This window comes from Cannabis sativa, chromosome 3 (genome assembly GCF_029168945.1).
Source record: "Cannabis sativa cultivar Pink pepper isolate KNU-18-1 chromosome 3, ASM2916894v1, whole genome shotgun sequence".
Taxonomy (NCBI): Eukaryota; Viridiplantae; Streptophyta; class Magnoliopsida; order Rosales; family Cannabaceae; genus Cannabis; species Cannabis sativa.
The window spans coordinates 22,503,048-22,575,136 of record NC_083603.1 but is presented as its reverse complement, the minus strand read 5'-3'; the positions used below and the strand labels follow the sequence as shown (position 1 = coordinate 22,575,136).

General features: G+C 34.2%; 4 protein-coding genes across 9 annotated transcripts in view; 3 read left to right on the top strand and 1 right to left on the bottom strand.

Moving 5' to 3' along the window:
- The first annotated feature begins 19,926 nt into the window (after positions 1 to 19,926).
- LOC133035986 (uncharacterized) lies at positions 19,927 to 20,547 on the top strand. Its single transcript, XM_061112448.1, has one exon. It carries the CDS (start codon positions 19,927 to 19,929, stop codon positions 20,545 to 20,547), a length of 621 nt encoding a protein of 206 aa, XP_060968431.1.
- A 28-nt stretch (positions 20,548 to 20,575) lies between these two features.
- LOC133035985 (uncharacterized mitochondrial protein AtMg00310-like) lies at positions 20,576 to 20,950 on the top strand. Its single transcript, XM_061112447.1, has one exon. It carries the CDS (start codon positions 20,576 to 20,578, stop codon positions 20,948 to 20,950), a length of 375 nt encoding a protein of 124 aa, XP_060968430.1.
- A 2,368-nt stretch (positions 20,951 to 23,318) lies between these two features.
- On the top strand, positions 23,319 to 23,696 carry LOC133035984 (uncharacterized). Its single transcript, XM_061112446.1, has one exon. The coding sequence runs from the start codon at positions 23,319 to 23,321 to the stop codon at positions 23,694 to 23,696; it is 378 nt and encodes a 125-aa protein (XP_060968429.1).
- Positions 23,697 to 69,389: 45,693 nt separating this feature from the next.
- The window catches only part of LOC115709780 (large ribosomal subunit protein mL101 (rPPR4)), a 2,815-nt gene continuing 115 nt past the window's right edge, over positions 69,390 to 72,089 (bottom strand). Inside the window, exons 1-3 of one of the 6 annotated variants that reach the window (XM_061111769.1) lie at positions 72,081 to 72,089; positions 71,619 to 71,883; positions 69,390 to 70,753 (exon numbers count right to left, since the gene is read on the bottom strand). The exon at positions 72,081 to 72,089 is cut by the window's right edge and continues 115 nt beyond it. In XM_061111769.1, coding sequence (XP_060967752.1) covers positions 69,509 to 70,753; positions 71,619 to 71,843 — 1,470 coding nt within the window. In that variant the 5' untranslated portion in view covers positions 71,844 to 71,883; positions 72,081 to 72,089 and the 3' untranslated portion in view covers positions 69,390 to 69,508. Of the gene's footprint in view, positions 70,754 to 71,618; positions 71,910 to 72,080 lie in introns of all 6 variants that reach the window. The other 5 variants (XM_061111771.1, XM_061111773.1, XM_061111774.1 and 2 more) reach the window with 5 other exon arrangements.

Here is a 72,089-nt window from a genome sequence, read left to right as displayed (position 1 = left end):
CCTAGACCCGGGGCCCGAACCCAGACCCAGACCTAAACTTGGACCCAGACCCAAACCCGAACCTAGACTAGGACCCAGACCCAAACTTAGACTTTGGACCCAAACCCGAACTCGGGACTCGGACTCGGACTCGAGATCGGACTTGGACTCAGAGCCAGAGATGGACCCGAACCCTGCATTCAAAGCCGGACCTAGACCTAGGATCGGGAGCCAGACTGCGGACCCAAACCCGGATACGAGACCTAGACCCAAAGCGGACCGGGACCCAGACCCAGACCCAGGACCCATGACTTGGACCCGAGACCCACGATTAAGACCCGGTACCTTAACCTGGACCTAGACCTGGAGCGAGACTGGTACCCAGACCCGGACCCGAACCCGAACCTGACCCGTAGTTGTTGTTGGGGTCGAGTGTATTGATAATATATTATAATTTATACAATCTATTAATATAAGTCAATATCAAATATAGTAGTGTATTAAATAATATTAATACAATACAATCCAATACAATACAGTACAATACAATAAAATAAAATAAAACGTCCCAAACCATGAAATGTATTGGATTTAGATGACTAGATTCGAAGCAATTTTTTTGAGATTAAAAAAATTCATTGTTTGTACTACTATTTGTTCCACTCTAGAAAACCGTTGGTGGGCACTGTGTTTTTGAATTTTCCTCTTTCCTTATTTTCGAAAAAGACTGTTCAATGTGATTTTTTTATAGAGCCCTAGTTTTAGGGGAGATAAAATTCTTTTGAGAACCATGAAAAAATTCAAATGGCTGGGTCTATGGAGAATTGAAATCCATACTAAAATAATATTTGACCATTGATAAATATATATTTATATCTCCTCCTTGAGAGATTAAACCTGTGTAATATATATTTTATAGTAACTTTACCGTGTAAAGAGTTTAACCTTTTTATTGGTACTTGTCACAACCAGCTTTTTTAGACGGCCACTTTGGATTTTGGACTTTCAAGTTTGAACTAATATAGAATATTAGTGTATGATATCTTAAGTTATACAAAATAAGTAATTAATACAACTCTAACCAATACATACTAAATACTTATCAAGAAAAAAAAAAAACCCCAATGCATACTAAATTATAAGCTGATTATTACATTAGTCATAATTTTTCTTAATAAGTAAAGATTAATTATTTTATAAAACAAAGACTAATTATGAAAACACCTATAGTCTAAGTTATGATTAAATATAGGAGTTTTTTTGTTTTTATATTTTTAAACAGTTTTTCTTATTGTATTTTTACGAAATTCCATTCAAAAATTCTTATAGCAGTTAACGGCACTACAACAATTTTCTGTATTACCGGCAGAGACATCTGCCGGTATTAATAGCCCAAACCGCCGGAAATAATTAATACCGGCAGAATTCGCCGGTATTAATTGGTCACTATAAGTGACTAATAGCGACAAAAATGGTCTTCCGCTAGTAATAATATTAATACCGGCAGATTGATAGCGATGGGGTCCGCCGGTATTAATGTCTGCACTTTTACACGTAGATAAATTAATACCGGCGGACCACAATCAGTGTTCCGCCTGTATTAATATTTTTAAATATTTAAAAAAACATTATTTTGAATATTTATATAATGAAATTAATTATAATTATATATAATAATTATTTTATAAATATATTATTAATTAGAAATTAAACATTAATATTAATTTGTCCATCACAACATAAACTATATTATCTTAAATAAAATTAGAAAATTGTCTTTAAATAAACTTTAAAAGATAAAAATTGACATAATTACAAAACCTAACTATCATTGTTCAAATCAGTATATTCTAGAAATTCATCTGCATTCGAGCTAAGTCTTGAACTGTCGAGATTATCACGGGATTGAGCCAGCGAGGTAGAGTAATAAGGTTGTCCAGTCTGCGGTGTAGGTAAGATCTCCACAAATTATCGAGTCTGCGGGCGAACCAAAATAGGTTGTTGTTGTTGTTGCTGACTCTGCGCACTGAAAATCTGACCATACATAGGTTGTTGTGGAGATCCTCCCATTTGACCATACACAGGTTGTTGCTGCAACAATGACCCAAATTGACCGTACACGGGTTGTTGTTGGGATGACCCAAATTAACCATAAATAGGGTATTGTTGTTGGGATGAGCCTCCAATATTGGCAACCATAGGTTGTGTCTGAGATCCTCCTGCGGCATCCGAAAACAATATAGGAGGAGACTGTGAGGGAAGCCCGAACATGTAATGTAACTGAGGCGATTGTGAAGAGCCACCAGACATGTTGGGAGAATTTTGTTGTTGTTGTTATAAGAACTGAGGCATCTGAGGCGATTGTTGTTGTTGTTGTTGTTGTTGTTGTTGTTGTTGTTGTTGTTGTTGTTGTTGTTGTTGTTGTTGTTGTTTTTGTTGTTGTTGTTGTTGTTGTTGTTGTTATTGTTGTTGTTGTGGCACTGACGTTGGAGGGGGGCTGAACTGGACGCGCTACCTTGCGGTTGTGGTGGTAAAAATTTTTGTAAAAAATTGTCAAATCGCGGGTCATGCAGAGATGCGTCACTGGGGGTGCCAGACTGATCAATCTTATCACGCATTTTTAACATAAACTCGGCGAAGACTACCATATCTTTCGGAGTAATGGATGAAGTCGGTTCTTGTGATTGAGCTCGACTTTGAGTACTAGAACTTATTTCCGAGCTGCCTTTCAATTTATAACCAAGTCCTCTTAGATAATCTGACCGGCTCCCAAGAACTTTATTCATAACTTTTAATTGCTAGTATTTGCTAGCAAACCCATCGCTGGAAATATCTTCTGTATCCGTCATGCTAGCAACCTCTTCAAGCATTTTCTCCTGATCAAATAAAATATTAGAAACACAATAACACCATCATTCATTAATTGTAAAAATATTATTAAAAAAAAATATTGAAACTTACATGTAGTTCTTTGCATGTCTCGCTAATCCAAGTGTCTTCTGTTCCTTTTCTAAGGGGGCCTCTCTTCCAAGTATGAATTGCGTAGTCTTGAGGGACGTCCTGTTCAAAAATAGAGTTAGTTTGTGTTTAGTAAAAAGAATTGCTAATAGAAAGTTAATAATTTTACTTACAAATTCATTACGAGACGCTGCCATCGACCTCGAGCCTTGCGTGGACAAATACTGCATTCCCCCTCTATTTTTCTTGTTTTGATTTGAACGCGCAATGAACTTTGGGCTCAAAAATAAGTCAATGATTTGCTTCCAACTCTCTGTAGTGCAGTGATCAGGTACAACTTCAATAACACTTGCCAAATCATTTAGATCCCCAGAACAATGTTCCTGAAACCACGTGTGCCTGATATTCTTTCTCTCAGAATATCTTCTCTTCATCTCATGATAAAGAGTTTTCGTCACTCTTTCAGGCTCGGGATGGCCATCAATATCGTACAAATACTACAAACAAATAGTATTTGTTAAAAAATTATGTATCAATTGAAATTAAATATTTGAAACATTAAACTTGTTAATTTGTTTTACCTTCATTCTTTTTACAATTTGGTCTTTAAAGTGTTGAGGGACATCACTAAAATTCAAGTAGTGTCCTGGCAACGTAATTGTGACCTCAACACCCATTTGACGTACAAAAGCTTGGTTTTTCGTACCAACCACTTTGCCTATCATGACATCAAGTTTTAGTGGTAATGGTTTTCCTGCATCCCGCCTTCTTTTCTCAACATCCATGTTGGTAGCAAGGCCACGTCCCCTTCTTCTTGGCGGTGGATCCGACTGACAAGTCGGCGGTACCCTACTAGGGTCCGTTGGATCGGTACCACCCCTGTCTCCACCATGATAAGTGGATACATCAACTAACATTACTATTTTTTGAAAAAAAAAATATTTCATTTATAAGTAATAGTAACAATAATTTAAAATTAATAAAGTTAACTTGAAATAAGAAATATTAACTTGAAATTAATAATTGTATGTATTACAAAATAAAGTGATTGAAAATTAATCATCCATATCATTATCATTATTAACTAAATTATCATTCACATCATCTTCACACAGGTCAACTAAAATTTCTTCGTCAGATTCTTCAGTCGCATCTTCGTCGCCCATGTTGCGGTCATCTTCGTTGACATGCAAACTTGGTTCAGTGCCAATCTCCACCGGAGGTTGATTAGGTAGCAAAATTAACTCCCCAAGATCAATTGTTAACACAAAATTGGAGGAGTTGGTGTCGTGTACCAAATCAACTTCAACATTAGCATCATCATTCACGATGTCCTAAATTTGTCGATGATTTACATTCTCAACTATTTTCCAATTTTTCCCTCTCAAGAAATCATCGAGATAAAACACTTGCTTTGCTTGACTAGAAACTATGTATGGGTCATCTTTATACCATACGCCACTGACATTAATACTAATGATAAGGTTCTCGACGATAGTTTTCTTCCGTCTTGGATCTGTCTTGTACCACTTGCACTTAAATAATGTGACAGAGTAAACACCAGTGAAGGTTAACATTAGCACTTCAGTAAGTGTGACGTAATAATTAAAACCTTCTGTTCCCGCCACAAACACTCCACTATTTTGTGTGCTCCTCTTCTCATCTCGTTTGGTAGCCATAAATCTAACTGCATTCACAATACAACCTTCATAGTAAGTACCTAAGTGATTAGACCCGGATGCTAAAGCTAGAAACTCTTCGCCATTCTCTAATGATCCAAACTCGTGCAAGTCATATATCTATAAAAATAAGTACATCATTAGAGAATGAAAAACACCACTTAAGATAATAAACATTTACTATACATATATATTCACCTTCTTGTGAAACCACAGACGAAAATGTTTTTTGTGTAGAACATTATGATCTCCATTCGGGTAATTTTGTCGGATCACTTCCAAGTGTTCACTATAGAATCAAATAGATTTGAATTGATTGATTAAAATTTAAGGTGAAAAAAAGAGTTATAAAAAAAGAAAGTCACTCTAAGTAAGCTTGAATTTTAGGTGTATTGTTGAATATATATACCACTCTACTTGTTCACGAGATGGTGATCAAGTGGCCGGAGATTGCCTTTTGTAATGGGCCGACATTGAGATTGAAACACAGAAAGCTTTCGCGGGACAACCTCATCTTCATTGAGATCAAGACGGTTAAATCTTGTTTCAACCCCCTTGAAATACATTGAACAAAATGTCAAAGCCTCATCAACAACGTAACTTTCTGCTATCGACCCTTCAGGACGTGCTTTATTTCCTACGTAGCTCTTCAATTTTCTCATGTACCTTTTTAATGGATACATCCACCTCAAAAAAATAGGTCCACCCAAAATTTCTTGTTTAGGCAAATGAAGGTTAAAATGAATCATTATGTCAAAAACTGCAGGAAGAAATATGGACTCCATTTTACACAAGATTAAAATAAGAGCTTGTTGAGCAACTTCCATGTCTTTAACATTTAAAGTCCTTGAACAAATTTGCTGAAAAAATTGCATAGTTAAGAAATGGTGGTCGATATAGCGTTCGGGAGAAACTTGCAAACACCAACAGAAAGTAATCGTTGCATTATTACATGGCAGTCTTGTGACTTCAATTCGATGACATTTGTTAAATTTTCATTTAATTTCTTTTTCAAATTCGAACAAAAGCCATCAGGAAATTTCACATCCTTAATAAATTTACAAAATTGGAGCCTATCATCAGATTTAAGCACGTAAGGTGCATGAAATTTCAATAGCTTCCCCCTCTCATCTTCATAAATCCACAACCATTCTCTAACTCCCAGCTTCTTCAAATCGTGTCTTGCATTGGTAGTGTCCTTGGATTTCTCATTGTCCAAGACTGTGCACAATAAACTATCACAAACATTCTTCTCAACATGCATGACATCAATATTGTGTTTAAGAACATTTGAACACCAATAGTCAAGCTCATAGAAGATGCTTTTTTTTTTCCGCCAATTATGATTTTCTACAACTTGCCTATGCTTCACAACACCAAATAGCTCATGATTTCCCGGGAGATGGGGTGGGAGTTTATTTACTTGTTCTAATACTTCTTCACAAGTAAAACGTCTTGGAGGAGGTCTTCTCTCAATTTGTCCGTCAAATTGAGTATCCCTTCTCATTCAATGGTTATTTAGCAAAAATCTTCTATGACCTAAGTAAGATGTCTTACCAATTACTCGAATAGAAGAGGTATCTTCATTGCAAGTGGGACAAGCTTTGTATCCCTGACCACTCCAACCAGACAAATAACTACGAGCAGTAAAATCATTCACTGTCCACAGAAGAGCTGCGCGCAATTTGAAGACAGTGTTGGTTCGACAATCTCTCGTATCTACTCCGTTAACCCACAACTCTTTCAACTCATCCACCAAGGGTCTTAAAAACACATCTATCTCCATTCCCAGCGATTTATCTCCAGGAATAAGAATGGTCAACATAAAATTATTATCTTTCATACATAACCAAGGTGGAAGATTATAGTTTGCCAAAACTACAAGGCACATACTGTAAGCTTGGCTCATGTTGCCAAATGGATTAAAGCCATCGGTAGCTAAACCGAGACGAACATTTCGAGGTTCACTAGCAAAATCAGATGTTTGACATCAAAGTCCTTCCACGCTGCACCATCCGCAGGGTGTCGCATCACACCCTCATCTTTTGATTTACCACATACCATGTATTTTGTCGTATCCCTTGAAGTATACAGTCTCTTCAGTCGCGGAATTAACTGAAAGTAACGCATCACCTTATGAGGCACCTTTTTTGCTCCTAAATTTTTTGAAGTTATCCATCTACTAGTGCCACAAACTGGACATGAATCTTTATTTGCATGTTCATTGTAAAATAAACCGCAATTGTGCTTGCACACATGAATTGACTCATACCCCAGCCCTAATTTCTTTAATCTTTTCTTGGCATCATAGTAGTTTGATGGAATTTTATTTTTCTTTGGAAAAGCTAATTTTAATAACTTTAGGAATCTTTCCCCTAACTTTTAAATGCAATAACTTTGCCAAAAAGTTAAGAGAAGATATCCAATCACAACCGGGATACAACTCGGCCTCAATCTCTTCAAATAATTCATCACGCCATTGATTTGCATCAGGACTATCATCCATTTTGAATGTCGGCTGAAGAAAGTCATCCACTATCGGAATCATCTCGTCAATTTCAGGGTCATCATCAGCGCCATCATGGTCATTCATTACATTAGTGGCGCTAGATTCTACTTCCCTGTGGTAACTCCACTTCTCGTAACCACTAAAAAAACCCCAATTGAATATGTGTGCTTTCACAACAGGTAAAGTTTGAAGCCTATTATTCACACATCTTACACAAGGGCACCTAATTCTACCATCACAGTCTTTACATTTCGAGGCCATCTCTAAAAATGCATTTAGACCATTCCAATATTGTGGTCATCTACGATTTCGCAAAGTTGCTCAAGACTTGTCGATTTTCAACTAAAATTTTATAAATACATATAAAATTTTCAAGTATAAAGATAAATTGAATGATAAAATTTTATGTTGTTTCATGATATCTTATGTATTTTATGCTATGTAATTAAAAATAAATTAAATGTATTTTTTATATTTATATTTCAATTAATTATTACTACATATTTTATTATAATTTTAACATTAATTTTTTAAAAATTATTATAATAAAAATTAATTTTTATTATTAAAAAATTAAATTCATATCAATAATTAATTGAATTTATTTTGTAAATTTATATTTCAAGTAAATATTACTTACTAGTTTTTTTATTAAATTTTTATTATTAGAAACACTACAATATTAAATTTAATTTTAATTATTTAATTATTTATAAGTTGTTATATTATTAATTAATTAATTATTTTTCTTATATTAATCTTTCAATTAATTATTACTACTAAATTTTTTATAAATTATTATATTTTTAATTAATTACATTTAGTTCATATATATTTGTCAAGTAATTATTATCTATAAATTTTTCTATTAAATTTTATTATTACAAAAATAAAATTATTAATTTTATTATTACAAAAATAACATTATTAATTTTAATATTAATAACTTATTTTTACATAAATTACTATATTATTAAATACTTAACTATATTTTTTATATTTAATTTTTGAATATTTCTTATATTTTTTATATTATATTTTTTAATTCAAAAAACATATTTTATTATTTCAAATATTAATTTTATTTAATAATTAAAAAAATTACTTTTTAATTATTTATATGAATATATTTTATTTAATTCCATTAAAGATCTTATTTATATTTTTTTTATATAAATGAACTTAATCTAAAAATTTATTTACATATATTTTGCATTATATTTTGATTTTAATTAATTTTTTAATAAATTTAATTTTGTGTTCATTTTAACACTATATTATTTATAAATTATAATTACAGATTTTATAAATTAATAAAAAATTAATATTACTATCAAGTTAATACAATAACAAAATTATTTCTAACAGAACTAAATAAATTATAAATTATTAGTCAGAAATATAAACTATAAATTACATACATGTATTATTAATTAATATATTATTTAAAAACATATATATTACAAAAAGTACACAAAATAACATTTAAAATTATACTAAACTATAAATCCTAAATCTCTATAAATATATAATATATAAGTATTATCTATAAATTTTTTAAATCTAACACATATATAAAATATTTTTACAGAAAAAATATAATTTTTATGAAAACATGTATACACAAATATTGTAAGAACTAACCTCAAAATATTTAGACTCCCGAAAGTGATCCTCTGACCGATGTCGGCCTGTTACTGAGATTTCTCCTCCCCCACCGACTATTTATCTCAAACTTTAAAGATGGAGAAAAAATTAGATATTAAGAAAAAAAAATAACAATATGTAAAAAAATAAAAAATAAAAAAACAAAAAACCAATAGCATTACCAGTGCACTGGCGGTGCACTGGCGGTGTCGGGGAAAGAATGGCCGGAGAAGTGGGGGTTTGGAAATGGGGAAGGGGCGGACTGTTTGAAAATGGGGAAGGGGGACGGGGGAATGAGGAAATGGCAAAATGGGTTTTCTGAAATGGGGTCGGGTATTAATTGGATTCTGTCGGTATTAATCCCCAACGATCAGAATCCCAATTAATACCGGCAGGTCCCGCCGGTATTAATTGTTTTAAATGTTTGGTCGGTAAAATTCCCGCCCTCTTTTGTTGAAGCTAGATTCCGCCGGTATTAATACCAATCTTCCGATATTAATCTATTTTAAAATAAATTATTATTTATTTATTTAATAAATTATATATTTAATAGTTATTACCGGCGGAATGTCAATTCCCCTATTATTAGAGGCGGGTATGTTCGCTAGCAATAATACCGCTGCCAATACCCCAAATTCTTGTAGTGCGGAGCAATTTAAATTGCAACCAAAATTTATATACAACCCACATAGAAACTACCGGAACAACCCAAACCGTAAATTTAAAAAATATATATAGGCTAACTTTTCTTAAATATATAGCATTATTATGGGTGACCAATAATGATCAACACTATCATAAAATGACGTAAGCAAGTAGTGAATAATTTTTTATAATAATTATTAAATTTAAATTTTTTTACATATTTACACTAATAAAAATAAATAATTACAATTTTATTAATAATAAAATAATATAATCAACATATATTTATTATTTTTAGATTTATAATTTTTTTTTATTAACTTTATAAAATAATCCAGTTCTTGTAAATTACTCTAAAATGCAAAATATTTTCTTATATAATGTTATGCATTAAATTATTAATGAGTTTCCTATATAACAATAGTTGGGTAACATAATAAGTGTTTAAATACTAATTGACACTTATCATTTTTTTTTTATTATTAATAGTATTTATTTGGATACTCATGAATATAAAATTATACATGATATATTGATATACTATTAAGTATGTAGTAATAACACATTGCATACATAACAAATTATATATATAATACCAATTAATATTAGATTATATATAATACCAATAAGTGTATAATATAATACTAATAAACAGTTAAATATATGATACTATATTGTTAAATATGATATTGAATAGTATAAATTACAAAAGAAAGTGTGCGAATACTAGTTATTAATATTTTGATACTATTTGACAGTTTATACTAATTATAAATGTTTGATTCTATTTGTATTATATTAAATTATATCAAATATATCGCAAACAATATATCAAATCCTACCCAAAAATAAAATAAAGAAGTATCTATTAATTTTCATCATCTATTAGTTTTTATTTTTTTTATTTTTTTTTAAGAAAAAAAATTGAATTGTAAATGAACTTAGAATACCATATAAAATCTAAATACTAAAATTATATAAACTCAAAATCATCAACATATCAATATAAAATTGAAGTATAAGAAGCTGACATGATACTCTAAAGTCACTCTAAATAGTTCTATGTATCCACTCCTTAATTCTCCCATTTTTTTTAATATTTTATTAGGTTTATAAATATTAATAGATTATTATATTATAAAAAAAAAACCCTACAACATTTATAACATCTAAGAGCATCTCCAATAGTGCACTATTTTACCTGCTAGTTGTAACTGATCTGTTAACTCAACAGAGCCAGTTGACGCAACAACTTTCAGAGAAGTTGGAACAGACATACCAGAAGGCAAAATTTCACCAGAAACAAAAGTAGTTTTCTTTGAACTTCGAGATTTTGATGTTCCAAGTCCCACATGATTCCTTTGACCTGAATTCTGTATCTCCTCCAAATAGAAGAACCAGGATGCATTCTTATATTTTTTTCAATTGCATTTAAATCCTCTGACAACTTACTAATTTTATCATTTTTTTGAAATTATTTCTTTTTTCAAATTTTTCATTTAACTCGGAAAGTTGTTTGATTTCAAATGACAATTCTTCAGTTTTGCTTACCAAGGATCGGTTATTTGAGAGCAGGTGTACTCGGAATGTGTACTACAACTAGATTCGTGGGAATATGTACACAAACTTGACTTATCAAAGCATAAATACCCATTTTTTGGACTATTTAATGAAAAAGTTGAATTGAATGCCATGGCGCATAAATAATAAATTCTCACAATAAATATACTGTGGGACAGGTCAAAAAAACTCAGGACTCAACCTGTGAGGTGATCTCATCTAAATAAGGATGACAAGATTCATGAAGTGAAATATTTCAACATTGTCGGGATGTTATTTTCATAAATATTCAACATCTCGCAACAAAGATCTTATACATGCTTGTAATACACAGCAGTGATGATTCACCTCATAATACACAACAGTAATGATTCACCTCGTAATACATAGCAGTGATCATCCACTTCGTAATACATAGCTGTGATGATTCACCTCGTAATACATAGCAGTGATGATTCACCTCGTAATACACATCAGTGATGATTCACCTCATAATACACAGCAAGGATGATTCATCTCGTAATACACAACAATGATGATTTACCTTGTAATACACATGCAACCATGTATTGCCTCGTATTACACAACAGCAGTGCACCTGCTCTCAATAACATGATCTGACCAAGTCAAATACCACTTCAAAGACCACTTTTTTATATTTTAAATATGAAGAAGTTATTTATACTTATCTAAATATTCAGTTATATGTTAAACGTGAGTAGTAACCACCCATCAATTGTAACTTTTCACTAAGATAACATTGAGTAACCACCATCTTATTCCTATAAATAGGGGTTCACTCGAAGGAAAAAGGGGAGAACAATTCTGATTTACAAGTACTTTGCCAAACTGTAAACATAACCCAAACTCAGAAATAAGATGGACTTGTATAGTATGTAGATTTTAACTACAAAACCACGTAAAAATATCTAGTGTTCATTTATTATTTTTGTCTCTTCTTTTCTTGGATTGATAATCTTATTACATTAAGTTGACAAAAAATTACGTCAACAGTTTAATTGTTATACCTATTTTTTGGACTATTTAATGAAAAAGTCGAATTGAATGCCATGTGGCATAAATAATGAATTCACACAATAAATAGATTATGAGATAGGTCAAAAAAAAGTAAGGACTCAACCTGTGAGGTGGTCTCATCTAAATAAGGATCACAAGGTTCATGAAGATAATTATTTTAGTATTGTCGGGATGTTTTTTCCATAAATATTCAACATCTCACAACAAAGATCTTATTGTGGGGCTTTGTTCCCTAAATAAAATTCAATTTCAATGTAATCTTTTCTATTCAATTATCAATGAAGAAACAAATTTTTTTTTTCATTACTTATTTAATGTGTTATTTGGTTCATGTGATTATTTATTTGTTGATTTGATTTATAAATTCATCCAAATTCTTGTCACATTGATATTCTTATTTATTGTGTTGTTAACACAGTAGAAAGTAATTAAGATTGTGTAATTAAATGTATTCCTACAATTTATCAGTACACAGAGTTTAAAAGATAGGATAATCTACAATGTGGTTTACTTGGACATTGGATAAGTGTTATGTCCTTTCCAGGGCATAGGTAAAAGTAAGCTTGGATAGGATGTATGGAGTATGCATCGAAAGGGACCGATATTAAACTTGAATTAGATATAATAAACTTACCGTAATATCTATTCAATTCAATATCACCTAGTTGATCTTAGATCAAAGGATCTCAATCTTGAGATGGTTAGGTTCTAGTTCAGTTGCATTATTTGTGCTCTTTAATTTGTTCGTTAAAGTTGACCAATGGATCTTCCCGTGACGTGCAAATTAAGGACATGGTAGTTCAATTGAGTGGGAGCGCTAATCATAGATACAGAATCTATAGCTTATATCCGGACATAGAAGTCAAACGATGATTTCCTTCAAGCTTGGCTTAAGAAAGACAAATGGTTGAGTACTCATTTCAGTGATTATATTAGTTCACTAGAATATCATTTATAGGTAGTTAAGTGTTTTAAGAATAAAATACATTGAAGGGTGTAACGGTAAATTTGTCCCTACTCAGTGTAGATCATCCATAGAGGATCATTGATTATTAGGATTATAACAAATGGATAATCTCATAGCGTATCTATATCGTGGAATATATAGAGTGTTCTATATAATTGAAAGTGCAATTTCAAATCTATAGTGGTGCAAGGAGGAATCAATAAGTTAGAGAATTTACTTAGTAAATTCTAGAAAATTCTAGATCTGCTTATTGGAAGCTCGGTTATATTGGCCCATGGTCCCATACTAGTGGAGACAAACTACTTGTAAGACTCAGTTAAATTATTTTAAGTAATTAATTTTAATTCTAAATTAGACTATGTCTTAATTATGAATTTTCACTAAGATATGGCTTGATTGTGAAGAAATATGATTTTAGAGTTTATTTGTTAATTAAGAGACTTTATGGAGTCTAATTAATAAATAATATAGATGAAAATTTTATTTGATAATTAATTTTAATTATTCAATAAATACTTTTGGCATTTATAGGATTAGAATTTGAAAATATGGCATTTGTGAAATAATAGATAAATAGTTGAGAAAAATGACAAAAATATAATTAGTGTAGGGCCCACTATGTGGCTGGCCATTAAGTGTATTTTTTGCTATTGTTTTATTATTTTTTGATTCCATATAATTCAATCATAACCCTAAGTAAATTATTATAAAAAGAAAAGAATAGTCTCATAATCTAGCTAATGACTCTAAACCTAGTTTACATCTTGTCAGACAACTAGAGAGTTTGAGACTTCTTCTTCTACTTTTCTGTCTTCTATTTTCAAAATTCTATAGTGTTCTTCACATTAAAATTCAAGTCTTAGTGATTGAGTGCATGCCCACCCATAGCAAGTTAGACCTCAATCATAGTGTGTAAGACTGTGAAGAATCAGACAACTGAAGGAGTGTCGGGTTCAAATCTTGATTATAATCTGTGACAGAAAGGAACAAGAGTTAGAGATCTGAGTGGAAGAAGTTCTTTAATTCCGTTGTAACTAATGTAAGGTTTCTCATACTTTATCTCTGTTTAAGATTCATTGTCTTAGAGATTTATATTTAGGATATTAAAGATATACTTGTTAGTAAATCTAGGTCCTGGTAAAATATAATCCAACAACTGGTATCAGAGTCATGGTAATGATTTATTTTCAAGAAATATGGATTTAAAACGATGAATGTGTGACTTATATGTGATTCATGTTGATCTATGTGTTTATTGATAATTGAATAGAAAAGATTACATTGAAATAGAGTTTTATTTAGGGCACAAAGCCCAACAAACTCCCACTTGCACTAACATAAAACTATCAATACATTTAAATTAACCTAAATTCAATCTGTGCTTTTCAAATGTAGTTATAGTCAAAACTTTGGTGAATGGATCAGCTAAAACGATGTATGTGTGATTTGGATGTGATCCATATTGATTTATATGTTTATTGATGATTGATTGTTGTTTGCAAAATTTTTACATAGAATAATTAGAATTTCGTTCTAGAATTATTTTTCTTGGATAGTTTGGAAAAGATTAAGCAATTCTCTTTTTACAGAACTTGATTTCGATTTTATTTGAATTAGTTATGAATTTTTGAAAATAAAAAAAAAATCAAGAGGTGTGACACCTCCATACACGCGCGGATGCCCTTGTTTTTAGGGGTGCACGCGGTTTTGGACAGACATCTGTGCGAGGTTCCTCACCCGTTTGGGCATTTTTTGTCTGAACAAGGGGCTGTTCTCTCGTGGAAAGGCTGCATGCAGCCTCTTGCGTCGTGTTCTCTCGGTCAGGGCCACCATCCCACACGCGCGGATGGTATGCAATGCATACCCACACCAAATGCATTCTTTTCATTTTTTTTTTCCATTTTCTTGACATATATACATATATATTAATAATAACGTATTAATGAGTTTTAAATATTTGCATTTGTTTTTTCAAAAATAAAAAAAAAAGTATTAATTTTTTATAAATTAACAAGTCTTGTCTTTTGACGTGGTTCTTTAGTTTTCTCTCATTGGGTTTGTATTACTGGTTTTTGATTTGTTCGGTATTTCATGGCTTCTAGTAGTTATCAGTAGATGGAGGAAGAAGAGAACATGGCGACTATAACCATTGATGATGAAGAAGAGGCGGTATTGTCCTATGATGCTAGTAATACTACGGGAATGATTATTATGATCGAGGGTGTATTGTTGGAAGGTTCTTGACAAAAAGATCCATAGATTTTGTTGCTATGCAGCATTTGATGGCCTCTCTTTGGCAACCGGGTAAGGGTATGTTCGTTAAAGAATTGGATACTAACCGATACTTGTTTCAATTCTATCACGAGTTAGACATCCAAAGTATGATTGATCGTAGCCCATGGACATTTAACAAGTTCTTGCTGATTTTTAAAAGACTGAAGAGGGGGGAAAATCCTAGAATGATAGTGTTGAATGAAGTCGATATGTGGGTACAGTTACATGATCTTCGATCGGGGTTCAAAACGGCAACGATAGTAAAAGACATTGCCAATTATATTGGTAAGTATGTAGAATCGGATGAAAAGAACTTCTTGCGGTTATGGAGAGATTATTTACTTGTTTGTGTTACCATCAATGTTACAAGGCCACTTAAGAGACGCATGAAGCTGTGGAACACAATCGAATTTTAGGTGAACTTCAAGTATGAACATCTTCCTACATTTTGTTTCATATGTGGAATAATGGGGCACTCAGATAGATTTTTCCCTCAACGATTTGATGTCCCTGATGGTAAGATAATTAAACCATATGGGGAATGGATGAGGGTCAAGCCAATTTGTAAGAATCATACAATTAGAGCAAAGTGGCTGAAGCAATTCATGGTAGGTATGGAAGATGATCCTGTTGATGATGCTAACACGACTGTCGGATTCGATCACCGTTCACTGGCAAGGAAAGAATAGGTTCCAGGTGGAGGAATAAAGATCCCTATCATTGTGGAGGAAAACATGGGTCAACGAGCTGGACAGTTAGAAAGATCAATGATTGATAGGAATATTCCTATAAAGGTGGAGAGTGATACGTTGACTGATACGAATCAGGAAATTAATAATACTCCGAAGGAAGATGATTGTTTGTTGGTGGTTGACTTAAAGAGAAGAAAAATGGAGTTGGGCTTGACACATGGGCCGAAGGAAGTAGGTGATGATGTGGCTATGAACCAAGTTGAGGCTGGTTCAAAAAACACGTGCTTGGTGGGTATTGGTATCCAGGCCCACCGTCCATTATGAAAATCTTATCATGGAATTGCCATGGGCTGTTCTATTCCTAAAGGATCTTGTGATCCAAAAGCAACCCAGTTTAATTTTCCTTTGTGAAACTCTCAGTAACCGAACTCAGCTGGAGAGGGTGCGGGTTTCCTTGGGTTTCGAAGGAATGATGGTGGTGGATGTGCAAGGTAGAAGTGGAGGTATTGCTTTGCTTTGGAAGGTTGAAAAAGAGGTTTCGGTTCTAGGCTTCTCAATTAATTACATTGATGTAAAAGTTTCGATTGAAGGTATAGTGGATTGGAGATTTACGGGGCTGTATGGGGAACCGAATAGAGGTCTTCGAATAATAACTTGGAACCTTTTGCGCTCTTTGGCTGCTAATTCAAGCTTACCTTGGTGTGTAATGGGGGACATGAATAATGTGTGTGCTCATGAAGATAAAAGGGGAGGGAGTCGATACCCTGAATTCTTAATAAATGGCTTTCAACAAGCTTTGAATGACAGTGGATTACAAGACATGGAGCTTTGTGGTTATCCATTTACTTGGGAAATGGGTAGGGGTACTTTGAATTGGATTGAAGTTTGCTTGGTCAGAGGTTTAGCAAACCTTACTTGGTTGTAATTGTTTAGTTCTGCTAAACTTTACAACCTTAAAATATCGACTTCCGATCATTCGCCCTATTACTTGAGCTTTTAACTACAGCTGTTCAGAAAAGAGTCACTTGTTTTTGCTTTGAAAATGCATGGCTATGCGAACCACTTTGTTACCAACTGATAAAAGACTGTTGGGATGACTATGGTGAAGTGGAAGTGCAGTAGAAAATTCAGAGTTGTGGGCAGCGATTGGTGGTTTGGGGGAAGGAGTTTAGGGGCAATTTTAAAGAGCAAATACAATAATGTAAAAAGGAAGTGCAAAGGTGGAAGTAGGGGAGAGATCATACGTCGGTGGAAAATTATAAACAGGCCAAAAAAAATCTGTTTGAAGCTTATACCCAACGTGAGGTTTTTTGGCGCCAAAGATCAAAGCAATTATGGTTACAATAAGGTGATAACAACAGTAAATTTTTCCATGCTTTTGCAACTAATAGAAGACGCTGTTGGAAATTAATTTACCAGGATCTTAGATCTACTCACAAGTATGTTTATTAACACCCTAAATATGAACTATCTAAAACGATGAAATAAACACGTATAAAGTTTAAGAAACCTTACATTGGGTGCAGCGGAATTAAATGACTCATTCCGTTCAGATCTCTAACCCTTGTATCCTTTCTGTAGCAGAGTATTATCAAGATCTGAACCTGGATTTCTTTCTCTAAATCCTTGATGCTGAAACTCCTTTGCTGATGATCTTTCTTCACGATCTTCCTCACTATGATTGAGGTATTGCTTGCTGTGTGTGGGCACTACTCTAATCACTAAGGTAATTTCGAAATCTGAAGGAAGAAGAGAGAGAGAGGGTGGCGGCCAAAGTAGAGAGAGAAAGGCTCAGGTTTTCTGATTCAGAAGTGTAATTTTCCTGAAGCCTTCACTACCTATTTATAGCATTCCACTAGGGTTAGGTTTGAATTATTTGGCATTAAAATAATGAAAATATCAGTTTAAAATGCCTACAAAAGTGGCCGGCCATGGCTTGATGGATTTGGGCCTTTCTTTTTGCAATTTTGCAATTTTAACACTTTTGTATCTAATTTTCTCAAAAATGCCAATTTTCTAATTCAACCATTTAAATCCCAATTCTAACTATTTAATAACTATAAATAATTATTAAATAATATTGTCATTTATCATATTTATTAATTGAACCATACAAAGTATCATAATTAACAAATATGCCCCTATTAACTCTTTCTTTACAATTTCGCCCTTACTTAGTGAAAATTTCACAAATAGACATAGTCTAATTTGTGAATTATAATTGATTAATCAAAACCAATTACATGAGTCTTACAAACAATATTATCTCAACTAGTGCGGGGACCATGGGTCTATATAACCGAGCTTCCAATAAGTAGATCAAGAATTTAGCACTAAAATTCACTAACTTATTAATTCTTCGTTGAATCCACGCATAGAACTTAGAATTGCACTCTCAGTATATAGAATGCTCTATATGTTCCACCATATAGACGCATCATTAGTTATCCATTGTTATAATCCTAATATGATCAATGATCCTCTATATGAATGATCTACACTGTAAAGGGATTAGATTACCGTAACACCCTACTATGTATTTTATCCTTAAAACACTTGACCCCGTATAAATGATATTTCAGCTTATGTGAAATGAGTACTCCACCATTTATGTTCGTTTGGTCAAGCTCGAAGGAGATCATCCTTTGCTATTCGCCAGATAGAAGCTATACATTCCATGTTTATGCTAGCGCTCCCACTCAATTGCACTACCATGTTCCCAAAATGTACGTATCACCCTAACCTAAAAGTAGGCTTAACTAACAAATCAAAGAACACGAATAGCCTTTCAAGATTGAGCCTAATCATAACAGGATTAAGAACATTTGATCTAGGATCAACTTGGCGATATTGACTTGAATAGATTTTACGGTAAGTTTAATTAAATCTAAGTCAAAGTTCAATATCGGTCCCTTCCGATGCATACTCCATGCACCCAACCTGAGCTTTACTTTAACCAATGTTCTGGAAAGAACATAGCATTTCTCCAAATGCAAGTAAACTCTTGTTGTAGATTATCATATCAGTAAAACCCTGTGTCTGATAAATCTAGGAAACTTTATTCACATAGTCATGTTTACTTTCCAATGTGATGACAGCACAATAAACATGATCAAGTATGTGAAAAGGGTTTAAGATGAATTTATAAATCAAATAGACAAGCAATTGATAAAGTGAACCAAAACATACACAAATAAATGAAAAATACTTCTGTTTCTTTATTGATGTTGAATAAAATAGATTACATTGAAATGGAGTTTTATTTAGGGCATAAAACCTAACAGACGCAACAACTTCATATAAAAACTTAAAGACTCTAATGGAAATTGGGTGGATTGGTCTTTGGGTTTGCCACAAATAATGGTTGATTATGTTTCTGCTCTTTTTGCTTCTTCGAATGTTGACTAGAGAGAAGTTACAAGCAGCGTCCAATCTCGTGTTTCAGCAGACCAGAATATGGAGTTGCTGCAGCTGGTTTCTGATGATGAGGTCCGTAAAGCCTTGTTTCAGATGCAGTTCAACAAGGCCCCGGGGCCTGACAGAATGACACCAGCATTCTTCCAAAAATGCTGGTTGGTTGTTAATCGGGATGTCATACAGCTGGTTCGTAATTTCTTTAGCACTGGACATCTTCTTGTTGGTTTAAATAACACTAATCTCGTATTAATTCCCAAGAAGAAACAACCTATGGATATGGGCGATTTAAGACCTATTGCGCTTTGTAATGTTCTTTACAAGATCGTTTCAAAAGTCATTGCTAATAGGCTTAAAGTTGTTATGCCTTCTATTATATCGGACACTCAAAGTGTGTTTCTTCAAGGTCGACTAATATTTGATAACATTATGATCTCTTATGCGATAATGCATCATTTGAAAAGAAAAAAAAGGGGTCGTGACAGTATTATGGCACTCAAGCTCGACATAAGCAAGACTTACGACCGTCTGGAATAGGGATGTCTTCATGCCATGCTTGAGAGGATGGGTTTTGATGGAAGATGGATCAACTTGGTTATGTCTTGTGTGGGTACTATCTCTTACATGATCTCCCATGGGGGGAAGGAGTTAGGTCCCATTACCACACAAAAAAGTCTTCGTCAGGGTGATCCTTTATCACCATATCTATTTATCCTCTATGCCAAGGGATTCTCAAGTTTGTTGTGTAGCTATGAACAGAGTGGATTAATTATGAGCTGCAAAATTGCTAGAGGAGCATCAATTATTTCACACATTCTTTTTGCAGACGATAGTTACATATATTGTAAAGCTACTGAGGAAGAAGCGCATAATGTGAATGAATTATTGTACACTTATGAGGTGGCTTCGGTTCAAAAGATTATTTACAACAAGTTGTCTGTTTTCTACAGTAATAATACCAGCACTTATCAACGCGATACAATCTGTCAAATGCTTGACATCTATGAGGCGGATGAGAATGGAACTTATTTGGGTCTCCCTTATTCTGTTGGTAAGAACAAGAATGTCATCCTTGGTTTTCTTAAAGACAAAATAAGGAAAAAAAATCCAGGGATTGGAAGGACGAATTTTATCTCAAACAGGGAAGGAAGTGTTGCTGAAATCAGTTGCACAATCAATTCCTAGCTATGCTATGAGTGCCTTTTTGTTACCTATGGATACTTGTAAGGAGTTGGAACATCTTATGGAAAAAATTTGGTGGCAAACTGACTCTATTCATAAAACAGGTGTTAGTTGGATGAGTTGGGATCGTTTGAGTCGTCATAAACATGCTGGAGGCCTTGGCTTTCGATGTTTGTGTGATTTTAACATGGCTCTTCTAGGAAAGCAATGTTGGTGTTTTCTAGTCAATGATTGCTCCTTGGTGAGTAGAGTTCTTAAAGCAAAATATTACGCTCATGGATCCCTCCTTTCAGATGAGTTGGGAGACAACCCAAGCTTCATATGGAGGAGTATTTCGAAGCTAAGGAGCTATTACAAGCAGGTGCTACTTGAACCATTGGTACGGGTGAACGAATCTCTATCTTAGGAGATCCTTGGCTTCCTCATCACACCAATAGTTATGTTTTGTCAACTCATCCTGCTCTTGAAAATTATTATGTTAGCAACCTTTTTAAGACGGACTCCCGTGCTTGGGATGAGGAAATAATTAAAGATCTTTTTAATGATAGAGATCAAGAGTGAATTTTTTCAATCCAACTAAGTGATACTGCTACCAATGATTGCTGGAGTTGGAAATTTGAGAACCTAGGACATTACTCGGTCAAGATTGCTTACAAGTATCAACAAGAAATAAAAGGGGCCTTGTCTAATAATGGTGCTACTGGTTTTTGGAGGGACTTGTGGAGTTTGAAAGTTCCTCCGAAAGTGAGTAATTTTCTATGGAGAGCAGCACTTTCGACTTGTTTTTAGTTGAAGAAACGACACGTTCCATTCAATTATATATGCCCTTTGTGTCTCTCTTCAGATGAAACAATATATAATGCTTTGGTGGGGTGTGATTTTGCTCGTGCGTGTTGTTGGATATTATTTTACCAGGATCTAGATTTACTACCATGTATGTTTCATTAACATCCTAATATGAATTCTAAAACAATGAAATAAACACATATAAAGTTTAGGAAACCTTACATTGGGTGCAGAGGAATATAATGACTCCTTCCGTTCAGATCTCTAGCCCTTGATTCCTTTCTGTAGCAGAGGATCACCAAGATCTGAACCTGGATCTCTTTCTCTCCTTCCTTTGATGCTGAATCTCCTTCTTGTTGGTTGATTTTCCACAGTCTTACACACTATGATTGAGATACCACTTGATGTGTGTGGGCACTACTCTATCACTCAAGGATTTCGAAATTTAGAGCAGAAAAGAAGAGAGAAGGTGGCGGCTAGAAATTTTTCTCTGAAGGAATGATATGTCTCATCTTTTCCTGAAGCCATCACTACCTATTTATATGTAACCACCTAGGTTTAAGTTAGAATTATTTGGCATTAAAATAATAAAAAAATAAATGATAAAAGCCTACAATAGTGGCCGGCCTAGGCTTTGGATAATGGGCCTCACTTATGCAATTTTGCTATTTTATCATTTCTACATCTCATTTTCTCAAAAACGCCAATTTTTAAATTCAACCATTTAAATGCCAATTCTAATTATTTAATAACTAAAAATTAATTATTAAATAATATTGTCATTTAATAAATTTATTAATTAGACATATAAAGTCTCTTAATTAATAAATAAACCTAGAATCTCTTTTCTTTACAATTTCGCCCTTGCTTAGTGAAAATTCATAAACTAGACATAGTCTAACTTTAGAATTATAATTGATTAATCAAAATCAATTAACTGAGTCTTACAAGCAGTATGGTCTCAACTAGTATGGGGACCATGGGTCTATATATCCGAGCTTCCAATAAGCAGATCAAGAATTTATATCTTAAATTCACTGACTTATTAATTCTTCGTTCAATCCACGCATAGAACTTAGAATTACACTCTCAGTATATAGAACGCTCTATATGTTCCATGATATAGATACTTCATTAGTTATCCATTGTTATAATCCTAATATGATCAATGACCCTCTAATAGATGATCTACATTGAATAGGCACTAAGTTACCGTTACACCTTCAATGTATTTTATCCTTAAAACACTTAGCTCCGTGTAAATGATATTTCAGCGAAGTGAAATGAGATCTCCACCATTTATCTCTGTTTAGCCAAGCTCAAAGGACATCATCGTTTCACTTCTAAATTCCTATAGAAGTTATAGATTCCATATTTATGTTAGCGCTCCCACTCAATTATACTATCATGTTACCAAAATGTACGTATCACCTTGACCCAAAAGTAGGCTTAACTAACAAATCAAAGAACATGTATAATACTCTTGAGATCGAACCTAAACATATCAGGATTAAGATCATTTGATCTAGGATCAACAGGTGATATTGAATTGAATAGATATTACAGTAAATTTTAACAAATCTTAATAAAGTTCAATATCGGCCCCTTCCGATGTACACTCCATACATCCGATACTGGTAAACTTTACCAATGCCCTGTAAAGGACATAACACTTATCCAAGGTGTAAGAATACCTATCGATGATTATCATGTCAGTCTAAAACCAGTGAACTGACAAATCAGGGAATAAACTTTCGAACATATAATTAAGATTATATTCCACTGTGTTGACAACACTATAATCATTAACAAATTGATATGTTTTGGACTTAAATAGAATTCATACATTATGTAAATAATCATGAAATAAATCATGTGAACCATGCAACATTAAATGTTATTTCTGATCTTTATTAATAAGTAAATCTGATTATATTGAAATGAGTTTTATTTAGGGCATAAAACCCAACACGTGTTGGCATAGAACCATGGTGGATGTTGGCAGCAACATGGATGACACTTTCTGCAATTGGCTACTGGTTTTATTCAGTCGAGACAGGCAGGGAGAGATGGAGGAAGCGGCTGTGGTTAGTTGGTCAATTTGGCGTGCCCGTAACGATTTTTTTTTGCAACAAAAGAGCCATACTACTGCAAATGTGGTTGCTTCAGCAAGAATTCTGCTTGATCAATACCAATCCGCTCAAGAAAGAAAGGGTATTTCTTTGTCTCTGTTAATTGATGGGGACCGTGTGGTTGAGCGTTGGACTACACCTTCTATAAATAAGATCCAGGTTAATGTTGATGGTGCTTTCTTTGAGCAAGAAGGTAGATTTGGCTTTGGTTGTGTGGCTCGCGACTATAGGTAACTTGGTCGAAGCTTTTATTATGGGAAAGATAGGGCGAGTGCAACCTGAAATAGCTGAAATTGTTGGCGTAAAACAAGCTTTAAGCTGGATTGACCGTCATTTGTGGGGACAAGTAATTTTGGAAACTAATATTTTAGTTTGTGTTCAAGCTGTGCAAAGCAAAATCACTATGTCATCTTCTTTTGGCCTTTTAGTTCATGATGTTCGTGCTCTTCTCTTATCTTTAAACAATGTTGAGTTGTGTTTTGTCAAACGATCTGGAAATAAGCTGGCTCATTCCTTAGCCAGAGATTCTTATTTCTCTATAGCTCGTGCGCTTCAGTTGGAGGATTGTTCCACTGAAGTGCGTTCTATTGTTATTAACGATTATACTTGTTAATAAAGTTGTTGAATTTTATTCAAAAAAAATCGAATTTTTTGTGCAATTTGTATTTAGATTTTTATTTTTTAAATCTTAAATCTAATTATCATAATAAAATTCATTGATTTTTTTTAGTTAATTTTAGATATTAGTAGATTTTGAATTTGAAAATGGATAATATCTAATTTTTTTGCTTAATTGGTTATCTTATTTTTTAAAATTTGATTATTCTATCTTATTTTTAAATATAAGGTCAGATATTTTATATTTTATATTATTTAATTAATTTTATAAAATGACATTATTTGAAATTTAAAATAAGGTATATTTTATTAAAATAATCTAGAAAATTTTAAAAATCTAACCAGATATTTTGACAACTTTCTAATTTTTATTATTTTATTTAAATTAAATTACAAAATTAGATAAATGATATTTATTATCATTTTATTTTAATAAACATTTAATTTTATTTTCTTTTCAAAATAACATAAATTTTGAAAAGTTAGTTGGCATTTTTTAATAGATATTTAGGTTTCTTAAAATCTAATTTTTTCAAATTTATATGTTTAATTTTAAAATTTATTATTTAATTTAATTTTATTATTTTTGAAAAGATTATTTATGTATTTATCGAAAAATAATTTAATTATTTAATTAATTTAAATTAAATAAATCATATATCTATCTATCCAGTTTGTTGCATGTGTGTGTTTTATATATTGTTTATTATCAAAACTTTTTTTTATAAAACCTATTATTCTTTGATCTAAATTGCTATGGTTAACTTGTTGACAGGTCCAATGATCTGATTTTAACCAATAGTTCAATTATCAGTATGTCAAATAAATAATTTGTAACGGGTAAATTTTATAATCCTCTCTCATCTGTGTATAAACCTAGTAACATGATAGGATCCATTTAAATCAGTGTGTCTGTGTCTGTGTCTGTGTCTATGCCTATACGTTTACTTTGGGCCTAGATGCATATAGGGAGCCCATTTAAATTTTGATAAATTAAAATAAACTAGGTTGCTAAAATAAAATTATCACTTATGATAGATTTTATTTAGGTCTAATTAGTATTGGGCTTATTCAATGAATAATGGTTGTTTAATTAAGGTTAAATTCCTCTCCTTTGGGCCTTGTGTGAGAGTTAGGGGGCCATAGTAGTGGATACGACATACTGAACTCGGCCCTCCCTCACATGAATAACCCCTATTGTGAAGGCCTATTTGCCTTATTTGAATAACTGTAATAGGTTAATTACACTAATATAACCTAATAAAATTTATTAGCAACATAATTAATTTTGAAATATATGAAATTAATTTTTCATCAGATTATTTTTGAAATTAATTTAAGAAAAACACACTTAGTTTAATGAAATATATTCAAGATAAACTATATGTATTTTTCTGTATTTAATTAAATAAAGGAGTTATAACTAATTAGCTTTTTCTAGATACTTAATTATTTGAATTTTCATAGAAAATATATTTAAGTTGAAAATCAGTTTTTCAAATTGATTTTGGATAAACTTAAATTAGAATATTTTGAAATTTATAATTAAGTAGATTTTTTTGGACAATTATTTATTCAGATATTCTTTAAAATAATTTAAGTTGAAATTTGTTAATTTTAGATTAACTTAAATAGGGATATTTTATGAAAATAAGGTAATTAGTTCAAGATACTTAACTTGTTATTTAATTAAAGTTTGAGATTTATTTTAAGTTAAAATATTTTTTTTATTTTAGAACGACTTAAAATAGTTTTTTTTCAAGAATTTATTTTATTATATTTTAATAGAATTTCAAAATTATATATATAGAGATATTCAAAATTTGTTTTTAAAAATTAAATTAAAGTTGAAAATTAATTTTAATTAATTTTGGACCAACTTAAATTAAGTAATTTTTATTATTAAAATATATAGGCTAAAATAAGTGATTAATTAAAAATATATTTTTTAAATAATGAGCTTTAATTAAAGAGATATTCGATCTCCATTGTTTGTTCTACATAGTTCTTATTTTAATGAGATTCATCCCTAATAGATGGGCGTTCATTAGCAATTTAACGTCGTAGAATTTTCAAAGATAAGTATTATTGTAAGTGTTTTATTCTTAGTAACGACCATCCGAATAGTGACTACTAAGAGTAGGACTTACAAAGTATGAAACAATGGTAGAAGCTCATGAAATAGGAATGACCTTGACTCTCGACTAAAACGAAGCAACGTTGGATTCTCTTTTCGATCGAATAAAAGGTTGCTAGAATGGTTTCCATTTTAGATGAGTTGACTACTCTATTCAATGGATGATATCTTTGACTCTCAACTAAAACAAAGCACTGTATCAGTTTGTTTGAAACCTTAGAAAATCTCTGAATATGTTTTATTTTGGTATTATTGCAAACATGTTTACTTACTGTTATATTCTGAACTTGTGTATGAATATAGTTGAACCAAATGATTTATTTTTGTTTATTGATATTTGTAGTGTCAAAATGAATAACCCACACCCCAATCCTCATCTTTTAGATGCCTTCGCAAATGAACTCTATAGTGTGAAAATGTCTCTTGGTAAGAGCATCAATTCACACTTACTCATGATGAACCTGAAGTTCCAGAAAGCAAATCTGCTGGGAATTGATTTATCAAAAGAGCAATGGGTTCAATCCGTTCTCAACAGCCTTCCACATAAGATAATGGATTTGTTGTATCATACATGATCAACAATTTTAACTCATTCGACGTTGACAAGCTGGGCGCAAAATTTCATGCTAATGAACAGACTTTGTTGTTTGCAAGGAGGGTTCCTTCTAGTTTTGCAGACAAGGGCAAAAGGAAAGTTGAAGAAATTGAGGATGAGGCTTTTGACAATGCAACTTCGAGTTCCATTTTGAGAGCTTTAATCAAAATAGAACCAGAAATTGAAACAATTAGAGAACAAATGAGCAGACGTATTCTTCTATGTTCCCACTGTGGAGAGAAGGGACATTCGAAAGAAAGATGTCAAGACTTTTGAACCATTGGAACAAAGATAACGCTTTTGTTTTTGAATCATGTGTTTTAGAGAATGACAAATCCATTTGGATTGATAATAATGATGAAACATATCTATGGCATTTATGAGTAGGTCATATAGGCTATGATAGACTTCGTAGGTTAACCAAAGATGGTCCATTGAAAAATGTCATCTTGGGTGAATTACTAGTTTGTGAATGAAGGAAAAATGACTAAGCGTTCTTTCTCTGCAAAGGGAGAGCATGCCAAAGAACCCCTAGGATTAGTACATTCAGATATCTAGGGACCTCTAAATGTAAAATCCAGAGGAGATTATGAGTATTTTGTCACTTTCATCAACGATTTCTCTAGATATAGTTTTCTTTACCTAATACAAAAGAAATTTGAAACATTTGAGAAGTTTCAAGAATTTCATGCTTCGGCTCAAAACCAATTAGGTAAAATATTAAAGATCTTGTGAACTGATAAAGATGGAGAGTATATGGATATGCAGTTCAAAGATCAGTTAATTGAACTTGGAATTGAATCGTAATATACTGCCCCTGGCACTCCACAGCAAAATGGAGTTGCAGAAAGAAGTAATTGCACACTTTTGGAAATGGTTAGGTTTATGCTGAGCTATTCAACCCTGTCAACGTCCTTCTGGGGATATGCTATTTAGATGGCAAATGATATTTTAAATGTTGTTCCATCTACATCAGTCCCTAACACACCTGTAGAACTATGGAATGGTTGTATACCTAGTTTACGCTATTATAGAATCTGGGGGTGCCCTGGTCATGTCTTAAGAAGAAAGAAGGCAAACTAGAAGCGCGAACTGAAGTTTGCATGTTTCTCGAAAAGTCTAAGGAGACTAGGGGTGGACTATTTTATAGTCACAAGGATGAGAAAGTGTTCGTTTCTACAAATGCCACTTTCCTTGAGGATGACTATATAGAACTTCAAGCGGCAAAGTAAAGAAGTATTAGAGGAAATGCTTTCGGAAATAACTCCATCTAATGTTCCATCATCTACTCAAGTAGAGGATAATCCCACTCCCTTGGTTGAACCAACGCAAGTTGTTACAACTGAGAAATCTACCACAAATGTTCCTATTCAGAAGGTCACGGCTCCTCGTTGTAGTAGGAGGGTTTCCACAAAACTAGCTTGTTATGGCTTGGATGGTGAAATCACGATGGTCGTTGGTGACGGTATTGATGACGACCCATTAACTTATAATTACAAAATGGCAAGTCTAGAACGAAAGCGATGGTCAACCGGCATGGATTCCATGAAAATAACAAAGTCTGGGAATATGTAGACGCACCCGATGATTATCATCCAATTGGATGTAAGTGGGTCTACAAGAAGAAAAGAGGTGATGGTGGCAAAGTCAAAACTTTTAAAGCTAGACTTGTCGCTAAGGATTATACCTAAAGAGAAGGTGTGGACTATGAGGATACTTTTAGTCTGGTAGCCATGCTCAAATCCATTAGAATTCTTCTCTCCATAGCTGCTGCTTTCGATTATGAAATTTGACAAATGGATGTCAAGACAACTTTCCTTAACGGATTCTTGAAGAAATCATCTATATGGAGCAACCAAAAGGTTATGAGCTTCCAGAGCAGGAAGAGAAAGTTTGCAAACTCAATAGGTCCATTTATGGACTTAAGCAAGCTTCTCGCTCTTGGAACAAAAGGTTTGATGAAATAATCAAGACCTATGGATTTCACCAAAACGATGACAAACCTTGTGTTTACCAACTCAAGGATAATCAAGTGGTAGTATTCCTAGTCTTTTATGTTGATGATATTTTGAATATTGGCAACAATATCAAGATAATGACTGACATCAAGGAATGGCTTGACACTCAATTCGAAATGAAAGATTTAAGTGAAGCAGCTTATGTTCTTGGTATTCAAATCATTAGAAACCGGAAGAACAGATCCCTTGCTCTCTCTCAAATAGTTTACATTGATAAGGTGCTAGAGAGACTCTCAATGACAAATACCAAAGGGGCAGTGATGCCTTCTAAACTTGGTATCCGTCTATCTAAGGAATAGTCTCCCATTGATTCTCAAGAGATAGAGAATATAAGAAGGGTTTCTTATGCTTCAATAGTTGGAAGTCTAATGTATGCAATGTTATGCACTAGACCTAACATTTGCTATGTAGTAGGAATTGTGAGCGGGTATTAGACAAATCTAGGAGAGGAACATTGGACGCCAGTTAAGCATATTCTGAAGTACATGAAAAGTAAAAGGCATTATGTGTTAGTCTACAAGGATGGTGCTTTAAATCCCATAGGCTATGCTGACTCAGATTTTTAGGCTTGTCTATATGACAGGAAGTCTAAGTCTAGGATGGTACTTACTCTTGGGGGTGGAGCAGTTGTTTGGAGAAGTGCTAAGCAAACCGCAACATCAGACTCTACCATGGAGGCCAAATACATAGTTGTCGTTGAGGCTGCTAAGGAACTATTCTGGCTTAGAAAGTTCCTCTCGGGACTTGGTGTTGTTCCTGGAATGGAAAAACCACTTGTTTAGCTTAGTGATAACACTGGAGCTATAGCCAACAATAAAGAGCCTCAAAGTTACAAGAGAAGCAAACACATAGAGAGGAAATATCATATCATCAAGGAATATGTGGCAAGAGGGGATGTACTGGTGGAGAAAGTGGATGCCGAAGATAACTTAGCTAATATATTTACCAAAGTTTTAACTATAACTACATTTGAAAAGCACAGACTGAATTTAGGATTAATTGAAATGTACTGATAGTTCTATATTAGTACAAGTGGGAGTTTGTTGGGCTTTGTTCCCTAAATAAAACTATATTTGAATGTAATCTTTTCGATTCAATTATTAATAAAGAAACTGTTATACCCGAAATTCGGCTACCATCTCAGTGGGGGACACATGTCAGGATAAAAGGAATATGGATTGATGGAGTCGCTTTTTATGGAATAACTCATTAATTACGTAAGTATTAGAGTATATTTGTAACCTGCTAGCTGTAAGGTCTTATGCGAGGGATCAATATATATTAGCGAGAAACCATATGTCACTAAATGCGAATAGCGAGGCATCAAGTACATTACATCTAGGAAGACAAAAGTGACACTTATCAACTGCGAAAGCCCTTAGTGTATAATGTACAAACTCAGTGTAACAGTCGGGTTGGCTCGAGACCTAGTAAGCAAGGTGCCTATCTCGCTATGGGAAGGCTTCCTGTAACTTCACCCAGTTAACTTCAGTGAGGCTTACAATCCTGACAAGTTAGAAGCTAACATTCTAAGGAGCTTCGAAGAACTCTTTGTAAATAAGAATTGTGATCATCACAAGACCTGCATCATCGACCTCGGAAGGAAAAATGGCCCCAACTCGTTATTATGATCACTGGAACCAAGCTTCTGTCGAGACATCCCTGGATACAATGATTAAAGACGTGTTTAAATACACGATCATTTTGACCCGGTAAAAGCGGGAAAATCACAACTATATGATTTTCAAATCATAACCGCATTTACACTACGTGATATGTAATCAAACCCCATGATTTTAGGGGATGATCGTTGTAAAAAGATTACAATCAACTTTGTAATTAATTGCCCAATATGTGATTATAAATAGTGGCAAGAAAGATCAGAAAAGGGACAGAAAAACTCATACAAAAGAGGCCCTGAGAAAACAATCAAAAATCTGAATAATATTGACTTGTGGACTACACAGAATTTTAACTGCAAAACCACGTAAAAAACCCTGTGTTCATACTTTTATTTTATAGCTTTTATTTTTTCTGTGTGAGATTGTCACGATTAGGCTCAAATTTGGTTAACAAAAATATGGGTTAACAGTTTGCCTCTGTGAAAAAGCTCAGAAAAAACCCTCCTTCCTTCTAAAAAAAAACTCTCTCATTCATGGCAGAAAATCCAGAAAATGTTAATACACCACATGAGGATACTCATCATCGTTGTTGGAAAGAACCCATGGGCTCCAAAAGGTCTACCAACCCACAGTCTCGATGGACCACCCGCTCCAGGAGGACTCAACCTGAGGGTGGCCTTAGCACTTAGACCACACGTTCACGGAGAACCCAACCTGACGTTGGTCCTAGTACACGGACAACACGCTCGAGGAGAACTTAGCATGGGAGTGGCCAGAACCCTGGGACGAGGGATGAAGGGCCCAATCATGTGGGTGCCCAGCCTACGGGAGAAGGTACTTATGAAATGGAAAACTGTTGCCTAAGACGTAATCTGGAAGAGGCGCAGTGGCGGAACGCTGAATTAGAACATGATGCAGCCGAAACCAAGATGGCACAAGGGACGAATGCTTAAAATCAACATGAACCTGGAGTGAGAAGACCACAAGGCAGACCTCGTTGCTCATGAACCAGGAGACAGGAAAATGTCTGGGAAGAATGACCCAGGGAAAATGAGATACCCCCTGAAAATTAAAATGATCAGCCAGAACTATCTCACCGAAATGAGGATGGGAGGCAAACGAAAACTGATGAACGAGAAATTCCTCATGACAATGAGGAAGATCTTGGGACTCAACTTGGAGAACGTAGGTCACTTGCGAGAAATCACCAGCGTTTTTCCCAAACCCATAGAGCGAGAACTCGTACAGACCCTAATGGGGGAAATACGACAAACCACACTTAGGGGGAAAGAACAGAGCATGAAGAAGCAAGTGTGACCTCGAGGCGATCAAGGACCCATAGTCGATCAACTCGAAGAGGAGAAAGTACTCAACGAGCTAATGATCGAGAGAGTATGGGAACTAGTAAATCCGTGAGTCACTCAAAGATAAACTCTATGAGTAGGATAAAGTCTATGAGTAGGACGCGATCTGTCAGTAAGACGAGGTCTGTCAGCAATTACTCCCAACCGGATCCACGAGAGCACTTGAATCGAAGGAAACCTGACCTTCACCAACAGCTCGATCCAAAGCTAGAGGATCCCATCCAACTGCAAATAAACGAGCTGGAGGACAAGTTCAGGAGATATCAAGTGGGGGAATAAGGGAGACAATCTGGATACGACTCAGACGAGGAGCTTGAGCCGTATCATCCAGATATCATAAGTGCCCCTTTTCCTTCAGGATTCAAAAACCCGCATGTCTCGTCGTATGACAAAACCACTGATCTGGTCTCGCATTTAAACAAATTTAATACAATAATGCGAGCGAGTAATGTGACGAACAAATTACGCTATATTTTATTCCCCACCTTGCTTGTTGGAGCAGCAAGCAGCTAGTTTAACAAGTTCAGTCACCATTCAATAACTTCCTGGGAGCAGCTGTCCAGGGATTTCAAGAAACAGTTCCAGGCTGCTAGGGATAGACGACCCGAAACGGCCTCGTTAACCAACATAAAGCAACACCCCGGTGAGACACTTAAGGCATACTTAAGTCGTTATAGCATGTCTGCGGCTAGGGTTAGGCATTTTGATGACAGTACACAACTTACAGTCCTTTAGGCAGGGATCTCTACTGATCCATCAACTGCAGGGGGTGAGCTGTGGGACGACTTACAAGGTCGTCTAGTAATAAACATAAATGAGTTCAACAAAAGGGCTCAGGTATTCGTTCGGAAGGAAAAAGCCCGAAAGGAAATGAATTTGTTGAAAACAGGCTTGGGAAACAAACCCAGCAACGTTCCAACAAGTACAGTTTCAACGAGAATTGATAACTCAGGGGCTTCAGGTTCTAAGAGAAAGGATGGTTCCAAGGAACCATCAAAGGATAAAAAGAAACAGAAGAAGGACGATAAGTACGTGCCAGTGTGTACTATTTATACGGAGCTTAATGAAACTCGGGAGAATATTTACCTCACACATGAGCAAAAGGTTGCCTTCGGCAAGCCTAAGCCCATGAGGAATGCGAGGAGCAAAAGAGATCTTAATAGGTATTGTAAATTCCATAAAGATATTGGGCATACTACTGACGAATGTCGCCAATTGAAAGATGAGATAGAAAGTCTCATCGCTTGAGGCCACTTTAAGCATTACGTGAAAAGACAAGGCCACGGATACAACCAGCCTAGTATGCCCAATAACCCAAATAACCAGGGGTTACAACCTCTTCCTGTTGAAGGGGAGGACATGCTAGTTATTTCGAGAGAGCCACATATCGCAGGGGAAAGCAATAACGCCCATAAAAGATATGTGAAAGAGATAAAGAACGAGCAGTCGGCATTTGCCCCAAAACCTTCCAAGAAGGTGAAAACCGAGGAACCTCCCATTATATTCACGGAGGAAAACGAGAAAAATGTGAAATATCCTCACGTCGATCCATTAGTGACTACAATCCAACTCGCCAATAAAAGGATCAAAAGAGTGTTAATAAACAACGAGAGCTCAGTAAATATCCTATATAAGGAAACCCTAAGGAAGATGGGGCTCGAAAAATCCAAATTGAGGCCTTGTATGGTGAATCTCTGTGGATTCACTAGAAACAGCATTGCCAGTCTCGGCATAATTGAGCTCGCATTAACTTTGGGCAAGGCACCTCTATCTGCTAATGTTATGCAAGACTTCCTAGTTGTCGACCTGCCATCGGCTTACAAAATATTGTTGCGTCGTCCAGCACTGATCGGACTAGGGGCAGTCAGTTCGATCAAGCACCTATCCTTGAAGTTCCAAACACCAGAAGGCGTGGGAGTTGTGCGTGGCGACCAGATACTGGCTCGCGATTGCTATCGCATAAAGTTGCAGCATAGGAAAGTCAGTCATCGATTGAGGACGATCTTGGCAGAAGAAAATGAAAAGAAAGATGAATATTTTGACCCCCGAGTTCAAGATGAGAGAAACCTATTAAAACCAATTGAGGAATTGGAAGAGGTTATCCTCGACCCAGGAAATCCCACAAAGTGTGTATACATTGGGAAGAACCTGGATGAGCAACTCAACTAGCAGCTAATAAGTTTTCTGAAGGCAAACCAGGATCAATTCGCCTAGACCCATGGAGATATTATAGGGATCGACCCTAATATTATTTACCATCATTGCAACATTGATCCAAACTACCCAGCAAAGAGGCAGAAAAAGAGACCCTAATAAGTTGTTGGTTAATGACTTTATACGCGAGGTGTTTTATCCCTCGTGGATAGCCAATCCTGTTCTTGTCCCAAAGCATAATAGAACTTGGAGAACTTGTATTGATTTCTCTGATCTGAATAAGGCGTGCCCAAAAGATTGTTTTCCACTATCCAGGATCGACCAGTTAGTGGATGCAACTACTGGGCACGAGCTTATGTCATTTATGGACTCATATTTTGGATATAACAAGATAAAAATGTATGTCCCAGATCAAGAACATACAAGCTTCGTAACAAACATGGGACTTTATTGTTATAAAGTCATGCCATTTGGACTAAAGATTGTTGGGGCAACGTATTAGTGATTGGTAAACAAAATGTTTGCAAACCAAATCGGGCGAAACATGGAGGTTTACGTTGATGATATGTTGGTAAAATCAATAAAAAGTAGGGATCATACCACAGACCTCGCGGAATGCTTCAAGATATTAAAGAAGTATAACATGAAGCTAAACCCGAAAAAATATTCCTTTGGAGTTTCCTCGGGAAAATTTTTAGGATTCGTAGTTAACACGAGGGGTATCGAAGCAAATCTCGAAAAAATCAAGGAATTAATAGGCATGCCATCACTGACAAAGCCTAAGGAAGTACAAGCCCTGAAAGGAAGAATGGCTGCACTTAACACATTCATTTCAAAGTCAACTGATAAGTGTGTGCCGTTCTTCAATATATTGCGAGGCAACAAGAAGTTTGAGTGGACAAAAGAGTGTGAAAAAGCCTTTCAAAACATAAAAAGGCATCTAGCAACGCCTCCAGTTTTGGCAAAACCAATTACTGAAGAGACACTATTTCTCTATTTGGCTATCTCAGAGGATGCAACTAGTGCATCTATAGTGCGAGAAGAGGGTAAGCACCAGCAACCTATTTACTATGTAAGTAAAAGGTTACTAGGGGTAGAATCCAGATATCCCCCCTAGGAAAACTCGCGGTATGCCTAGTCCACACGTCTCGTAAACTACAGCCATACTTCAAGGCGCACCCCATAAAAGTGTTAACCGATCAGCCCTTGAGACAAGTTTTATCAAAACTAGATGCTTTTGGAAGATTGATAAAATGGTCAATTTAACTGGGGCAGTTTGACATAACATACTATCCTCAAACATCCATCAAGGGCCAAGCTTTGGTCGACTTCTTGATATAAGGTATAACTCTAGAAGAAATTCCACATGTTCAATGAGATGCGAAAACCTGGAAGTTATACGTGGATGGTGCATTTAACGAACAGGCTTCGAGTGCAGGGGTAATATTAATGTCACCAGAAGGCTTTAAGTTTCACTATGCTCTGAGATTTAAATTTGATGCTTCAAATAACAAGGTTGAGTATGAAGCCTTGATCGCTGGCTTATAGATAGCCAAGGCGTTGAAAGTCAAAAACCTCATCCGCCATAGTGATTCGCAGCTGATTGTGAACCAGGTCCTTGGGGAAAACCAGGCCAAAGGCTTAAAAATGGCAAAGTAGCGGAAAATTAAAATTAGAATTGGCACAATTCGCAGAATTAGAAGCGTTTGCACAATTTGCCTCTGATCTCGATAAAGCTACTCAGAATCGATTGGCAAGAGGTCAACGATTACGTGAATTACTCAAACAATCTCAATCAGCCCCTCTTTCGGTGGAAGAACAGATAATCACTGAAGTTTTACCATGAGCAGATTGTATCCATTGGGCCAAAAGCAAGCATGCAATCATTATGAACATAAAGTCCCAAAGTATGGAACCTAGAAAGAGGCTTGCCCAACTTAAATGGGATATGATAGCTTCTTTATGGTCTAACATTCTTGCCAATAACTTATCCTTATTTTGTTCCGGATTGTAATCTCTAATAAAAAATATAGCTCCATGAGCAAAAGCTCCTGTCATAATGAATCCCGCAATGTATTGGTGATGAGTATATAAAGCAGCTTGAGTAGTAAAGTCTTGTGCTATGAATGCATAAGCAAGTAAAGAGTACATGTGTTGAGCAACCAAGGAAGTAATAACCCCCAAAGAGGCTAGAGCAAGACCTAATTGAAAATGAATTGAATTATTGATTGTCATAAACACCTTTATGTCCACGTCCCAATCGCCCCCCGGAGGAATATATTTAGAGAAAGTTCAGAAGAACTTGGAAAGATTCGATTACTTTAAAATTGAACAGATTCCAAAAGAACAAAACTCCAACGCCAATGCCTTAGCAAAATTGGCCTCGTAGAACGACTTAGATGAATTGAACTTAGTTTTGATGGAGATACTAAGCGAGCCAAGCATATGTGATACCGAAGAAGTCACGATGATAGACAATTCTCCTACATGGATGACTCCTATTATCAGTTACTTACTCGATGGACAACTTCCAAATGACAAAAGCGAGGCACGAAAACTATTGTATTCAGTGCCTCGCTACGTAACAATTGAAGGCAAACTATGTAGAAGAGGGTATTCGATGCCCCTACTTCGGTGTGTTCTCCCTGCAGAAGCAAATGAAATCATCAAAGAGATTCATGAAGGCTTTTGTGGGGATCATGCAGGTTGGTAAAGTTTATCTAAAAAGATCATTAGACAAGGATATTACTGGCCAACAATCAATAAGGACACCCATGAGTTTGTTAGAAAATGTGATAAGTGTCAGAGGTTTTCACATATACCTCGCGTGCTGCCAACAGAACTTAGAATGATGACCTCGCCCTACCCATTTGCTATATGGGGAATTGACTTAATTGGGGCATTACCCACTGAGCGAGGAGAAGCCAAGTATGCAGTAGTAGCAGTTGACTTCTTCACTAAATGGATGGAGTCCGAGCCCCTTGTTTCCATAACCTGCAAGAAAGTCCTCGACTTTGTCGTCAAGAACATTGTCTGTAGGTTTGGAATTCCCATGAAGATAGTATCTGATAATGGAACCTAATTTGATGGCAACTTGTTCACTGAATTATGTAAGAGGAACAAAATTATCAAAAACTTCTCGTCAGTATCCAGGCCTCAGGCGAATGGGCAAGTGGAAGCTATTAATAAAACCTTGAAGGATACTATCAAGAAGAAGTTAGACGCTGCCAAAGGCATGAGGGTCGACGAGCTACCTCAGGTACTCTGGGCCCATAGAATTACCTAGAAGACGGCAACAGGACACACTCCTTTCTCGCTAGCATTTGGCTCGGAGGCAATGCTACCTGTTGAAGTGAACATATCGACTCACAGAAGAGAGTTCTATAATCAAAAAGAAAATTAAATCTAAAATTGTCCTTGGATCTACTTGAGGAAAAATGAACTGAGTTGCAAATCACCAATGCAGCATACCAACAGTGAGTTACAAGATACTTCAACAAAAGAGTCAAGAAAAGACTATTCAATGTTTGAGACTTGGTGCCAAGGCGAGTATTTGCAACTACGAGAGATGCATTTGCAGGAGTGTTCAACCCGAATTGGGAGGGTCCATATGTCATCGAAGCAGTATTTAGGATTGGAGTTTATAAATTGGCTCGACTCAACGGCTCGCTAATAAAGAACTACTGGAATGTGGAACATTTGCAACCCTACTACCAATAAATAAATGATGTAACTCGCATTACTGATTTAAAATTTAAACTTCAGTTATGAATAAAGAGAATCATTTATATTAAGTAATTACAAAGTTTTATTCTTTAAAATTACTTAAGGGGCATTTATGTATGATTAACCGGAATTCATCTAAAAATACAGATATAATGCAAACCCGCCATTTAGAAAGAAAAAAAATTGAAATTTAAAGGTTCTCGACTAAACCTCTTTAACAAAAGAGGAGTCGAATTGTTATAACTTCCTAACCAAACCCTTTTGATGAGAGAGGGGTCGAATTGTTATAGCATCTCGATCAAACCTTTTTGACGAAGAAGGGATCAAACAACTATAACTTTTGATTAAAAACCTATCTGACGGGAAAGGAAAATCAACAGTTATAACTCGCAAATAAAACTGAATACTAATGGTTCTCGCGAGCTAGGAAAGTACTAAACTAGACATTAAGACGTCTTGATAAAAGTACTTGAACCTAGAAAATGAATAGATAATCTAACTATTCATGAGAGCAAATCTGAAATATAAAAAGTGATAAAATCATGAGAAGTATATTCAAGATTGCTTAAGGTAGATTATAACTATCATAGCGAGGCAGAATTGACAACTGCTCGAAAATCAAAAATTTTGGTAGATAACTAACTACTTAAACAGGAAGATTATGAGCAATGGAAAAACCCAAAAGTACTGTACATTTGATCAAACTATAGATGTTTACATTGTGAATAAAAACGCAAGCAAACACAGTTGTATTAAGTTCGAATGAAAATAGTACAAGGCATTTAAGATAAGAAAAAACCTAAGTTGGGTTATGAATTGTTTTTACAAAAGTCCACTAGGGTCAAACCATTAAGTCATCTTCCTAAACAAAGAATGTAAGGGGAGAGTCGCTAAACTCAAGAAAGACCGTCTTCACATAGCTTGGAGAAAGACCAGCTACACGTAGCTCAAGAAAGACTGTCTACATGTAGAAGGTCTCAACCTCTGCATAGACCTCATTCCCCTCATCAAAAGATCCCATTTCCTGCAGCCGAGAACTTATTCCCAGCCACTAAAAATTCCTTGATACCATAGAGAAGTTGGCGCAAAGGTCTTCTGGTGCAGGTTTGGGTCTTGGGTTGGTTGGATTCTCTGATAGAAACCACGCCAACTTTCCTCCCAGATTCATCCAAAACCACACCAACTTTCCTCTAGGATTCCTTGTCAGCTTGAGGAGGACCTTTAAGATCGTTCACAAGATCTATGTCTATTTCTGCGGAGACAGAAAAAAAAAAACAAGAGGGGGTCAGTGGAGAAACAAAAAAAATAATAATAAATATGATCCGTCTCAAACCACCATTCACAAGGGATAATACTTACCCTCAAGAATCACTTGTGAAGATCGCCTATAACGATCAACGGGCTTCCCCTGGTTTGGATTGGTCAAAAGCTCCTCAGCCTTGGAATCTGTCATTTTTGGTTCCAATTGAGGTTTGAAGTCCTTGGGAACAAAGGGAGAAGAAAATTGGTTGGTGCATCTTGGTGTTATGAATTTGGGAGGGCGAACCTCTGAACTCAGATGGGACATTTTAGTAAGAAAGAGACAATCCATTCTCAAGATGGATCTCACCAAAAAGCCAGAAGTTTGTGAAACATGGCAAGCTTAAGTCGCCAATTTCTACACAAAGTCCAGTGACAAGAAGGCCAAAGATTGGGAAATCTAACAGTTGGGAGTAGGGAAAAATATGAAGAGACGGTTCATAATTACCCTCAAAACCGTACAACTGCCATGATCAAAGGACGCGTCTTTCGAAAAGGGATTATGATGAAAATGCCCTATGTAATTATTAAAAAGCACTTTTTACTAAAAAAGAACTTTTTAAGGGGCAATTATTATACCCGAAATTTGGCTACCTTCTCAGTGGGGGACACGTGTCAAGATAAAAGGAATGTGTATCGATGCTGTCGCTTTTTATGGTATAACTCATTAATTACGTAAGTATCAGAGTATATTTGTAACCTGTTGACTATAAGGTCTTATGCGAGGGATCAATATACAAACTGTTGCTTACTATATTAGCGAGAAACCATATGTCGCTAAATGCGAATAGCGAGGCGTCAAGTACATTACATCTAGGAAGACAAAAGCGACACATATCAACTGCAAAAGCCCTTAGTGTATAATGTACAAACTAAGTCTAACAGTTGGGTTGGCTCAAGACCTAGTAAGTGAGGTGCCTATCTCGCTATGGTAAGGCTTCCTGTAACTTCACCTAGTTAACTTCAGTGAGGCTTACAATCCTGACGAGTCATGAGCTAACATTCAAACAAGCTTCGAAGATCTCTTTGTAAATAAGAACAACGATCATCACAAGACGTGCATCATCGACCTTAGAAGGAAAAATAGCCCCAGGTCGCTATTATGATCACTGGAACCAAGCTTCTATCGAGACATCCCTAGATACAACGATTAAAGACGTGTTTAAGTACACGATTATTTTGACCCGGTAAAATTGGGAAAATCACAGCTATATGATTTTCAAATCATAACCGCATTTACACTACGTGATATGTAATCAAACCCCATGATTTTAGGGGATGATCGTTGTAAAAAGATTACACTCAACTTTGTAATTAACTGCCCACTATGTGATTATATATAGTGGCAAGAAAGATCAAAAAAGGGACGGATAAATTCATACAAAAGAGGACCTGAGAAAACAATCAAAAATGTAAATAAGATTGACGCATGGACTATGCAGAATTTTAACTGTAAAACCACGTAAAAAAACCCTGTGTTCATACTTTTATTTTATAGCTTTTATTTTTCTGTGTGAGATTGTCACGGTAAGGCTCAAATTTGATTGATGAAAATTTGCGTTAACAGAAACAGATTTATTTTTATTACTTATTTAATGTGTTATTTGGTTCATGTGATCATTTATTTATTTATTTGATTTATAAATTCATCCAAATCCTTACCACATTGATATTCTTGTTTATTGGGTTGTCAACACAGTGGAAAGTAATCAAGATTGTGTGATTAAATGTATTCCTATGATTTATCAGTACACATGGTATAACTGATAGGATAATCTACACTGTAGTTTACTTGTATCTTGGATAAGTGATATGTCCTTTCCAGGGAATTGGTTAAAGTAAGCTTGGGTTGGATCTATGGAGTACGCATCAAAAGGGACCAATATTGAACTTGAATTAAATATAATAAACTTACCGTAATATCTATTCAATTCAATATCACCTAGTTGATCTTAGATCAAATTATCTCAATCCTGAGATGGTTAGGTTCTAGTTCAGTTGCATTATTTGTGTTCTTCAATGTGTTCATTAAATTCGACCAATGGGTCTTCCTGTGACATATAGATTAAGGACATGGTAGTTAAATTGAGTGGGAGCGCTAATCATAGATACGGAATTTATAGCTTCTATCTGGACATAGAAGTCAAACGATGATTTCCTTCGAGCTTGGCTTAATAGAGATAAATGGTTGAGTACTCATTTTAGTGATTATATTAGTTCACTGGAATATCATTTATAGGTATCTAAGTGTTTTAAGAATAAACTACATTGAAGGGTGTAACGATAAATTTGTCCCTACTCAGTGTAGATCATCCATAGAGGATCATTGATTATTAGGATTATAGATAATATCATAGCGTATCTATATTGTGGAACATATAGAGCGTTCTATATAATTGAGAGTGCAATTCCAAATTTATAGTGGTGCAAGGAGGAAATAATAAGTTAGAGAATTTACTTGGTAAATTCTAGATCTGCTTATTGGAAGCTCGATTATATAGGCCCATGGTCCTGATACTAGTTGAGACAAAGTACTTGTAAGACTCAGTTAATTGATTTTAATTAATCAATTACAATTCTAAATTAGACTATGTCTTATTTATGAATTTTCACTAAGATATGGCTTGATTGTGAAGAAATAGGATTTTAGGATTTATTTGTTAATTAAGAGACTTTATAGAGTCTAATTAATTTTATTCAATAATTAATTTAAATTATTAAATAAATAGTTTGGACATTTATAGGATTACAATTTTAAAATATGGCATTTGTGAAATAATAGATAAATAGTTGAGAAAATGGCAAAAATATAATTAGTGTAGGGCCCACTATGTGGCCGGCCATTCAGTGTATTTTTGCTATTATTTTATCATTTTTTTATTCCATATAATTCAATTCTAACCCTAAGTGAATTAGTTTAAAATGAAAAGAATAGTCTCATAATCCAGCTAACGACTCTAAGCCTAGTTTACATCTTGTTAGACAACTAGAGAGTTTGAGACTTCTTCTTCTTCTTTTCTCTCTTCTATTTTTGAAATTCTGTAATGTTCTTCACATTAAAAATTGAGCCTTGGTGATTGAGTGCATGCCCACCCATAGCAAGTTAGTTCTCAATCATAGTGTGTAAGGCTATGAGGCATCCAAACAATTGAAGGAGTATCGGGCTCAAATCTTGATTATACTCTGCGACAGAAAGGAACAAGGGTTAGAGATCTGAGCAGAAGGAGTCATTTAATTCTGCTGCAACCAATGTAAGGTTTCTCATACTTTATATGTGTTTAAGATTCATTGTTTTAGAGATTCATATTTAGGATATTAAAAACATACTTGTTAGTAAATCTAGGTCTTGGTAAAATATAATCTGACAGCTAGTATCAGAGCCATGGTAATAATTTACTTTCAAGAAATATGGATTTAAAATGATGTCTGTGTGATTTTGATGTGATTCTTTTTTATCTATGTGTTTATTGATAATTGAATAGAAAATATTACATTGAAATAGAGTTTTATTTAGGGCACAAAGTCCAACAAACTCGCAGTTGCACTAACATAAAACTATCATTATATTTCAATTAATCCTAAATTCAGTCTAGGCTTTTCAAATGCAGTTATAGTCAAAACTTTGGTGAATGGATCAGCTAAAACGATGTATGTGTGATTTGCATGTGATTCATATTGATTTATATGTTTATTGATGATTGATTGTTGTTTGCAAAATTTTTACATAAAATAATTAGAATTTCGTTCTAGAATTATTTTTCTTGGATATTTTGGAAAAGATTAAGCAATTCACTTTTTACAGAACTTGATTTTGATTTTATTTGAATTAGTTATAAATTTTTTAAAATTAGAAAAAATCAGGAGGTGTGCCACCTCCATACGCTTGCGGAAGCCCTTGTTTTTAGGGGTGTACGCGGTTTTGGACAAGCATCTGTCCGAGGTTCCTAACTCTTTTGGGCATTTTTTGTCTAAAGAGGGGGTCGTGCGCGCGCAGAGAGGCTGCATCCGCACCAAATGCGTTTTTTTTTTCCAATTTTTTTATTTTTTCATGTTTTTTCATGAAATTAATTTTGAATTTTTTGTGTAATTTTGTATTTAGATATTATTTTTTAAATCTCAAATCTAATTATCAGAATAAAATGAATTAATTTTTTTAATTAATTTTAGATATTAATAGATTTTGAACTTGGAAATAGATAAAATCTAATTTTTTTTGCTTAATTGGTTATCTTATTTTTTAAAATTTTATTATTTTGTCTTATTTTTAAATATCAGGTCTGATATTTTATATTTTACATTATTTAATTAATTTTATAAAATGACCTTATTTGAAATTTAAAATAAGATATATTTTATTAAATAATTTAGAAAATTTTAAAAATCTAACAAGATTTATTGACAACTTTCAAATTTTTGTTATTTTATTTAAATTAAATTGTAAAATTAGATAAAAGATATTTATTTATCATTTTATTTTATTTTCTTTTAAAAATAATATAAATTTTGAAAGTTAGTTGGTATTTTTAAATAGATATTTAGGTTTGTTAAAAACTTAATTTTTCAAATTTATAGGTTTATTTTATTATTTTTGAAAATAATTATTTGTTTATTTATTTACTTTTTAAAAATAATTTAATTATTTAATTAATTTAAATTTAATAAATCATGTATACATTCATCGAGTTTGTTAAAGACGTGTTTAATACACGATATTTTTGACCCAATAAAGCGGGAAAATCATAGCTAAATGATTTTTAAAATCATGCACTGCATTTACATTTTATGATATGTAATCTGATCCCATAATTTAAGGGATAATGACTATAATCATATTTTGGGTCAGCTTTGTAATTAACTGCCATTGTACAATTATAAATAGTGGCAAACAATCTCAAAAAACAGACGAAAAAACTCTTATACAAAAGGCCCTAAAAAAATACTCAGAAATTTGAATAAGATTGACTCGTGGACTATGCAAAATTTTAACTGCAAAACCACGTAAAAGACCCAGTGTTCATATTTTATTTTTCTATAGCTTTTATTATTTCTGTGTTGAGTTATCATTGTGATGCTCAAATTCGGTTAACAAAAATCTACGTTAATAGTTTGGTGCTTTCATTGAGAGCCTCTGTGAAAAAGCTCAGAAAAAGCCTTCCCTTCTTTCAAAGAAAAACCTTCTCCTTTATGGCTGAAAATCCAGAGAATATTAACACCCCACATGAGGAAATTAAGCATCGTTCTGGAAAAGAGCCCATGGGCTCTAGAAGATCAACTAATTCGTAGTCCAGAATGACCACACATCCCCAGAGAACTCAACCCGGGGTTGGTCCCAGTACGCAGACAATGCGCTTGAGGAGAACTCAGCGTGGGAATGGTCAGAATCCTAAGATGAGGGCTGAAGAGCTCAACCGTGGAGATGCCAAATCTGTGGGAGAGAGAACTTATGAGACGGAGAGCCGTCGCCTGAGACACCGTCTGGAAGAGGCGCATCGTCGAAACTCTAAGTTAGAACGAGAGGCAGCCTCGGCCAGGGCGGCGCAGGGGACGAACGCTCATAATCAAGCTGAACCTGGAGTGAGAAGACCATGAGGCAGACCTCGTGGCTCACAAACCAGGAGATAGGAAAAGGCCTGGGAAAAACAACCCAGGGAAAATGAGACACTCCCTGAGAATCAGGATGAACAGCCAGAAAGGAGACAATCGGAAACTGATGAATGAGAAATCCCTCATGAAAATGAGGAGGATCTTGGAACTCAGCCGGGAGAACGGAGATCACCTGCTAGGAATCACCAGCGTTCTTCCCAAACCCATAGAGCGAGGACTTGTACGTACCCTGATGGGGGAAATACGATAAACCGCTCTCGGGAGGAAAGAACAGAGCGTGAAGAGGCAAGTGTGACTTCAAGGCGATATCAACTCGAAGAGGAGAAAGTAGTCAATGAGCTAATGATTGGGAGAGTATGGGAACAAGTAAATCTGCGAGCCACTTAAAAACAAAGTCTGTAAGTAGGACGCAGTCAATGAGTAAGACAAGATCTGGCAGCGATTACTCCCAACCAGATTTGCGAGAGCACTTGAAGTAGAAGAAACCTGACCTTCGCCAATAGCTTGGTCCAAAGCAAGTGGATCCAATCCAATTGCGGATAAAAGAGCTGGAGGATAAGTTCAGGAGATATCAAGTGGGGGAATTAGGGAAATCATCTGGATACGACTCTGACGAGGAGCTTGAGCCGTATCACCCAGATATTATGAATACCCATTTTTCTTCAGGATTCAAAAACCCGCATGTCTCGTCCTATGGCAGAACCACAGATTCGGTCTCGCATTTGAATAACTTTAACACGATAATGCGAGCGAGTAACATGACGAACAATTTATGTTGTATTTTGTTCCCCACCTCGCTTGTTGGAGCAGCGAGTAGCTGGTTTAACAAGTTCACTCGTCATTTAATAATTTCCTGGGAGCAACTGTCCAGGGATTTCAAGAAGCAATTTCAAGCCACTAGGGATAGGCAACCCAAAGCGACCTCGCTAACCAATATAAAGTAGCATCTTGACGAAACACTTAAGGCATACTTAAGTCGTTTTAGCACGGCTGCTGCTAGGGTTAGAAACTTGGATGACAGCATGCAACTTACAGCCCTTCGGGTGGGGATCTCCACTGATCCATTAACCGTCGGGGGCAAGTTGTGGGATGATTCACAAGGACGCCCGGTAAGAAACATCACTGAGTTCAACGAGAGAGCTCAAGTGTTTGTCTGGAAGGAAGAAGCCCGAAAGGAAATGAACTTGTTAAAAACTGACTCGGGAGGTAAACCCAGCAATGTCTCAACAGGGACCGCTTCAACGAGAATTAATAACTCGGGGGCTTCTGGTCCAAAAAGAAAGGACGGAATCAGGGAACTGTCGAAGGATAGAAAGAAACAAAAGAAGTATGACAAATACGTACCACTGTATACTCTTTATACCAAGCTTAATGAAACTCGGGAAAATATTTACCTCACACATGAGCAGAAGGTAGCCTTTGGCAAACCCGAGCCTATGAGGAATTCGAGGAGCAAAAGAGATCCTAACAAATATTGTAAATTTCATAAAGATATCGGGCATACGACCGACAAATGTTGCCAATTGAAAGATGAGATAGAGAGTCTCATTGCTCGAGGCCATTTTAAATAGTATGTGAAAAAACAGGGTCGGGGATACAACCAGCCCCGTCAGCCTAATAACCCACACAACTAGAGGTTTCCACCTATTCCTGTGAAAGGAGAGAACATCCTGGTTATTTTGGGAGGTCCACATACTGCAGGAGAAAGCAATAACGCTCACAAGAGATATGTGAAGGAAATAAAGAACGAGCAGTCAGTCTTTGCCCCAGAACCTTCCAAGAAGGTGAAAACCAAGGAACCCCACATTACATTCACAGAGGAAGACGAGAAGAACGTGAGATACCCTCACGTCGATCTGCTGGTCATAACCATTCAACTAGCCAATAAGAGGATCAAGAGAGTGTTAATAGATAATGGAAACTCAATAAATATCATTTATAAGGAGACTCTAAAGAAAATGGGGCTCGAAAAGGCCAAGTTAAGACCTTGTATGGTGAATCTTTGTGGATTCACCGGGGATAGCATCGCTAGCCTTGGCATAATCGAGCTCGCATTAACTTTAGGAGAGAAACCTTTAACTGCTACTGTTATGCAAGAATTCTTAGTTGTCGACCTGCCTTTAGCTTACAACATACTGTTGGGTCGTCCAGCACTGATCGAGCTGAGGCAGTCAGTTCGATCAAGCACCTATCTTTAAAGTTCCAAACACCAGATGGTGTGGGAGTGGTGCGTGGCGACAAGATGTTGGCTCGCAATTGCTATCGCATAGAGTTGCAGCATAGAAAGGTCGATCATTAGCTGATGAAGATCTTGGCAGGAGAAAACGAGAAGAAAGATGAAGATCTTGATCCCCAAGTTCAAGATGAAAGAAACCTGCTAAAACCAATTGAAGAATTGGAGGAGGTTATTCTCGACCCAGGAAATCCCACCAAATGTGCATACGTTGGGAAGAACCTGGACGAGCAGCTCAAATAGCAATTAGTAAGCTTTTTGAAGGCGAACCAGGATCAATTTGCCCGGAGTCATGGTGATATGATAGAGATCGGCCCTAATATTATCTGCCATCACTTAAATGTTGATCCAAACTACCCGGCAAAGAGACAAGAAAGGAGGCCCTTGGATTCCGAGAGGCAAGGGACACTAAAATAGGAAGTTGACAAGCTGTTAGTCAACGAATTTATACGCGAGGTATTTTATCCCTCATGGATAGCCAATCCTGTTCTCATCCCCAAACCTAACGGAACTTGGAGAACTTGTATTGATTTCTCCGATCTGAATAAGGCATGCCCAAAAGACTGTTTTCCACTTCCCAGGATCGACCAGTTAGTGGATACAACTGCTGGACATGAGCTTATGTCTTTTATGGACGCATATTCTGGATATAACCAAATAAAAATGTATGTCCCAGATCAAGAACATACAAGCTTTGTAACCAACATGGGACTCTATTGTTATAAAGTCATGCCGTTCGGACTGAAGAACGCTGGGGCAACGTATCAGCGACTAGTAAACGAAATGTTTGAAAATCAAATAGGGCGAAACACAGAGATTTACGTCGACGGTATGTTGGTGAAATCGATAAAGAGTAAGGATCATACCTCACACCACGCGGAATGCTTTAAAATATTAAGAAAGTATAACATGAAGCTAAACCCAAAAAAATGTTCCTTTGGAGTCTCCTCAGGAAATTTTTTGGGATTCAAAGTTAATGCAACGGGTATTGCAGCAAATCCTGAAATAATCAAGGCATTAATAAACATGTCATCCCAGATAAAGCCTAAGGAAGTACAGGCCCTGACAGGAAGAATGGCGGCACTTAACATATTTATTTCGAAGTCAACTGATATGTGTGTACCGTTCTTCAACATATTACGAAGCAACAAAAAGTTTGAGTGGACAAGAGAGTGCAAAGAGGCCTTTTAGAGCATAAAAAGGCATCTCGCAACGCCTCCAATTTTGGCGAAACCAATAACTAAAGAGACCTTATTTCTTTATTTAGCCATCTCAGAAGATGTGATTAGTGCAGCTATGGTGCGAGAAGACGGTAAGCACCAGCAACCTATTTACTACGTAAGTAAAAGGTTACTAGGGGCAGAATCCAGGTATCCCCTTCTAGAAAAACTCGCGTTATGCCTAGTCCATGCGTCTCGCAAACTACGGCCATACTTCCAGGCTCACCCCATAAAAGTGTTAATCGATCAGCCCTTGAGACAAGTTTTATCAAAACAAGATGTTTCTAGAAGATTGATAAAATGGTTGATTGAACTGGGGTAGTTCGACATAACATACCATCCTCGAACATCCATCAAGGGTCAAGCTTTAGCTCACTTCCTGATAGAAGGTATAACTCTAGAAGAAATCCCATCTGATCAGCGAGATGCGGAAACCTGGAAGTTATATGTGGATGGAGCATCCAACGAATAAGGTTCAAGAGCAGGGATGATATTATTATTGTCGAAAGGCTTTTAAGTTTCACTATGCTCTGAGATTCCAATTTGACGCAAAAAATAACGAGGCTGAATATGAAGCCTTGATTGTGTTGGAAATTATTTTACCAGGATCTTAGATCTACTCAGTATGTTGATTAACATCCTAAATATGAACATCTAAAACGATTATAAATAAACACATATAAAGTATGAGAAACCTTACATTGGGTGCAGCAGAATAATATATCTCCTTCCACTCAGATCTCTAACCCTTGTATCCTTTCTGTCGCAGAGTATTATCAAGATCTGAGCCCGAATGTCCTTCTTGTTGAATTGCTTTCTTCATGATCTTCCACACTATGATTGAGGTACTACTTGCTGTGTGTGGGCACTACTCTATCACTAAGAGGATTCGAAACAATCAAGAAAGAAGAAGGAAAGAGAGTGGCGGCTAGGTTTAGTGTGATGGCTCAGGTTTTTCTCTGAAAGGAATAAGATGCAAAAGTTACTTTTCCTGAAGCCATCACTATCTATTTATAGCATGCTACATAGGGTTATTTTGAATTATTTGGCATTAAAATAATGAAAATATTAAATGATAAAGCCTACATAAGTGGTCGGCCATGGCTAGTGGATTTGGGCCTCACTTTTGCAATTTTGCTGTTTTATCATTTCTGCATCTCATTTTTTCAAAAATGCCAATTTTCAAATTCAACCATTTAAATGTCAATTTCAACTATTTAATAACTATAAATAATTATTAAATAATATTGTCATTTATTATATTTATTAATTAGACCAACCAAAGTATCTTAATTAACAAATATACCCTAGAAACTCTCTCTTTATAGTTTCGCCCTTGCTTAGTGAAAAATTCACAAATAGACATAATCTAATTTGAGAATTATAATTGATTAATCAAAACCAATTAAATGAGTCTTACAAGTAGTATTGTCTCAACTAGTGTGGGGACCATGGGTCTATATATCTGAGCTTCCAATAAGCAGATCAAGAATTTATATCTTAAATTCACTAAGTTATTAATTCTTCGTTGAATCCACGCATAGAACTTAGAATAGCACTCTCAGCTATATAGAACGCTCTATATGTTCCACCATATAGACACATCATTAGTTATCCATTGTTATAATCCTAATTTGATCAATGATCTTCTATATAGATGATATACACTGTAAAGGGATTAGATTACCGTAACACCCTACAATGTATTTTATCCTTAAAACACTTAACCCCGTATAAATGATATTTCAGCTAAGTGAAATGAGTACTCCACCATTTATTTTCGTTTGGTCAAGCTCGAAGGAAATGATAACAGGATTAAGATCATTTGATCTAGGATCAACTAGGTGATATTGACTTCAATAGATATTACGGTAAGTTTAATAAATCTATGTCAAAGTTCAATATCGGTCCCTTCCAATGCATACTCCATGCATCCAACTCAAGCTTTACTTTAACCAATGCTCTGGAAAGAACATAGCATTTCTCCAAATGCAAGTAAACTCTGTTGTAGATTGTCATATCAGTAAAACCCTAGTGTTCTGCTAAATCTAGGAATCTTTAATCACATAGTCATGTTTACTTTCCACTGTGTTGACAACACAATAAACAGGATCAAGTATGTGAAAAGGGTTAGGATGAATTTATAAATCAAATAGACAAACAATTGATAAGGTGAACCAACATACAAATGAATGAAAAATACTTCTGTTTCTTTATTCATATTGAATAAAATGGATTACATTGAAATGGAGTTTTATTTAGGGCATAAAACCCAACAGATTGTCGGTTTAAAGATAGAAGAGGCCTTGAAAGTCAAAAATCTGATCTGTCATAGTGATTCACAACTGATCATAAACCAGGTCCTCGGGGAATACCAGGCCAAAGGCTTGAAAATGGCAAAGTATTTAGAGAAAGTTTGAAAGAACTTCGAAAGATTCGATTACTTTAAAATCGAACAAATTCCGAGAGAAGAAAACTCCAACGTCGATGCCTTAGCAAAATTGGCCTCGCAGAATGATATGGATGAACTAAATCTGGTTTTGGTAGAAATGCTGAGCGAGCCAAGTATATGTGAAACTGAAGACGTCGAGATGATAGATAGCTCTCGAACATGGATGACGCATATTATCAGCTATTTACTCGATGGGCAACTTCTGAATGACAAAAATGAGGCGCAAAAACTTTTGTATATAGTGCCTCGCTACACAATGATCGAAGGCAAACTATATAAAAGAGGGTATTCAATGCCCCTACTTTGGTGTGTTCCTCCCGCAGAAGCAAACGAAATCATTAAAGAAATTCATGAAGGCTTCTGTGGGGATCATGCGGGTTGGCAAAGTCTGTCTAAAAAGATCATTAGAAAAGGATATTACTTGCCAACTAAGGACGCACATGAGTTTGTCAAGAAATGTGATGAATGTTAGAGATTTTCACATATACCTCACGTACCGCCAACTGAACTTAGAATGATGACCTCGTTCTACCCATTTTCTATATGGGGGATCGACCTAATTGGGGCATTACCCACTGGGCAAGGAGGAGCTAAGTATGTGGTGGTAGTAGTCAACTTCTTCACTAAATGAACGGAGGTCGAGCCCCTCATATCAATAACCTGCAAGAAAGTCCATGACTTCGTCGTCAAGAACATTATTTGTAGCTTTGGAATTCCCATAAAGATAGTATCCGATAATGGAACCTAATTTGATGGCGACTTGTTCACTGAATTCTGGGAGAGGAATAAAATTATCAAAAGCTTCTCGTCAGTATCCAGGCCTCAGGCAAATGGACAAGTGGAAGCCGTTTATAAAATCCTAAAGGATACTATCATGAAGAAGTTAGATGCTGCCAAAGGCAGATGGGTTGGCGAGCTACCTCAGGTGCTCTGGGCCCATTGAACTATCGAGAAAACAACCACGGGACACACTCCTTTCTCGCTAGCATTTGTCTCGAAAGCAATGCTGCCTGTTTAAGTGAACATACCGACTCACAAAAGAGAGTTTTATAATCAAGAAGAAAACCAAGAACTTTTAAAATTGTCCTTGGATCTACTTGAGGAAAATCAAACTGAGTCGCAAATCACCAACGTTGCATATCAACACCAAGTCACAAGATGCTTCAACAAAAGAGTCAAGAAAAGACTATTCAATGTTGGAGACTTGGTGTTAAGACGAGTCTTTGCAAATACAAGAGATGCATCAGCAGGAGTGTTCAACCTGAACTGGGAGGGTCCAAATGTCATCGAAGCAGTAGTTGGAGTCGGAGTCTATAAATTGGCTCGACCTGATAGCTCGCTAATAAAAAACTACTAGAACGTAGAACATTTGCAACCCTACTATCAATAAATAAATGATGTAACTCGCATTACTGATGTAAGCTTTAAACTTCAGTTATGAATAAAGAGAATCATTTATATTAAGTAATTACAAAGTTTCATTCTTTAAAATTACTTAAGGGGCATTTATGTATGACTAATCAGAATTCATCTGGAAATACATTGTATAATCCAAACCCGCCATTTCAAAAAAAATGAAATTCAAAGGTTCTCGACTAAAACTCTTTGACGAAAGTGGAGTCGAACCGTTATAACTACCTGACCAAACTTTTTTGACGAGAAAGGGGTCGAATCATTATAACACCTTGATCAAACCTTTTTGACGAAGAAGGGATCAAACAACTATAGTTTTTGATTTATAACCTATCTGACGGGAGAGAAAAATCAAAAGTTATAACTCGCGTATAAAACTGAATACTAACGGTTCTCGTGAGCTAGGAAAGTACTAAACGAGACATCACGACGCCTTGATAAAAGTACTTAAACCTAGAAAATAGATAGATAATATAACTATTCATGCGATCAAATTAAAATATACAAAGTGATAAAATCCTTAAAGTATATTTAAGTTTGCTTAAGGTAGATTATAACTGCAATTGCGAGGCAGAATTGACAACCGCTCGAAAATCATAAAGTTGGATAGATTACTAACTACTTAAACAAGAAGATTACAAGCAATGGGAAAACCCAAAAGTGTTGTACATTCGATCAAAATATAGTTGTTTACATTGTGAATAAAAATGCAAGCAAATACAATTGTATTAAGTTCGAATGAAAACAGTACAAGGCATTTAAGATAAGAAAAACCTAAGACTGGTTACAAACTTGTCTTTACAAAAATGTCACTAGAGCCAAACCATTAAGTCATTCTCCAAAACAAAGGATGAGAGGGGAAGCTGATGAACTCGAGAAAGACCGTCTGCATATAGCTTGAGAAAGACCCTCTACACGTAGCTCGAAGAAAGACCGACTACACATAGCTTGAGAAAGACCAGCTACACGTAGAGAGCCTTGATCTCTGCACAGGCCTCATTCCCCTCATCATTAGGAGATCCCATTTCCTGAAGTCGAGATCTATTTCCCAGCCTCAGGAAATTTCTCAACATTGGGGAGAGGTTGAGGCAAAGATCTCTTGGCATACGTAAGGATCTCGGGTTGGCTGGATTCTCTGATAGAAACCATGCCAACTTCCTTCCCAGATCAACCTGAAACCATGCCAATCTTCCTCTAGAATTCTTCACCACCTTGAGGAGGATCTTTGAGATTGCTCACAAGATCTATACCCTCTGGGATCACTTGTAAGGATCAGCCATGGCAGGTCACGGGGTTCCCTTGGTTTGGATTGGTCAGAAGCTCCTCAACCCTTGAATCCATCGTTTTCGGCTCCGGTTGAGGCTTGAAGACTGTAGGAACAAATGTCAAATGGTTGGTGCATCTGGGTATTATGAGTTTGGAAGGATATGTTGGAAATTATTTTACCAGGATCTAGATTTACTAACAAGTATGTTGGATTAACAACCTAATATGAATTCTAAAACAATGAAAATAAACACATATAAAGTTAGAAAACCTTACAGTGGGTGCAGCGGAATAATATGACTCCTTCCGTTCAGATCTCTAGCCCTTGATTCCTTTCTGTAGCAGAGCATCACCAAGATCTGAACCTGGATCTTCTTTTCTCCTTCTTTGATGCAAAAATTCCATAGTCTTACATACTATGATTGAGATATCACTTGATGTGTGTGGGCACTACTCATCACTCAAGGATTTTCGAAAATACAAAGAAGAAAAGAGAGAGAGAAGGTGGCGTGTGAGGCTTTTTCTGAGAGAAACAAAGTGATCAAAGATGTGTATCTGTTTCCTCAAGCCAACACTTTCTATTTATAGAATTCCCTCTAGGTTTAGGTTAGAATTGCATGGCATTAACATAATGTAAACTACAAATGGAATTTCCTATGCATAGGGCCGCTCATACAAAGGGTATTGGGCCTCACTTTGCAACTTTCCCATTTTGTTATTTTCCATTCCCATTTTATCAAAAATGTCAATTTTTCCAATTTAACCTTTTAAATGCCAATTCTAATTATTTAATAACTTGGAAATAATTATCAAATAATATTGCCATTTAATATATTTATTAATTTAGACATATAAAGTCTCTTAATCAATAAATAAACCTAAAATCTCTTTTCTTTACAATTTCGCCCTTGCTTAGTGAAAATTCATAAAGTAGACATAGTCTAACTTTTAGAATTATAATTGATTAATCAAAATCAATTAACTGAGTCTTACAAGCAGTATGGTCTCAACTAGTATGGGGACCATGGGTCTATATAACCGAGCTTCCAATAAGTCGAACCGAATTTACCAAGTAAATTCCCTAACTTATTAATTCCTCATTGAATCCACACTTAGAACTTGGAATTGCACTCTCAGTCATATAGAACGCTCTATATGTTCCACGATATAGACACGTCATTAGTTATCCATTGTTATAACCCTAATGTGATCAATGATCCTCTATATAGATGATCTACATTTAAAAGGCACTACTGTTACCGCTACACCTTCAATGTATTTTATCCTTAAAACACTTAACCCTGTATAAATGATATTTCAGCTAAGTGAAATGAGATCTCCACCATTTATCTTCGTTTGGTTAAGCTCGAAGGAAATCATCCTTTACTTGTATTTGCCAAATAGAAGCTATAGATTCCATATTTATGTTAGCGCTCCCACTCAATTGCACTACCGTGTTCCCAAAATGTACGTATTACCTTGACCCAGAAGAAGGCTTAACTAACAAATCAAAGAACACGAATAACACTCTTGAGATTGAACCTAACCATATCAGGATTAAGATCATTTGATCTAGGATCAACAGGTGATATTGAATTGAATAGATATTACGGTAAATTTTAACATATCTAACCAAAGTTCAATATCGGTCCCTTCCGATGTATACTCCATACATCCGATACTGGTAAACTTTGCCAATGTCCTGGAAAGGACATAACACTTTTCCAAGATGTAAGAATACCTATCGCTGATTATACCATGTCAGTCTAAATCCAGTGTTCTGACAAATCAGGGAATAAACTTTTGAACATATAATAAAGATTATATTCCATTGTGCTGACAACACTATAATCTTTAACCAACTCATATGTTCTGGACTTAAAAAGAATTCATACATTATATACACATATAATCATGAAATAAATCATGTGAACCATGCAACATAAAATGTTATTTCTGATCTTTATTAATAAGTAAATCTGATTATATGAAATGAGTTTTATTTAGGGCATAAACCCAACAAACTCCCACTTGCACTAATATAAAACAAAAAGTGCATTTCAAATAATCATTAACACCATGATATACCAATCAAGTGTAATAGTAGTAAACTCCTCGTAATAGGATCTGACAGGTTGAATTAAACACAACCTCTTCTCCACCATTACTCTTCCTTAATCACAAAATCCTTGATAATGTGAAATTCCTTTCTATATGTCTACTCTCTTGGGATACTGGATTCTATACTTTTGGCAACTACTCTTTGGTTATTCAGGAAGTAACCCTAGTAGTTAAGGCAATTTGGAACAGTGCCACAAATGTATAGAACTTTCCTTAGACTGAATAAGTATCTTTCCTGCAACTTTTAACATTCAGTCTCTCTCTGGTAGACCAAGAGATTTCAGATAGGTTTTTACACTTCTCCAAAATCACTACTCCACCCCCAAAGTAATCACCATCTCATCAGCAGACTTTCTAGCACAAAGGCAAGTCTTGAAATCTGATGTGGTGTAGTCTAAGAGTTTTAAACACACCCTTATCGACTAACATATAGTTTCTCTTCTTAATCTTAAAACTTACTTGATTGTCTTCCAATGTTCCTCTCCTGGATTAATCTGATACTTACTCATTACTCCCACTCAACAGCAGGTGTCTGGTCTAAGGCATACAAATGCATATCTGAGACCTCTCACTGTTGATTCAAGAAATTCTTTCATGGCTTTATCTTCTCTGGAATAGTTGAGACTTTTCCTTAGATAAATAAAATCTATATCTAAGAAGTTGTGAAGCTTCTATAGATTTCCATTGGAAAGAAAATGCATCAGCATCTCATGCTTGCATTAGAGTAAGTAATTACCAGGTATACCACAAGCCATAGGTTTAGATAAACTCAAACCTATAATACTAGGAGCAGGAAGTTTTGTTAAGTCCATTGAATAGACTTATGAACGAAAATTTCCTTTCATGTCCTTGTAATAGAAAACTTTAGGTTACTCCATGTGAATGGATCAAACCATAGTTTTATTGGCTTTCTTCTTAGTTTCTTATCTTGACAATCCATTACTTGTTTAAACTCACAATGGATTTTAATCACTAGTGTCTTCCAAGTCATGAGAAGGTAAAGTTCCTTGAAACTCTCCCACTACGACAAGGTACCGTGAACTATGTCTAAGAAAACTAAATGGTATTGACCTCTTCGGTTGTGTCAAGACAACAGAGGTAGTGGGATCATCTTGTAACGAATAAGATGATGGAACACTTATGGAATCAAGAAAAAAATTATCTCCTTTATTTGCTACTTTATTTTCAGACTTAGTCATTTTCTTAGAAAAGTAGTATTTGTTTAAACAAACACTTTCTTATCTAATGACTATGGGATGCTCCACCCCTAATCACTTAGAATAGCTAACAAACATGCAAACCAGGGTTAGCAGTTCTAGCTTTTCTTAAGATTTCAATTAGGTCATCCATGAATCTAGTTATGATTTACATAAAGTATACAACCATTGCATCATTCTGAAATTATATTACCATAAAAGGATTTAGGCAACGACTAGTAACTAATCATTAATATGCAACTCGAATTTCTGGGGAGGGTAAGTTTGGATATAATTCAAAATCAAATTAATGATCTTTGAACTGCATATCTACTAACTTTTTCTCCACCCCTATCAGTTCGCAAGATCTTTAACCACTTTCCATTGCTAGAAATTCATGAAATTTTTCAAACATTTCAAATTTCTTTTGCGTAAGGTAAAATCTAGAGTGATCGTTTTAAGAATACAACGAAAACTCATATCCACCCCTGAATGTACATGCATCTGCGAATGAGATGATTATGCTTTCAGTGGATATAGGCATATTAACTCTTTGCAGAGAATGATCTTGTCAAAACCACTATGAACAAGATACAAATGCCATAGATTTATAAAAAATGTGGTTGTATCTTTTGATGACTTAGGTTAGTCACGTCAAAGAGTTCTTAGAATAGTGCAAGTGGATTCTGGTCACAGAATACTAAACTCATACAGTTTGAATCCATTGATAGAAAATGGTTATTAAACACTTGTGAAAGTGTAACTGTATAATTAGTAACTCTTTCTTGGACCACCACTACTAATCTAACTCTATGATTTTCCTATACAAGTAGGAGATATCTAAGATTGAGGATTTATATCATTTTGGGATAGAATTCTGGGAATATAATCATATGCGTCATCTAATTTCTTAAGAGAAAATATGACTTTATATGATTTATAGACCATTCATCCAATGATATGTCTTTAAGCTGATTCGAAATGAATAAGCTAAGAGGAATTAGGATAATTTCGTTTTAAATAAGAATCCAACGATGCTCCGATTAGCGAGAGTCAAAGTAATCTTATTTATACAATCTTCTTGTTTCATATTGTAAAATACTAGTCTAAAGTGTCATCAATTGATGAACAGCTAGATGTTGCATATACAATATTTCTCTTTCGAGATCTAACACTATTATGTTAGTCTAATGGTGAAAATACATTAGGGATTTATCTCATTAGAAAAACAAATCAAGTTAGACCAACAATGAAGATTCGAAATTAAACTACAATTTAATAATAGAAAATAACATGGTTCAATACAAATTCATACACAATTCAGAAATTATGAAGCACATAGCAAGTAGGAATGACAAGTGAAAATAAACACATATAAAGTTAGAAAACCTTACAGTGGGTGCAGCGGAATAATATGACTCCTTCCGTTCAGATCTCTAGCCCTTGATTCCTTTCTGTAGCAGAGCATCACCAAGATCTGAACCTGGATCTTCTTTTCTCCTTCTTTGATGCAAAAATTCCATAGTCTTACATACTATGATTGAGATACCACTTGATTTGTGTGGGCACTACTCATCACTCAAGGATTTTCGAAAATACAAAGAAGAAAAGAGAGAGAGAAGGTGGCGTGTGAGGCTTTTTCTGAGAGAAACAAAGTGATCAAAGATGTGTATCTGTTTCCTCAAGCCAACACTTTCTATTTATAGAATTCCCTCTAGGTTTAGGTTAGAATTGCATGGCATTAAAATAATGGAAACTACAAATGGAATTTCCTATGCATAGGGCCACTCATACAAAGGGTATTGGGCCTCACTTTGCAACTTTCCCATTTTGTTATTTTCCATTCCCATTTTCTCAAAAATGTCAATTTTTCCAATTTAACCTTTTAAATGCCAATTCTAATTATTTAATAACTTGGAAATAATTATCAAATAATATTGTCATTTAATATATTTATTAATTTAGACATATAAAGTCTCTTAATCAATAAATAAACCTAAAATCTCTTTTCTTTACAATTTCGCCCTTGCTTAGTGAAAATTCATAAAGTAGACATAGTCTAACTTTTAGAATTATAATTGATTAATCAAAATCAATTAACTGAGTCTTACAAGCAGTATGGTCTCAACTAGTATGGGGACCATGGGTCTATATAACCGAGCTTCCAATAAGTCGAACCGAATATACCAAGTAAATTCCCTAACTTATTAATTCCTCATTGAATCCACACTTAGAACTTGGAATTGCACTCTCAGTCATATAGAACGCTCTATATGTTCCACGATATAGACACGTCATTAGTTATCCATTGTTATAACCCTAATGTGATCAATGATCCTCTATATAGATGATCTACATTTAAAAGGCACTACTGTTACTGCTACACCTTCAATGTATTTTATCCTTAAAACACTTAACCCTGTATAAATGATATTTCAGCTAAGTGAAATGAGATCTCCACCATTTATCTAATTCGTTTGGTTAAGCTCGAAGGAAATCATCCTTGACTTGTATTTGCCAAATAGAAGCTATAGATTCTATATTTATGTTAGCGCTCCCACTCAATTGCACTACCGTGTTCCCAAAATGTACGTATTACCTTGACCTAGAAGAAGGCTTAACTAACAAATCAAAGAACACGAATAACACTCTTGAGATTGAACCTAACCATATCAGGATTAAGATCATTTGATCTAGGATCAACAGGTGATATTGAATTGAATAGATATTACGGTAAATTTTAACATATCTAATCAAAGTTCAATATCGGTCCCTTCCGATGTATACTCCATACATCCGATACTGGTAAACTTTGCCAATGTCCTAGAAAGGACATAACACTTTTCCAAGGTGTAAGAATACCTATCGCTGATTATACCATGTCAGTCTAAATCCAGTGTTCTGACAAATCAGGGAATAAACTTTTGAACATATAATAAAGATTATATTCCATTGTGCTGACAACACTATAATCTTTAACCAACTCATATGTTCTGGACTTAAAAACAATTCATACATTATATACATATAATCATGAAATAAATCATGTGAACCATGCAACATAAAATGTTATTTCTGATCTTTATTAATAAGTAAATCTGATTATATGAAATGAGTTTTATTTAGGGAATAAAACCCAACAGGATAAACTTCTAAACTCAGAAGAGACATTTTGGCAGGAAGGAAGTAATCCATTCTGGAAATTGATTTCACTAAAGAGCTAGAAGGGTTGTGAAAAATGACAAGCATGAGTCGTCCTTTTATACACGAAGTTCGGTGACAAGAAAACCAAAGATTGAGAAATCTAACGGCTAGGAATCGTGCAGAATATGAATAGGCGATTCATAATGATCTTCGAAACCATGAAACTGCCAGAATCAAAGGAGACGTCCTTTCCAAGAAAAGATTTTAGCGAAAATGCCCTCTGTAATTATTAAAAAAGCTCTTTTTACTATTAAAGAACTTTTTAAGGGGAAATTATTATACCCAAAATTTGGCTGGAGGACACATGTCAAGATAAAGGGAATGTGAATCGGTGCCATATCTTTTTATGGAATAACTCATTAATTGCGTAAGTATCATAGTATATTTGTAACTTGCTGACTGTAAGGTCTTAGGCGAGGAATCAATGTACGAATAGGTACTTAGTGTATTAACGAGAAACCATATGTCACTAAAGGAGAATAGCGAGGCACCGGAGAAAAGTAACACATGCCTTAGCTTGCAATAAGCAAACTAAGTGTAAAAGTCAGATCAGCTCAAATAACAAGAATGCGAGATGACCATCTAACTACGAGAAAGCTTCCTATAGTTCCATCTAACTAATAGGAGGGAGGCTCATAACCCTAGCAAGTCAGAAGATTCTTGTATACCCGCGATCGACGTAAGAAATAACTTGTCGACCTCGAAAAGAAGAATGGTTCCAGCTTCCCATTGGGATCACTACAATCAAGTTTCTATCACTCCAGATTCAACAATTAAAGACGTGTTTAATACACGATATTTTTGACCCAGTAAAAGCAGAAAAATCACAGCTAAATGATTTTCAGAACCATGCACATCATTTGCATTTTATGATATGTAATCAGATCCCACGATTTAAGAGATAATGACTGTAATCATATTTAGGGCCAGCTTTGTAATTAACTGCCACTGTACAATTATAAATAGTGGCAAATAATCTCAAAAAAGGGACGAAAAAACTCTTATACAAGAGGCCCTAAAAAAATACTCATAAATTTGAATAAGATTGACTCGTGGACTATGCACAATTTAAACTGCAAAACTACGTAAAAAACCTGGTGTTCATATTTTATTTTTCTATAGCTTTTATTATTTCTGTGTTGAATTATCATTGTGAGGCTCAAGTTTGGTTAATAAAAATCTGTGTTAACATACTGAAATATCATTTACAAGTAGCTAAAGTGTTTTAAGGACAAAATATATTGAAGGGTAGAACGATAAATTTGTCCCTACTCAATGTAGATCATCTATAGACAATCTTTGACTATTTGGATTGAAATACTGGGTAATTCAAATCACATCTATTTTCGGTATATGGAGCGTTCTATGTAATCAGGAGTGTAATTCTGAATCTATACTTGATAAATTTTGGATCTACTTATTGGAAGCTTGATTACATAGGGCCATGATCCCCACACTAATGAGGATACTACTATTTTGTAGTCTCAATTAATTAATTTTAATTAATCAATTAAAATTCTAAATAAGACTATGTCTTTGTTTGTGAATCTTTCACTAAACAATGACTTAATTGAGAAGAGAGGATTTAGGGTTTATTTATTAATTAAAAAACTTTGTAAGGTCTTTTTAGTAAATAAGTTAAATGATAATTTTATTTGATAATTAATTATAATTATTAAATAGATAGAATTGACATTAACAGAGTTAGAATTAAAATACAGCATTTGTGAAAAGAAAGATGAGTTGAATAAAATGGCAAAATTAAAATCCATAAGGCCCATTAAGGTTTTGACCAAGGAGGTTCAATAAAGCCATTTTTATCTTTTTTAATTCCATTTAAATTCTAAACCTAGCCCTAGAAGGAATCCTAAAAATAGAATAAGATGGCTCTTGTTTTTTTTAATTATTATCAGACTACTTTATTAGATAGAAAAATAGAAAGCAAAGAGAACCTCTCTTCTATTCAAATTCCTTCTTCTTCCTCTAACTATTTCGAAGCCTATGGTGAATTGAGAGTATACCCACTCATGTCAAAGCAATACCTAGCATAGTGAGAAAGATTGTATCTAAACATATTGAAGGAGAGAAGATCCAGGTTCAGATATTGATAATGCTCTGCTACAGATAGGAATCAAAGGCTAGAGATCTGAATAGAATGAGTCATTATTATTCTATTGCCATCAATGTAAGGATTTCTTAATCTCTTATATGTTTATTTTATTATTTTAGGAAATTCATACTTAGAATGTTAGATTATAGAATTATAATCAACATACACGTTAGTTAATCTAAATCATGGTAAATCAAGTTCCAACAACTAGTATCAGAGCCATGGTAATGATTTATTTTCATAATATGAATGTGTTCATGTTGATTTATGTGCTTGATTGATGATTGGATGTAAATTACAAAATTTTTACAAAAAATATTTTTATTATCGTTCTGAAAGTAGTTTTTTGGGAAAGTTGGTGAAAAATTAATGAATTTAGGCTTTTACAGAACTCAATTTGGATTTAAATTAAATTAGTTATGATTTTTTGAAGTTTAAAAAAATATCTAGGCTAGGGTTACACCCTAGCACGTGAGCGGATGGAGGTTTTGTGGGCAGCTCGGTCGGACAAGAGGCCCTTCAGACAGGGCCTTGTCTGAAGTTTGCCCCCCATGTCCGAGCCTGACCGAGCTCCCCCCGTGTCTTTTTTTTTTTCAATTTTTTCAACTTCTAAAATTATTTTTCAATGAAATAAAATTCAAATGTTGGTAGAATTTTGTGTACAATCTTATTTTTAAAATACAAATCTAATTATCATTTTTTTATTAATTTTTACTATTAATTTACATTAGTTTGAGATATATTTTTTTTTGAAAAAATTCATCATCTTTATTAATTGCAATCCATAGTGATTACATGATTAAAATTTAGAGTAACATCACTACTCCTGATAACACGATCAGCAACTAAATAGGATGCTCGAGCTAAGAAATGAGCAACACTATTTGCAGAACGTCAAATAAAATTGACATAAACCTCTCGCAAGTCATTTAACAACATCTTACAATCAGAAATAATACTCCCAAAGTATGAAACCATAGGAATAGAGCTACTTAACGCTTGCACCACAGTAAGACTATCAGTTTCAATGACAACCTTCCTCCAATCTTTCTGTTTAACCCAACTCAGTGCCTCCTTAACACCCAAAGCTTCCACCGTTTCGGGTTACAACACCCCTGATCGATAGCAGGTAAAAGCTTCCACCAGAAATTAGTTTTGGATATTAGTAGGCTTTAAATTAAAAAAATAACTTCTCAAAAAATTTGTTATTATTGTTATTTTAAACTTTAATTATTTTTTATTTAATTTATTAATTTTAATTATAAGATAAGATATTTTCCTATTTAATTAATAAAATATAAAATGATCTTTTTAGCGCCAAATATTGTTAGAGAAATTTAGACAACACTGAATTATGCAATTACTCACTTAGAATAGCATGTACTCAAAAAAATTGAAAAAAAAAATCTAACATATTTTTAAAGACAAAAATTATAATTAGCACTCCTCATTTTTAAAAAAAAAACCTTTCTCATTCCCACAGACATAGTTTTGTTTTATAAATTATTTCTTGTTATAAAATAATATAAAGTAGATGAGAAGAAAGAAGAAGAAGATGAAGAGAGAAAGAGAAAGTGAATGAGAATTTTTGAGTTGTTTATTCCAATGGGGTGAACCCCTATTTATACAAATACAAGAGTGAGATATTAAGAAACTAAGAAAAAGGGAAACTAAGGAAAAAAAGAAATGTTCATTACAATTCATGGTAATAAATAAAAGATTTGGACATCCACATAATTATTAATATTTATAACACTCCCCCTTGGATGTCCATAATAACTGCCTTATAAAAAATCTTGCAGAAAACTTGATCAAAGGAAAAAGAGTATAGTGTAAACTAACTCCCCCTCATTTAGGCATTTGTGGAGATCTTCTAATCGACGAATTTCGATCTTGTCTGTCGTCTTCTCAAATGTTGATGTTGGTAATAACTTTGTGAATAAGTTTGTAAGATTGACACTTGATTGAATATGTTGAACACCAATATGCATTTTCTTGAAGCGTATAAAGAAGAATTTCGTGGAATGTGTTCTAACTCTATCTCCTTCAATGTACCTCCTTTTAGTTGAACGATGCAAGCAGTATTATCCATAGAGAATTGCTTGGGTTGATACTTCTTTATTGAGTGCAATCCATATGTTTCCCGAATATGCTATGTCAATGATCTCACTCACACACATTCTCTACTTGCTTCATAAAATGCAAGTATGTTAACATGATTTATAGTTGCCTCGTTAAAAACCTTGCCAGAAAAACCCAGTGGGACAAAATCTGAGCTAGGGAAAAAGAGTACAATATATATTTCATATTCATAACTATTTGTAAGTTGCCTCGTTAAAAACCTTGCCAGGAAAACCCATTGGGACAAAATCTGAACTAAGGGAAAAAGAGTGCAACATGAATATGTCTCCCCCTCATGCACATATGATCCATAATTCTTTTGGTGATAATATATCTCATAAGATTATTGTTATCACTTTTAAAATATCACCATATATAATCTTTGATCATATATTTTCTATAACTCTTCCAGAGTATGTATGGACTTCTAAATTATAGATGAGGGGTTCGTGGAACATTAATATTTATCCAACTAATTGTATCATTCATGTGTATATACAATCTTGTTCACACTAAAATTTAACATTTCAAGTAGATATGAACATAACATTAATGATAATATAAATTTCATTTGTGACAATGATGGTACTCCAATACCATATATTTGTTCCATCTTGTTGTATGATCTTAATTTTCATATCAAATGATCATATATCTATAATTCTTAATACATATGAAGTACTTCAGGACTTCAATACTAATGAACAAACTTTATACATTTAATATTTCTCGATATACAAAAGAAATAAAAGTTTGTTCTTCAATTAATCAAAAACTCTTCAAGAGTCTATCACAATGTATAATTTACGTATTTATACTGCATAGACAATCATACGTATTTTTTAAACAATAATTTACTTACATGTCTTTATTTCATACAAAGATCTTTGTCATATAGTGCGCGCGACTTCGAATTTATATCACTTAAGACATGTATTAAATTCTTCTAGAATTTTTAGATAAGGCTTATTTCAAATTCTCACTATATTAGGAGCTCCAAATAAATAATCTTTTGTTGCAACATTTATGTGACGCTTATAAATCCTCATAAAATATATTCCAGGCTATAATCAAATAATGATTATATTTTCTCAATATTTAAGCCTTACTTCAATCAATCTCATGTCTATGCAAACTTTGTACAACAATTCATTATGTACAAATACATATATGCAAATTTCTCATTAGAAATATTTATTTGCACACCCTACAGGTCTTACTTCACTTTATGTGAGTAAATTTGCCTGGACTGCGTCATAATATTTTGGCCAAAAATCAAAATGTAAGTCTATGATTCTCAACAAATCTAATACCATGATCCTTGCTATCTCATGTTAGTTTATTGCATATGCAAACATTCAATATTTATTGTCGACAAAAATTTCAATAAATGATAATTTCCTCCCATATTGACATAACTTATAGAGATCTCTTTAAATTACATATTTTTCAAATATGTTTATCATTTATAGGTACCTATAACGAATCACTTCAGGGATTCAATTATGATGAAATGTGTTATGTCTAACTTCTCTTGGGAGTCTTTTCGAGTACCGTTTTCATCACGGTTACCATTTTAATACTTTATAACATTAAAGTATCTCCATGAGTACCTCTAGATTTAACAACTTCAGGGCAAATCAAATGAACATTTATTAATAATTTCTACATTGTTCATTTACGCTTCAGGCGTTTTCAACTCATTTTATCTCAACTTTGAATAATATTGATTTGCAGTTGGTATATATCATTTTGAACTATATTGTTCTTATATACTTTGTGCAAGGATCATTTTTCAAAAATTATCATCGATCCCAACTGCTTCTCTCCCCCTGATCGAGAGATTTTTTAAAAGTTGTGATATCTAATAATATTAATACACCTGTAGGGATTTCAATATATCACAATGAATCAATATTTGTTTAAACTCATATATACTATATGACATTGAACTTTAGGTTCAATAAACTTTAGTTTCAAGTTCAATCCTTATGAACTTAATTCATTTCTAAGAATGAGTCATACGTGTATAATTAGAAATACATAAATTTACACATTTTGTAAATGCATGATTATATAATCTTATCACATCGATAAGAAACTATGCAATAAAAATCTAACAATAGCTCAAGATTGTTAAGGAAATATAATTTAAATATTTTCTATGTGTAAATATATGCACATTCTTCTTTTGAGTCTTATAAATTAACAATGAGAAGAATCTTCTGGTTCTTCAACAAAATTTAGTCAAATTCTTTGACAATTTATTGCATATGATTGATCATGTCAAAATAATTCAATTCATGAACTTCAGGTTCACTATAATTTGTATTTCAATGAAACTTTCACAAGGTAATGTAAAATCACTACAACATATAAGTAATCATAAAAAGTTTCATTTTTATATACACGAATAATATAATTATATTATTCTCCAAAACATATACACTCTTCAGGAGTCACTATTATGTTTATCAAACTTTATATTTCTTCAGGAATCACTATCATCAATTCAATGATGTGTATAATTTAAAAGATACATGACAACTTCATCATGTTATTGTAATGGTCAAATAGATATAACCATAATATATCATTCATTTTTCCTGTTATCTTTTTAACAAGTCGTCTAATTTATTAATAGACTATTCATCAGTCTAATTATCATGACTTGATATATTATATATTTAAATGTACAACCAGTACATATAATAAGTTATTTCTTATCACTTTTATAACTAGATAAAAGTTATACATCTAGGTACATACAAATATATTTTACTACTCCAAGTAGCAATTGTATGTAAGACTTCTTCAGGAAGCTTTGCAAATAATCATTTTGTGATTCTTTATCACTTTGATTATATTGGATCACTAACAAATGTTAGTAAGTTATATATTCACTTCTGTGAATATGCAAACTGAATTATATAGTAACTATATATATACACATATCCTGTACTAACAATAGTTTGAAACTATTGATTTTAAGAAATAATAAAATATGTATATATTAATTTGCTTTTGGCATTGCCAATATATGTGAAATCTATATTCTTTGAAATAGAATTTCATGTCTATTCATTCTCTTTAGGGAATGATATTTAAATATTCTAAATGTACAATAAATTTGTACAATTCACATTCTATTCAATAATCAAGTATACTTTTATCTTGATTATAAGTATGTCCGTACTACAGGTACGCGACCACTATTATTCAATTCCACACATGATATATAAATTTCATGCACTTTGATTATGTGTGGTATCTCATCTTTTAGTTGTTTCCACTTTTTCTGGAAATATTTGATTAGTAAATAATATCATTGATTATTTAAAATCATTACATTCACTTCGGGGAATGACGTTGAACAAGTAGAACATTATTATAAATTTCTTAAAAATTTATTACTTGTTCATCCATAAAAAATATAAGAAATTATTCAACAATTTCTTTTACGATATTTCAAAGAATATATGAATGCAATTTTTGCATAGTCTCCAAGATGTATGCAAAATTTAATCTTTAATATATGTCAGATTCAATAATTTCCAGCATTGCAAGTAATAACAATGTATAATAACATGACTAATACGAGGAATCTTTAAAAGTAATTGACTTCAATTCGTATCATTCTCTGCAGGGAATGATGAACAATAAATACATGCCTCATGTATTTAAATAACATTAGTCATGCTCATTGTTATTCTTATACTTTGATGTTTCAATGCAATTTTCTTAACATTCTTTTTGGATATTCAAAATCCACTATAAAATTGCATCAATAAATATCATTTTTAATGATTCTTTAGTTGTATTCACATAAATACAATCATTTTTTTTTTTTTTGACAAATATAAAACATTTACTTCAGGAAATGTTTATCAAAATCTATATCGATATTAGATTATTTTTCATTGTCCTCAAAGAATACAAGAACATATATATAAATATGTATTCATCTCTTTCATTATATGTCCATCAACTATATAATGAATATTACGTTTGCATAATCTTCAGGATATATGCAAGATTTTATTGAGGACGCATAATCATCAGGATATATGCAATATTTTATCGATGATGCATAATCTTCAGGATATATACAATTTTTTATCGATGATGCATAATCTTCAAGATATATGCAATATTTTATCGATGATGCATAATCTTTAGGATATATGCAATATTTTATCGATAATACATAATCTTTTGGATATATGTATAATTTATATAGATTTTCTCTATCATATCATAGGCACACATATATTGTAAATATTATGAATGATAAGAACATTACATATATATATATGAAATCAATAATAAATATATAAAAACATATACATACATATATAATATATAGATATATAGATAAAAATAAAATAAAAAAAAAAAGATCATTGAAATTGTTTCAGTCAGATGAGTATATATATAAATATATATTTAGTGTATCGTGACTTTGAAACAATTCAAGAACTTTAACAAAATACTTACATTGGATCTTAGGCAGAGACTCATGCTTGAAGCTTGAGCAGAGACTCATGCTTGAAGCTTGGGCAGAGACTCGTGCTGATAACGTGTTATAAAATAATATAAAATAATATAAAGTAGATGAGAAGAAAGAAGATGAAGATGAAGAGAGAAAGAGAAAGTGAATGAGAATTTTTGAGTTGTTTATTCCAATGGGGTGAACCCCTCTTTATACAAATACAAGAGTGGGATATTAAGAAACTAAGAAAAAGGGAAACTAAGGAAAAAAAGAAATGTTCATTACAATTCATGGTAATAAATAAAAGATTTGGACATCCACATAATTATTAATATTTATAACATTTCTTATATACTTTATCCCTATAAACTTCAATTTAATTACAATTTAAAATATTAAAGCTTAACATTTAAAACTACATGTAAATATTTTTATTTTTGTGTAATTATTAAACTAATACCAGGATGTTTAGGGGAAGTTCATATTTTATTGGCGGGACTTATTTTGGTTCAAATATTTATTCTCCATTTCAAGAGTGAGTCCTTTGTCTAAATTTCAATAGACAACTCACTCTTCTTTTAAGATAATAAATTGGTTTGCATCTTGTAAGATAGTCAATAAATTGTTTTGCATGCCCATAAATTAAATAACATATTCGATGAAAAAAAAATTATCTCTGTATTTGCTATTTTCATTCTTTATTCTGACACTTTCACTTTTTTCTTAAAAAAAATAATAATATGAAATGTTATATAAATAAATTAAAAAAAAAAATGTTAGCGATATAAATTGTGTATTTAAATTAGTGTTACATCTAATTAATCCCTTGCTGTTCTTGTTAACCCTGCTAATTTAACACTCATTTATAATTTTTTCGTAAGCTAGTGTAGTGTTACATACAAGTCATTATAAAACCAAGGAAACAAAACTTTTAACTTGGCAACACCTAAGAACTAGAAGAGTTTAACCAAGCATCTTCTTCACTTTAATGGAAAGAGCTTATTAGTCAATCACATCAATCTTACATTGAAAAAAAAATAAAAAATAAAATAAAAACTGGCAGAGTCAATTGAAAATCAAATTACTCCACACATATTGACTCGAGCAGTTTCTCACTGGCTTCACCCACTTCCACATTCTCCATTTTCAACCGGCGACGCATAGCCTGGCTTGTCCTTCCGGCAGCAGCATAAGTCCTTATTAATGATTCGAACACCTCCACCTCTAAGGTATCTACAACCTTTTTCAAAATCTCCACAAAACCTTCGGCGCCATCTACATCTTTCTCTTGCTCAAAATTCTGCATTAAGGTATTGACAATTTCATCAGATGGAATCCACTTTTTGCCATTTCCTCTGCCAGTGGAAATCGCATTGGTGACACAGTCAACTGCCGACTTAAAATCTCCATTCTTCAAATAATAATCGAAAAAGATCTCCCAGGTTTTCACATTAGGTTTGGCCCCTCTTCGGCGGGCATGCTCCTGCAACTCCAGAGCCTTGTCTAGTAGCCCTTCTTTAGCATAAGCTCCAATAATAGTATTTGCAATACGAATATCGTAAGTTGAGCACCATGATTCCCATTCCCTGAAACACTTCTCTGCACCAGGTAGATCATTCAAATTAACCAACACTTGAATCATGTTCAGGTAACTTACATTTGCAGTTTTAGGAAACGCCAATCTTAAAGATCGCCATATACGATAAACTTCAAGAAGATTTCCTGTTCGACCATATAATGTAATTAGAAATTGAAAAGCAGAAAGATCCTTGTGCGAGTTTTTCTTCTCCAATTCCTTGAGTGCAGTTTCTGCCTTCTTAAACAAGCCAGCATTAACATAAATTGATGCTAAGTTGCTATATGTGGTCCAATCACTGACAGCTCGGCCATCTCTCTTCATCTCATCAATAACCCTTTCAACCCCAGAGATGTCATTGACAACAGCATGAGCTCGCATCCAGATATTATATGAAAATGTATCCAGCATAACACTACTAGCCTTCATTTCTTGTACAATGGCAGAAATTTTTTCCGGCTTCCCAGTTTTTTCATAAAGGGTCATTAAGCTATTATAAGGCATTGAACTTAGAGGAAGACTGAGTTCCTTCATCTTCTCCATAAGAGCTTCAGCTTCGTCAGTCATTAATTCCTTGCAGTAACAGTTGAGTAATGCACCATAACACAGATGGTTCTTAGAAGATTCAGGAAGATCAATGAAATAAGTTTCTGCAGCAGGAATCCCCCTAGATTTAGCAATCAAATCAAGATGAATAGCCTGATCACTGATTGTCTTGTTCGTTCCCCTTTTCGCCATAGCTTCTGAGAGCTGTTGAATAAATAAGTTTGTAAAGCACAAAACTTCATGAGGAGCTAAGCAAAGGGTCTCATACCTTTCATATTTTTCCACCAAATAAATTACTTCTATAACAAAACCAAAAGCCAAATAAATCCTCATTGCAATAGCAAAAAGTAATGTAGACACAGATACATTGATCAGACAAAACAGTACATGGACTTCAGCAGCTTAACCTTACACAACAATGTGCATTCAGTTTAAAGATCCCACCAAACGTTTTTTATTAAAAAAAATCCCTGCCTAACCCTACAATATTTGGGGACCAAGAAACTATAGCAATTGCCATGTAGTAATCAAGAGGAACTCGAACTCAGACCTTTGAGAGCATACTGCCTTACCATTTGAATTACCCCTCTTCGGTAAGGATCCCACCAAACATAGTTTTCACAATTCAAATTTTAGGCACGAAGATGGTAAACACTATTGTTTTTGGACTTAAAAATTTCATGGTGGTGTGTACATAAATATTTTTAAAGTACACCCTAATTCTCAACAACAATGCAGTATTGGAAAAAATGTAGAATATAATCCTTGAATTGCATCTGAACCAAAAACTAGTACTGCAAACAAACTGTAAAATAATCAATTGGTTCACTCCCTAAAGAAACAACAACAAGGAATAGTCCATGTCAGATAACAAATCATACACAATTACATAGTGTGTGCACATATACAGACACTCCTAGTATAAAATAAAACATGTCTTTATCATGCCAAGCGTCATATTCATACATAGTTTGAGTTCCAATTCAAATAACATAAACCCTTATACAAATACGAAAATATACACGTGTGTAAATCTAGTGACTACTAACAAGTTCTGAAAGATACGTACTTTGATAGCGGGGCTGTAAAGGTTTCGATCTCGAAGCTTCTTGAGTGTATCATCAACCTCCCATTTGAACACTCGCTTTCGGCTCTTGAGGAACTGATTGAGTTGCTGACGAACACTCATTTCCGAACTTCCATCTTTGAAGAGTTTCTTGTACAGAGCTTCGTCCAAATACTTGGGAGAACGCTTTGTCACGCTCCTGCTGCGCCCGAATAGCTGAAACGCCATTTCTCTCTCTCTCTCTCTCTCTCTCTCTCTCTCTCTCTCTCTCTCTCTCTCTCTCTCTCTCTCTCTCTTCAATTATCGAAAATTGAATAAAATATAATCAGATCAAAATTAAAACGTTGTAAGAAATGAATCAAAATAAATTCCAAGAAAAAAAAAAGTACATTGTGTTCAAAGCGAGAATAGATGAGTTAAAGAAAAAATAAATAAATACATGAGAATAAAATAGAGCTAGAATACCTGTAACTG

Excerpts from the sequence above, each read along its gene's own strand:
- LOC133035986 (XM_061112448.1), top strand. The coding sequence starts at position 19,927 with ATGGGTTTTGATGGAAGATGGATCAACTTGGTTATGTCTTGTGTGGGT.
- LOC133035985 (XM_061112447.1), top strand. The coding sequence starts at position 20,576 with ATGGATACTTGTAAGGAGTTGGAACATCTTATGGAAAAAATTTGGTGG.
- LOC133035984 (XM_061112446.1), top strand. The coding sequence starts at position 23,319 with ATGGTGGATGTTGGCAGCAACATGGATGACACTTTCTGCAATTGGCTA.